We start from the raw sequence: 72,089 nt of genomic DNA on the forward strand, positions 1-72,089 counted from the left end.
CGGGTGTGAGCTGGGAGGTGACGACGTGGACCTGTCCTTCCATCTATCGTTGTTGGGAACATGGGATCGATCTCCGGTGGGATGGACGAGCTAGCTGTGCTAACCCCCCACATCTGACATCGGCGGCACATTGCAGGAGCTTCACCTGCTGTGAGCAGACAGGATCCAGGAGACAGAGACTGAACAGACTGCTGAAGAAGCTCAGTCCTGGACCCTGTGGAGGTGGAGACTGGCTGGGCTGGAGAGTGGTGGACGGGATGTCATCATCTATTTTCTTGTGGACCTTTTTGCACTTTCTATACGCTTTCTTTGTTTTATTGATTGCTGCTGTGATTTCTGAATTTCCCCTTGGGGATAAATAAAGTATTTTCTTTTTCTATTTCTATTCTATAACATTTTAAATCATCTCTCCCACTTTCAGTTCACACTTCATGTCTTTCTGTTAAGCTTTTAATGAGTAAATTAGTTCCAGGTTTTGAGTTAACTGATTTAATATAGATTTGAGACTTATAAAGGTAAATGGACCAGTGGATATATTGCGCTTTTCTAGTCCCTCAGACCAGCCGAAGCACTTCACACTGTCTCATTCACCCATACACACCACATTCACACACTGATGGTAGAGGATTTCCTATTAGAAACCATCAGTTTCATTTAATACATTCACACCCAGCCAAACACCACTGACCAACAGCAGGAGCAATTTGGGGTTCAGTGTCTTGCTTAAGAACACTTTGGCTGGAATCGAACCCCCAACCGTCCGACTGAGAGGGGACTACTTTACCACTTAGCAACAGCTGTTATGTTGTTGATGTTGTTGTTGTTGTACACAGCAGAAACGCATAAAGTCATGCAAAGAAAAAAAGTTATGAATTAAATACCTGCACACTGTCTGACTTGCAAACAGAATAAATAATTTTATATTACAATGTTTTGGTATTGGACCTTCATCAGGTAAACAGTTTCAGTACCTGAACCTCCAATGCACCTGTCCTGAAAAATAGATATGCAAAGATTTTTTCCCCTTACACAAATAAAAAAGGCAAAACAAAGTTAAGGTAATGTGTTGTGCTGTTTCCTCTTTTTGGCAAAAGAAACAAACATGGATAACCAGCAAAAAAGAAAAGACTGTGCAGTTTACACATTTTTTGCATTTCCAGTTGAATCAGAATATGAATATATATGCTGAATTCACACATCATGCTCACACCACCATGTCACCGTGCACCTGTCCTGTATTTAGTTGTAAGAAGGTTGGCAACCCTAGTTAGGCTCCGGTGTCCACCAAAATTCAACCACAGAAATCATTTCAGCAGAGAAAGATTTACTACTAAACTCCATCAGCCTGTGTGGTGTTGTCATAGAAACTTAGACGTGCTCTAAATCAATCCAGATCTGGTTGACCGTATATTGGTGCTATTAATCTTATTAAATTTAATTTTTTAACTTTCTATTTATTTATTTATTTTAAACAATAAGCATACATAAAGGAGATACATTCATAATACACTTATTAATTAAACATTTATCTTCTAAGACCATTCCCTGAGGAGGAAACATAAAGAAATCATGATTCCTACATAACTTTTGGTGTTATCTCATTTACAGTATTCACACATTTCATTATGTACAATAGAAGTGCGTTCAAAGTGAAATATAGCAAATAATAATTAATAAATAAATGAATGAAATTTGATTGATTTGATGAAATTTGAAAATATTAATCTCATTTCAAGGATGTCAGAAGGATATTTAAAGGTAACATTATATCACACATGAAGTTGCACCTACTTTCACAACCCTACTGTGTTCTTCAGGATTACCAACCGCTTTTGTGGCTGTACTTCCATAGTGTTGAGGCTTTTGCATTTGTGTTGTCGCCTTTTGCATTCATCTTTTTCTTTAGCATTTGTGTTTTTGGCTTTTACAAATTGTCTGCCTTCGACCGGCCACCGTAGTTCTAAGCATTTCCACTAACAGGAAAACAATCTGCAATAAAGGCAGACATCTTTGTTTTACTTCTCTATCACATTAACTTATTTAGAGGAAAGCACAAGTCAAACATGACTTAAATAACCCCACTCTCCCCTACTGCAATGGCCTCCACAGTCCCCAGATCTCAGTTCAGTAGAGCACCTTTGGGATGTGGAGGAACAGGAGATTCTCATCATGGATGTGCAGCCGACAAACCTGCAGCAGCTGGCTGATGCTGATATCATGACAATATTACGACAAATTTCTGAGGAAGGTTCCAGCAACTTGTTGAATCGAAGGATAAAGCAGCTTCTGGTGAAGCTGGTAAAGTGGACAATCCTCAAACTGCATTTATGATTTAAACATCACAGCTTTCTCTCAGAGTAACACTTTCTGCATCTCCTCTCTGTGACACTACAGATCCTCACTTCATGTGAGCTCACAGCGCCATCCTGTGGTCCTCCTGCAAAATGCTGCTGCTGCTGAGTGTGACCTCTATTGCTGCAGTGTGATTCACTGTTTCTCTCTGTGCACATTTGTGATGTTTGGTTTTCCACTGAGCTGAAGCCTGATACCGTGGAGCTCAGAATAGGTTTTTATTGATCCTGTGATGGACAGCTGGGAGGAGGGGCAGTGGAAAACAAAAGATTATACCGCACAAAGTGGAGTGAGGGCTGAAAAAAGAATGGATTTTTTTTAAAATATTTCTTATTTTTATTTTCTACTAATTATTCAATCTGGTTATCATTTATCCGATGTAAGAAATCTTTAAAAAGCAGGACTTGTGTTTTATCTCTCAGCTAACATGCCTCCTTACATGTTTACAGCTTTGTTTTGGTGCATGTCCACATTGTTTTACTGTTTGAATGTGAGTAATTACACAGGTATGCGAGTGTGTCGTGTGTGTTTATGCTCTCGTCTCCCCACTGGTGGCCTTGGCGTGGTTACCATGAGAACAGCATGAATGGTGACCTCACTGCAGCAATGTGACATCACTGCTAGACGGTGACTCATACTCTTGGCTCAGTGTGTGTGCGTGTGTGTGTGAGTATGTGTGTGTGTGTGAAGATGCTGGAGGAGGAAACACACTGGAAACAAGCTCTCTGGACATCCATGTGTTTTATTCTATGTAACAAAAATAATTACAGTGTCTTTGTTCTAGGATCCTAATATTGAAATCAAAAAAACAAAGCAGTCATCAGACAAGACAAGAGACGTTAACGTGAATATTTGAGAGAGATGTTGAAGAATAGATTGCACTGCACCACCGAGCACAAATGATCTCCTTTAAAAAAGAAAACAAAAAAGAATATCATTGTTGATATTCACGTCACGAAGCTCGGTTTGTTTGTCCAAAGCTTTCTGGAGACCAACAGCAGATGAAGAGGAATTAACGTAGCTTCACTTTAACTCCAGCTGATACAACCACACCACTCAGACCTCGTCTTTGGCGCTAAATCTTACAGACTACATGTTCCACTTTGTTCCTGTTTTTTATTTTCTAATCTGAGCATCTTGAAGGCAAACAATAACACCAAACCTCCTTGGAGATGCTCCTCTCTGAACCTGAGCTAATGAAGACAGACAGAATCTAATGAACAGAGGAGGGAAGCCGCTTTGTGAGCTGATGTGCAGTAATCTAACAGATTTACAGCCTCATCTCAAACAGGATGATGACTGTGTGTGTGGTAATAATACAGCGAGTGATAACACGAGGCTTCAAATGACAGGGCTTTATGGGTAACTGTTTGTGCCCTCCAGAGAGTTTACATGACATTTATTACGGTTACATCAACCTTCGTCTCAGGGCTCTGGTTCCTTCAATGGGAGCAAAAAGATCTGACAGCGGAGGAGAAGAAATGCATTCATTTTTTTACAGGCTGAGACGAACCAAACACCTTCCTGTTCTTTTATTATGGTGAAATCTAGTGACTTCACAAAAATTATTTTTGGGGCAACAAATTATCACAGATTTCCACTGTTTGAAGTTTAAAGTTTTGAGCATGTTCAGGAGAGTCGTGTATGTACTTTTCATATTTTCAATCCTTGTACTTTTTAAAGTATTAAGCATTTTCAAGAAAATCTGGCCCATTGAAATGAATGGAAATGATGTGTCATCATGGAAACCACACAGCTGATGATGTCATAAGGGGTTCTAAGGTTATAAATAGAACTGGTGCAGTTAGGGTTTTTCATACTTTACTGTTCCTCCACAGCATACTAGAATTTTTCAGGTGGGATTTTTGTTTTTGATTTTTCCCTTCTTCCATTGACACAGGAAACATGAGGTGGAGAATACAGGGGGAGACCATTTGCCAAAGCCCATGGCCAGGAGTTCAACCAGCAACTCTGTGGTGAAGACTTTGTACTTGTGTTTCTAAAATTAGCTTATTTTTGGAGTCTATGTGAGAGCTACCTGTTTGGTGTTAACTGCAGCGACACCTGTGGCCAGAATTGGTCGTGTTTTTGTTTGTTTGTTTGTTTTTTTTCAGGATGAAGACTCTGTTTCCCATGAGCACCTACTGTCATAAAGACTTGACTGTTACAAAGGCATGCATTTGTGTTGGACAGCAGATATTTTTAACACTACTTTCCACTACTTTTAAGTTAACTTTTCCCAGAATGCAAAGTGACGAGGTAATGTGTTTACTTGGCATTAGGGTAGCACTATTGTTTGAAAGGTGACAACAATCAAACTTTGTAAACTCAGTTTGTAGTTTGGTGTCCAGAAAGTGGGCAGACTATCTGTTTGGACTAATGGCTGCATCTCTGGTCCATCTCCGTCCTGTAACGGAACTGGATCAGATCGATTTCCATTCAAGTCAATGGATCAACTCACACTGGATCCGTTCTGTTGCAGTCAGTCTGCAGTACTTTGCAGCTAATATGCAACCATCCTATTTTTGCCGGGTGCCAGAGCTGTGAGTGTCCAATCAGCAAAGAGCAGATCAGGTTGGACAGGAATTCGTGCAAGGAAACTACCTAAAAATACCCAGTTACTTTCGAAATTAAACAAACCGTGTCAGATTGCAAACCAGATTGTATTTATCTACAACAACAACAGACATAATGAGTGGAGCCAGTCATTTCCATCACTGAACTCCACTTTCAGATTTTGCCACAATTTTCAGGAACAGAGGCTCTCCTGAATGAACACGTAACACAAAGTTAAGATTGGATAAGATGGCTAGTTTCTGTCTTGAGGCATAAACAAAGAAGCAGTACAATCATTGAGTTTTCATTAGGTGTATGTCATACCTCCATCCACTGGGTGACACTGTGACACAGGACAGTTGTATTTTTATCATCGATACCTCTCTCATCACACCTCTGAGCCTCACCCGGTCATGTTGTTAGTATGTGAGAGCGTTATTTTGTACATCTGCAACAACAGGCTCTAGCAAACAAAACAACACATCCCATATCTGAGACAGTACATGGGCAACTGTACGCCAGCGGATCACAAAAGCAAGTGTGAGTGAGGGTAATAATACTCAGTGCTCCGGTGTGAGGGTCAGCTCTGAAACGTTTACAAACTGAAACTAGACCGAGGCATCTCCTGTTACACACGTGATACAAATACAAAAACACATGGAACACGCCAAAACACGCAGAGAAGTGTCCCCATGTACACAGCTTTCACTCACACGCTGCACTCTGACTCTCACACGCTCACACACAGACTCACACACACACACACACACACACACAGTGGATGTGTCATTTTATGAAACTGTATCTAAGCTAGTGGAACATGTACATTTACATATCTTACTGGTTTATATTCATAAATATGATTACAGTCCTATCGTAATATACACGTAGATCCCTCGTTACGTTTTCAGGCGCATCCTTTCGCCTTAAGGAGGGAGCATCGTCACAAGCAGGGGGAGAGGGAACAAGGTAATCTGTGAGGATGTCAGGAAGTTATTGAAATTATATTTTAGCATTAAAAATCTGCTGTAGTGTCCTCGTAGGAGGCAGGATTACTTAGATTGTTGTTATGCTAAATATTTACACATTTAACAGAGCAGAGTTACAGATGTAAAAGTGCTGATTTCAGCCTCTTATCTCACATTTATAGTCGACATGTTTGTTTAAACATGCTTGTTTACAGACCATGAATGTGATTTCGGTGTAAAATATGAGCACTATTGTTCTCTCTACATCAGACTTTTTATAAATTAACACACAAAAACACAGAGGCTTCCCACTCAACCTTTCCCTTTTTTTTCCCCGATTGATTTTAGATCTGAGCTGAGTTCAGCAAAGTTCCTCTACCTCCACCCGCTATCAAAGCGCTTCCTCTCTGACATTTAGGGTGGAGGAAGAGAAAAAGCAGGAGAGGGGAAGAAGAGGAGGGACAGATGTGAAGCTACAGTGAATCACAGAGGCAGTGGTGGCCTTTCAGAGAAGAATCTTTTCTGTCATTCGGCCTGTAATTACCGCCCTGATTATCTACACCACCACGCGTGGGTCCAGTAGCTCCTTCCTACGCTGATCATAACATCCTGGATGTTTTCTGTTTCTGCGCATGTTCATATAACACACAGAGCGTGTCAGACTATCAGTGCACTTCCCAGTCTCAGTGTTTGTTTGGTAACTGAGGAATGTTCACATTGTCATGGGTTTCAGTCACGCTCCATCTTTAGGACCGCAGCGCCATCTTTGGATAAATCTAGGATTGAAGCCTCATGGCTTTCACACCAGCACGACTCTTCAACTGCACAACTCCACATTGCACCTCATATATTTTGTGTTTTTAATTTTTTCAATTCGTTAATTTTCCTTTATTTTTTATATTTCCTATGTTTTATATTTTCACTTTTTTTATAGCGTGTACAGCAGTGGTCCCCAAACTATGGCCCGGGGGCCGGATACAGCCCGCCTCCACATTTTGCCCGGCCCCCTGAACAATACCAGAGGCAAATTTTGATTTTTTTTTTTTTTCAGTCTGGTCACGAGTTCGAGACTTACACATGTCTAGAATGTAACTTTCTATTCCACCCTTCTGCAGTTTGTGCCCTATCTGAAACCCCTCCCTTGAAAAAAAAATAAAATCCTGTTATACATTCATACTGTTAGTGAAATGTTTTGTACTGGTAGGTGTTGTATCACTTAGTTCGTTTTCTTAGCCTGCTTTTTTTCTGGTTTTCACAGTGAAGTTAATGAGAGAGAGCTGCAAACAGTGGTGTCTACAAGAAAGTTCATATTTCATGTGCTTTTTTTCTGTGAAAATCCTGAAAGGGGCTTTTTAATTATTTATTTCATGCTAGGAATCAGTATTTAGATCGATATCATCCACGGTCCCTCTCTTTAAACCGACGAGAGCCTTGTGTCATGTAAGAGTACCAATGGTAAATCCCTGATTGTTTACATTACCAAGGTGCTCCACAGTGGAACTGGAGGGTAGGATTATAAGGTTTGTGGGTATCTCTTTATATTAAGATCCTGTAATAAGCATTAATAAGACCTTTGTAAGTACTTATAAGATGCTTATTGACATTATTATTCGTTTATAAGACTATATAACTGCTTAATAAGTGTTTAATACGGTCATTGTAAGGGTTAAGCCCCACAGGTTAGGTTTAGGCATGGGGCCCTGAATGGTTAGGTTGAGGGGAAGGGCTGGGGTAGGGCTCATGAGACACAAAAGCAGAAGACAAAAAACAAAGAGGGTTAGGGTTAGGTTTATAGATTGAGTTGTCTTGTAGTAACTATTACAATGACCTTATTAAACACTTATTGAGCAGTTATATCGTCTTATAAACAAATAATGTGAATAAGTATCTTATAAGTACTTACAAAGGTCTTATTAATATCATTACAGGACCTTAATATAAAGCGTTACCAGTTTGGGGGATGTTAAGGGTTAGGGTGTTACCCTGTATGCAGCTATGACAGAAGATAAGGACAGTAAGGATTATCAGCATGAAATAACAATGTTGTTCTTAAGTGCACAAAGACTGTAACTTTAGAAACCTGTAGAGATGCTCCACCACTGATAAACTTACATTTAGTTTTGAGACTTTACTCTCAGATTCCCCTTTTCCCCTCTTAAGTGGCTGTTATACTCTATTGCTATGTGCTCAATGACGTTTGGTCCCATGTCGGTCCTAAAGATGGCGCCATGAGCGCTGTGTGATGTCACTTGAAACCCATGAACACCAACAGTGATACTGATGCTGTAATAAATATGAAAACTATTTTTCCTCACAGTTTCCCCTCAATATCTATTCATTTTAAATCTATTATTACTTTCTATTCTATTGCATGTAATCCAAAACAAAAGCAGAGTATAAAATAATCCTTGCATTAGGATAGCACGTTATAAGTGTTCTCTGTAAAAATTTGCAGATTCTAAATTATGATGCACAAAGTATAACCAGCTTAAGAAACTATCTCCAGTTTCTCTCATAATAATTATTCCTTTATGTTAAATTACATGGATTAAATGAAGTTGATTGTCAAATGTCATTTCCAGGCCTGACTCTTTATCTGCCTGGTTTAAACAGATGAATTAATGTGAGGACAGCCATGACAATAATGTGTTCACTGCCTGGGGTACACGCTGTAAAGGACAAATCTTTCCTCAGCTTCATGTCATCTCTTTATATGTAAAGAAATGTAATTGTGAGGATTAAATGTTGGTTTATCTGCATGTGGAGGAAAGGCCGTAGGTGCAGCCTGAAGTCCATGAGCAGCCCATCAGTATGCCTGAGCACGCTGCTGGAGGCAGCCGTCTGAGACATTCATCACCTGCCTCCCTCACACTCTGGACACAACGAGTTGTAATCTGTCGGAAACGCTATCTTCAAGTGTCTGTGGAGAGACTAACAGATGTGAGTGCACACTTCCAACACATGCAGGAGGCTCAGTTTGATCTCGGTTCACAGGGGATGGCTGCAATACTCCTCTTTAATATCTCTGGATGGAGTGTTAAGAGTCAACTCTTTGTTTTTGATGCCATTCCTTTTTGTCAGGCCATCCCGTGGTGAATGAAACCACGCCACTGTGTGTGGTATCCTGGTTTGGTTACAGTCAGGGTCATGTATCAGTGACAATTTATCTGTTCTGGTTTTGATTCTGTAACTTATCTGCTCTTGGTTTGGCTTTCATGCTTTTTTGGACAGTAAAAAATGAATATCACATGAAGGAAAGTACGCCTGGCCTTCATTTTGGAAACATAAACTCAGAAGAAAATCAGTTCCCTCACCTCTAATGTGAGCAGAGTTCCTGCTCCTCAGGGACTCCTTGTAGGACTGAGGAGTGGAGGAGAGCTCTCTGAACTCGTATCTAACAGATTAAGATTTGAAATACTTTGTAAAGAGGATTTATTTACTCCAGTATGAATGTGAAAAACAGAAGCTGTGGCCTTTTTATGAACAGGTGTCTGCAGCAGATTGAAGACAAAGCGTGTTGGAGTGAATGTCATAACACACGCTTCGTCTCTCACTGTGTCACAACCATTTGGAACAAAGTGTAGCTAAACTTTAGAGCGGCTGTTGCAGACGCCATGATCATTTTGTTGCATCTTTATTGACATGCTGCATCACATGTGACTGATCCAGTTCTCAATGACCGACACTAAGCCCCGTTTCCACCAAGTGGTCTGGTTTGGATCAGTACAGTTTGTGTTTCCACAGCCACCCTTCCTGACAGATGGGGTGTAAGCCAGATGCAGCTAGCTGCGTCAGCTACGGCACAGCAGCACGACACAGTGTACCCTGCAAACAAATCCAACAACCAAAAGTTGGTCCTTATACTGCTGCTGTACAGGAAGTGACCATTCCAAGTGGCCAATCAACAGACTGCAGTGTTTCTAGCTCCACCTTCTGGGGTTCTGGCTCCCTAACAAAAGGGTACCGAAAACAGGAGCGGTACAGATCAGTATTTTGGGGATCTGACCTGGTTTTAGTCAAAGGAAACACCACAAATGCGTGTCATACTAAGACAAGTTGAGGTGAATGGCTTGGTGGAAACAGGGCTTTAGTGACAGCAGAGTTGAACATCACCTGTAGAGTTGGGACGTCCTCTCTATCTTTATCTTTATCAGAAGGGGTCAGAAGTCTGACTGTTTCTAGCCAGCTGCTGTGAGACACTCATGAACTGTTTCTGCTAGTTTGTAAGGTTAACCAAGTGATCAAGATTTATCGTTTTAAGAACTAGATCCTGAATCTAAAAGTCTCCAATCTGACTCCCTGTCCTGTAAATATGTCTCCTGTATTCACCAAAGGAGCTGAACAACGTCCCCTGCTCAGTGACCCTCAGACTGGATTTGTAGAGTGACTTACAGTAGAGGACAAAGCGCTGCAGGACTGTACCTCACAGTGGGACAGCCTGCAGAAAAGAATGGCATCATCCCTGGGTCCACTGTGTTCCTATCCTGCTTCTTCCCAGTGATTAGAAACCTCCTCCCCCTCCTCTTCCTCCCCAGACTGCACCCTCCCTTTCAGCATCGGCCCCTCTTTACCTCCCTTTCTTCAGTCCCACTCCCCCCCTCCCTCCTCCGGTCTCTCTACCTCCTCTCCCTCCTCCTACTTCTGCATGTCACACTGCAGCAGTAGGACGATGGAGGGGTCGGACTTGGCGGCCTCTTTAAACTCTTCCAGGGTGATCTCATCATTGTGGTCTTTGTCCATCTTTGAGAAGATCTTGTCCACGCGCTGCTGCGGGGTCAGCCCGTCCTCGTTCATGCGCATCATGATGACTGTTCCCACCATCTTGTAGATGGCCTGAGGTGGGAAGAGGGGAGAAAGAGTTACTACAAAGGTTCTCTGTCCTCTCAGCTCACCTTCACCATGAGGAACAAGCACCCTACCTCGATGATTTCTAACATCTCCATGCGAGTGATCTTCCCGTCTCCATCCAGATCATACATGTTGAAGGCCCAGTTGAGTTTCTGCTCGAAGCTGCCCCTGGAGGTGATGGACAGGGCACAGATGAACTCTCTGAAGTCGATCGTCCCATCGCCGTTCTTATCGAACGTCCGAAACGCGTGCTGGGCGAATTTGGAAGCATCACCATACGGGAAAAACTGAGAGTGAAAAATAAGAAACAAGAAGATAAAAATAGAGCTTACTCTTCTTTCACAGACAATAACACACAGGATCAAGTCTGTGGTGATAGACCCACTTGAAAATAAACCTGTACAATAAGAAAATGTGTTTTTTAGCTACCTGGATGATACATTGTTCCTAATGAGAAGAGACTGAGTGTTAGGAGACTGAGTGAATAGTTTCAGAGCCTCACAGTAATGGAGTTTAATGTTTGCGTGTGTGGATACACATTTCAGAATTTGGCAGATCTTTGTTTTCATTCATCTTGTTTGGGTCCTATTACTTGTGAGTTTACTTCTCATGCTCTTTGGGACAGTTTTTCAAAAGTAATCTGATCCATTTTTTGGTTATAGGATTGGATTTTGAAAATGGGTTGTTTAAAAGGAAACGAAGGATTTTAAAAATCATCTTAGATCATGTAATCTAATCCCAATTTTAATCAGAATAACTTCAATCCAAAAAAACAGGATTATCCTGATCCCAACGGGGGCAGGATTTCAAGGTGGATTTCAGGAAGGAAAAGTAGAAAAACTATAAAATTGTTCAAATATACAACATTTTTATCACTTAGTGTATGTACTTTTGTTTATGTTTAACACTTGACCTGGTTAACTGTTACAGTGACAAAGTAGATGAAGTAGACAGAGGCTACCAATGAAGCCTTTGAGTAAAGGAAGAATAAAACAAAAATGTTTTTTTTCCCCATGAAAATGTCCCCCAAACAGATTTCAATAACAAACAAAATAGACTATTCAATTATTCTGTCATTTATCTCGGTATGTTAGCGTCAAAGAAACAATCATCAGAGATGAACTTGTCAAAGTCATTTTAACAAGTGCATTTGCACCAGTCAGTCCCTCACTTTAACACAGTGACGCATAGTATAATGTGTTATTTTTTTCTCTGAACATTTTTTATCTCGTAAATTATTGGACATTCAGCCATTTTTTAATCTGAGAAGTTTTCCAAATACCCAGGATGTATTTGGTAATGTGTGTTTAAACATGCTGTGAGGAGGATCTGTTTTAACTGGACTGCCTCGCCACCTTCTGGCCCCGAGTCTCACACACACTGTCATAAAAGACTTTGTGTTTGTTTTGGATTTAAATGGAGATCAAATTGAAAGAAATTTTCTTTTTTAAAACAACTTTTTACTGGATACAACGCCCCAAGGTAAGGTATCTATCAGTACAGTTACATAGATCTATGGTTTGAAACTTGACATCAAGCGGAGGTTGTAGCAGCCGGCTACATGTCTCACGTATCTCTTGGCTAACATGTCAGTTTGTATGTAGTTTAGTAGCTATTAATATTTAGCTCAGCTGACAGCCCAGTGCTGTAAGACATGTCTGTAATGTGTAACGTTAGTGAATCCTGGTTCTGTCCTGCCAGTCATCTACCAATCAGAGCTAACGTAACCTCACTCTTCATTTTATTGATAGACTCTAAAGTTTGAACAGACCACTGCAGAATAACTGCTGACTGTGGGTTGGTATGAACATTAGCACAAACAGTTTAGCTCATGTGTTAGCCTTTAGCTTGTGCTCTATCTCTCTCCTGTTTATCTTTCTTCTGCTCTTCTGTCCTTTTTCTGTCTGACAGTTAGGCTCCAGTGTCCACCATCACTGCAAAATTAATCACAGGAATTGTTTTCAGCAGAGAAAAACACAGATCTCTCTTCTCCAGGAGAACTTGGCTGATGAGGGTAGGGCATCCAGGTCCTAGAGTGGCCAGCTCAATCCCTTATTTAGTTTTGTTCAGTTTGAAACACATTCTCTGTCATTTATTGACTTTGATATCGTCAATGTTGAGAACTGACATAATGAAACCATCAGGATTTGTTGGTTTTTCATGCTAACAATAAACATAAAATATCATGTCTTGTTTGTGATTTCACCAAATATGGTTCGTGATAATATTTGAGATTGTGTAAAATTTCAAGGGTGTCTGAAAACTTTTTGTCCTACAATGTAGATCATTATACCAGGTCAGACCTGGTTTAAAAGTCCAGTGAGTGTCAGACCCATTCAAACTCTCCTGCTGCACATGCTGAGGTTTGATAGCCACTTATTGTAGTGGACCCTCAACATGACTCGGGGGAACTGTGTGGGGCAGGGATCTCAAACTCATACCATGGATGGCCAAGAGGCTGCCAAGGGTTTCCAACCAAGAACTTCACCAGCTGGTTACACTGATTAGTCCCTGCTCTCTGCTTGAAGGTGAGGTAATCAGTAAAATCAGCTGGTGGAGTTCTTGGTTGGAACGAAAACATGCAGCCTCTTGGCCCTCCATGGCAGGAGTTTGACATCCCTAGTGTAGGGGCATATTTTGGAATGCCTGTTAGGTCTGTGATAAAAGCGTTCGGCAATCATTCACATCACATTTCAGTAAAGATACAAACTGCTTGGCAGAAAACACATTTTCTGGATTTTTCTTTACAGGAAAGCCCTGTTTCCACCAAAGGGTCCTTTTTGGATCAGTACAGCTTGGTACGGGTTGGATCGGCAAGGCATAGTCCTGATTGCCTTTCCACAACCAACTCTGCCCTTCTTGGTTGGCTCGTGTAAGCCAGATACTGATAGCTGCGTCAGCTACGTAATAGCGTGACAGTGTACCCCACTAATGAATCAAACAAAGAAGAAAAACGTGAACACGGTAAACAAAGAGCAACGATGGAAGACATCCAGCAATTTGTCTTCGTTGTGATTGGCATGTGGCTCTTTGTTACAAAGGACAATCAAGCTTTGTGTCAGAGAAGGTATGTATGTCTGGCACCCCAATAGAAGGGTACTAAAAAGTGGGACGGTACAGGTCAGTAATTTGGGGACCTGTCCTTTTTTAGTCAAAGGAAACGCCACAAGATGCCTGCTGTACCAAGACAAACCTAACAGACCCACTTGATGGGAACAAGGCTTAAGGGTTAAATTAAACCCGTACTGCCTGAATCCATTAACAGTTATAAATATAGATTGTTTTATGTTTTTTTTGCATTCTAACAGATGTTAAATTAAGTGGAGATTGTAAATTTGAGTATCGTACATACAATTGTTATAACTAAGTTATAATATGTCGACGTGAGAATTTCATCCCCTGACCAATATATCGTGACATAGTGGATCTGATATGATCTTTGGAATGTGTAGAATATGAATCAATATATAATAATGAGATACCGAGGTCATTTCAGCTGTATCAAGACCTGACAGGGTATTTCACAAATTTGCGACAACAGGCATCAAGGGATTAAGCAGCTGGAGTTGAAGCTGTTGGCTGAAAGAAACATTCACTGAAGTGAAAACACTTTATGAAACAATGTTTTATGAGACTGTGGTCCCAGTGCATCCACTGTCTTCTTCTGCTTGGTTTGCTGAGCCAGGTTAGTTTACCGTCTGTTATTCCACACCAATTACAGATGAAGTTCAAAACAGGTCTAAAAATATCTTCACCCTCTGTGACAGTATGAGATGGTTGGCCTCTCACTCTCACCGTACCGTTTAGGAATCTTACATTAAAGCTGTGAGGGGCCCACACAGTTGCTGGCACTATGAGGGTCAGCTCTGAAAGTACGGCCCAGAAACCAGGATGATCAGTAGTTCTGGCAGACAACCTCATGTAAAATACAAGTTTTTGTCAGCATGTGTCTAACTTTCTCTGCAGTGTGTGAAGAAGCAGCCAAAACATGTTGTTCCTGGTTTGTAACAGCAGTAAGTGAACAGCTGCTGTAGCTCCCCATCCTTTGATTTCTCTCTGTGCCTCTCATCTGCCCCTCACCTTAACATAGAGCTGCTGAAACTCCTCCAGATTGAGAATCCCAGAGGGACAGTCTTTGAGGAAGCCTTTGTACCACTGCTTCAGCTCTGCCTCATTGAATTCGGTGTTCTTGGTAAGGTCATCCAGGACCTCCGGAGCCAGTTTGCTGTTGTGTTTCCCCATGATGTTGTAGCTCTCTGGGGGGAGAAGGAGGGAGAGAAAGGGTTAATGCCATTGGAGGAGTTGCTAGACAAACAACAGCAACAACAGAAGTAATTCCCTGGTGTTGTTGGAGCAGCACAGGTCTCTGAGGAGGGAGGCAAACAAAGGATTACCTGCAGGGAGACACCTGCAGAAGCAAGCTGCAGAGTCTAATCAGACTTTAAGATTGAAATGTGCAACATGACACAGACACGCACACAGACACAGACACACACACACACACACAGACACACACACACACACACACACACACACACACACACACACACACACACACACACACACACACACTACAGCAGTGTTTCACCTAGTTTAACCTGTTATTATGGTTTTATTTAGCAGATACTTTATTCTTTATGAAAAAACCCTTTGACCATGAAACACCAGTTGTCTCTGGATTCACAAAGCATATCCAACTTTAAGCCTGGTTCTGCTCTTGGTTTTGTTTTGTTTTGTTTTGTTTTTTGACATGCTATCTCAGTGTGGAAGGAGTGAAGGAGTCTTTTTAAAAGGATGTATGAAAATCCAGAAACAGAAAAGCTGCAGGTCTCGACATGATCTTGCCTCCAATTGCTCTTCCTACAGCGTGTAGCTGTTCTACATCTGGAAAGTATTCACTGCACTTCACTTGTTATGTTATAGCCTCATTCCAAAATGGATTAACATCCCATAATGACCCCCATAATGACCCTCTCTACAGCACCTCTCAGCTCCATCAGGTTGGATGAGGAGTGTTGGTGCTCAGACATTTTCAGACTCTCCAGAGATGTTTGATTCAGTTCTGGGCTCTGGCTGGGCCCCTCAAGGACCTTCATAGAGTCATACTGAAGCCCCTCTTTTGATATCTTAGCTGTGGTCTTAGGGTTGATGTCCTGATGAAAGATGAACCGTGGCCCCAGTCTGAGGTCCAAACTTCTCTGCAGCAGGTTTTCATCCAGGATGTCTCTGTACATTTCATATATGCTTCACAGTAGAAGCAGACCGATATATCTGGCCGATATTTGGACATTTGTCTCTATCGGCCATCGGCCGTATTTTCTTTTAAAAAGCCGATTTTTGATCTGTTGTATAAAATGACGCAATTTTTGATCAGGCACAAAAAAGATGAGCACCTCAAACTTGTGGAACCAGTTGGATACATTACATACTTTTGTTCAAATTATATTAATAAGTTTAAATTTCTTTTTTGACATTTTAAGAAGAGTGTGAATGTTTACTACTGCTTGTTACATTGTGTGTTTACTAAGACAAAACATTTCATTGTTTTGAAAGCTGAATAAATGTTCAGAGGACTGGACACGACTTGTTGTAATAGATTTCTTTTAGTTTCTCAGAAATTGCTGCGTTTCACAAAAATGTGACAAATATATATTTATTTCACAATCGGCCTGAATATTAAATTGGAAAAATCGGCTATGCATATCGGCATCGGCTGCCCAAATTTGGAAAGCATCGGCATCGGCATCGGCCCCCAAAAAACACATATCGGTCGACCTGTACTTTACAGCATTGCAAGCTTGCAATGCTGTGTTCATGTCCATCATGGAATATCACCTGCACTTTTGGTCCCTATTAAAGTTTTTAGTTCGTTACACATCCTTAATTTTCAGAGAACTTATGTGTGTCTGAATCATGGTCGATGATTTGCCCTGGAATTTGTATAATTCACACAGGATTAAGAACACAGACATCCTCCACAGTTATTTAAACTGATCCCTTGCAAACAGGGTTGAAGCCCATGCTGCAAATGCATTTTACAGTAGCCAAAAGTCACTTTTGGGAACAGTTATTGCCACTCCTGGGCTTTTCGAAACAAACTGACGCCCATGCCCGGTGCTATAGGAAGGATAGTTTACATTAAAGAAAAAAAAATTGTCAGCCCAAACTTGGAAAGAAAATCAGTTTTTAAATTTCTGAATAAAACTAGTTTTCCTAAGTAAACAGTGGTGGAATAAACAGTGTACCCGATGCTCTACGTTTGCCGTTGCTTGTAGCTGACATTTACCTACTGCCAAATGTAACTAAGCTTCGTAACAACACAAGCCACCTTCTGATTGGTCTGTTGAGATGGATTGTGCTTCCTTTACTTATAACACGTTTGGAATCACCACATAACAATCCTCCCCTCTATCCTCCCTATAGCTGCTGTATGATAAACATCAACACGAATCGGCTTCAAAAACCGGCGCAAAATCACTGTGAAGATGCAGAAATATAGTTGGACCATAGACTGTATATAGAGTAGACAGCATGGCTCCACCTTTGAACAGTTTTGAAGTCAAAATACCCCCGTCACAGGGGCCGCCATTGGCAGCCAGAGTCTGTGCATTAAAGACTACCAGGGATTCTGAGAGAATCTAAGTGGTACCTGGTGACAAAGGTTAAAATATATATTTTTTTCTGTTACGAGTCTTATCTCTTCTTGTCCCTCCTTCCTGACGTATATCAATATTCCCAATTAAAAAAAAAAAAGAACAACAGCTGTCAGTCATCATTAAACATGATGTAGACCCTTTTTTAACCTCTAATAACTACTGAAAAAAACATTTCAGAAAAAAAAGAGGACTGGAACACAAGGCAGCCCAATAATACCTTCATATCACCACAGCATACAGGGGAGAGAAACATTTCTACCAGGTGTTTTTATTTTTTAAAGTTTGACCACAGCCCATCTGGAATAATTGAGGAGACGGATTTTTTGACCAACACTGCAGCCAGCCACCAGGGGGAGCAGTTTTCGTGGAGACCCCACTTCAAGCCAAGATGACGTCTTTTTTTTTTTTTTACAGTCTATGAGCTGGACCATAAACACATAGTCTGAAAACCATAAAGAACACACTACCTTCAGGTGTTTTGGGGGGTGTACTGCAGAGCGGTTGTATCAGTAAAGAAGTCTATGATGCTAGCGACCGTCATGGCCAGTGAAGTGTCGAGTCAACTCAACCTAGATGATTCCTTCCAAGTGTCTGCATTACTCTGTAATACCACTCTAAACAATAAGAGGGTGCTGTCTGTGTCTGGTCCAGCTATGTTTTCTGCTTTTTACTATTGGTTTTCAGCATATTATGTCATAGATGTGGTGCTCATGATTGGGGAGTAGGGTTTAAGGTATTGACCTGGCTTAAGACCCTATAAAAGCTTTTTAAATGTCTTTCTATCAATACCATCCAAGGCATATGAAGACATTACAGTTATTACAGTTGTGACGTTCCCTGCTGCGCCGAGCCCTGTGGGTTCCACTTCTGTGATTCTGTGTCTTACTGTCAGGTAACCTAGCACTCCACCAAAGGTCTCAGTGCCATAGACATCAGTTAAAGGGGAGACAGGGGGGATGTGCGACCCCCCACCCCACTTCCACAAACCGTTTGTCAAAAGTTATTTTATCCCCACCACACACACATTGTTCATTTATAAGTCATTGTAATCGCAATTATCTTCGGTAGTACAGAAAATTCTCATGTATCAGATATCCAGAAAAGTGCACTTTTTTGTTGCAAAAGTAAAACAGTTTACCTGTTAACTCTCTCTGGTTCATTTATTTTGTCTGAACAGGACCTGCTGCAGATTTGCCACGGTGTCAAACCGCAGCAACACAGTGGCACCTTCTGGCAAGGAGGACTAACAGGACGTTAGATATTTGCTTTGAGTCTCGGCTGCCTGTATCAGCATGCTTTATAAGTACAGATACCTTGAAAAAAGCCTGATATCAGTCCAATAATGATACCAGCACTCACCTATCTCTTCTAACGTCCATATGTGAGACTATATATAGCCTGTTTATCCATGATATAGGGGTACAAAGCAGGTCTCCCTCCATCCTACGTCCATGCGAAGTGCTGTTAAAACCTTATTGTGAAATGACCAACCCTTTCTTGATTATTTTTCAGCAGAAGATGATCAGAAAAAGGTGCCGTAAAATATCACCTGTGAGAAAAATTTCAGTGATATAGTTTCATATAGGAATTGTCAGTAGGGATGGGTACCTTTCACGTTTGAAACGAAATGGTACCAATGCTCGGTACCTGGCAAGCGGTCCCAGTACTCAACAGTACCAATTTTCGATCTTTTTTTGTGTTGGTTTTTTGTATTTTATATGGTAAAAATAAAAATCAATTTGTGTAATAACAAAGTTTAAAATCTTTTCAATTTAACATATTTATTCTTCACAGTACAACCTTGCAATGCTGTGTTCATGTCCAGCATGGAAAATCACCTAGTCTTCCACTCCCTCACAGTCACAAGGATGCATTTAGGGAACCTTAACATGGTACCTTCTGATTTTATGTGAATGGGTACTCAATACTTTTGACAGAATTCGGTTGGTCCCTATAAAAGTTTTTAGTTCAATACCCATCCCTTATTGTCAAAAAACCTGTGTGTCTGAAACATGGTTGGTGATTTGCCCTGGAATTTTTGCAATTCACACAGGATTAAAAACACAGACATCCTCCACAGTTATTTAGACTGATTCCTTGCAAACAGGGTTGAAGCTCATGCTGCAAATGCATTTTACAGTAGCCAAAAGTCACTTTTGATAACAGTTATTGCCACCCCTCAACATTTCAGAGCAAACTGACACCCTTTTCCAGTTCTATAGGAAGGATAGTTTACATTTAAAAAAAATTGTGAACCCAAACTTGGAAAAATTTCAAGATTCTAGAAACTAGTTTTACTCAGTAAATAAGGAGGAACCTTTATCTCTGTTTTAAGAATAAGCACAACTTTCAATGACTTTCACACAGACAGTCACAGCTGCACTCGTAAAACAAGTCCATGCTATAAAAGTGTGTGTAGTTGTCATAAAGACTTGTGTCCTTCTTCCATTATCACCCTGTTGGAGAATAACTCCTGGTAGCATCGCTGCTCCCCAGGCTGTAAAACAGTCCATTAACCTGGCTCCTCACACACACATTTTCATGTCCAAGGACCGCCGAACGGTCTGCATGACGCCATCCCTGAGTCACAGTCCCGTCTCACCTCTCCTGCACTTTGTTTCCTTGACAGAACTGACGCAGCTGAGAACAGCGGCCACAAATCCTCGACATAATTGCAGCGGGAGTGTGAGTACGGTTTATAAATGCAGAAAAATCACTTTGCTCTGGAACAAACTGAGTCATGCCCAAAGATGCCACAAAGCTGCAAGCCACTGCAAAGTGCTGCTGATCTATTTGGGGTTTTTGAAGTGAAGCAGGCATCCATCAGGCACACTGAGCCTAACAAGGTTAATTGTTGTGGATGGATGCAGACAGATGTTCAGGGCGCCGGTGTTAAGCTGCAACAAATACGAGGGCTGTGGTGTGAAGTCGCTTGAGAGGAACCATCATTCACTTTGGGTTTCCGTTTAATGAATGCAGCTCTGTTGGACTGGTGTGACCCTGGTTAGAGGTCTGAGCTCCTCCTCAATCATTGACAGTTTCTCCTCAGCACGTCTGTAAATCACTGACTGCATCAACAGCACCATCATACAAAACACAGTTTGTTTTTACTCCACCACACACACACCACACTTTACACACCAACACCCAATCTCACACCACAGAACTGTAATGTGCTCATCCTCTGACTGAGGAAGATGAGATTTATCCCTCTGTTAAGGGAGTAAATGTAGCGAATAATGGAGTCTCCCATGGAGGCCAGCGAGAGGCGTGACCAGCCAGGCGAGCAAACACACTGCAAACTTATCCCATCTGAAGGAAGCACCATAAACACCGCTCACGCCAAGAAAATCTAGAAACCTGCACACGCTTTCATAGAGAAATGATGGCGGGGTGTTAAAGAACGATGAATTATGAACTGATCAGATTTCCAATCATTTAAAGTGGACATATCATGCTTGTTTCTCCTTTTCACTATGCCAGACTAGGATGCCTGTAAAGCATTTCTGCCCTCAGTACAAGTCATTTAGTTCCTTCATTTCCCCACAATAGCGTTCTCAATATCCTCATTTTAGGCCATTCTAATCTCGTTGAAACGCTCCGTTTCCAGAATGACCTCCAGTAACCTCGCAACATCACAGCCCTTTGTGCTCTGATTGGTCAGTTCTATCAGAGGGGCGGAGGGGGTAGAGCCAGGGGGCGGTTTTTGCAGCATGGCAGTATTTACAAAATCGCCACATTGAATGGAGCAGACCGAGCGAGTTTGCTGTTTGCCAAAACTTCACCGTAAGGCATTGATAGCACTAATAAAATGGCAGAGTGTAGGATACGTCCTTTTGTATTGGACCCCGAGTCAGACCCGGACGGTTCTGCAGCTCAGGAGGAAGAAAATCCACCTGGACACAGATCATCTCAAGACACTTCAGTGTGGTGAGTCAAACTGGTACTGTAACATGTATAGTTAATACGTTTATACTCGGCTCTTGGTGGGTGTATCCCTCGGTGGTGGTTGTGAGACTAACTGACATCACAGAGGAGGAGCTGCTTTATCAGATTACTCCAATAAAAAGAAAGGATCCTCGTGTCGTCACGACGGTCAAAATCTCGCGGCCAACTGGCAATGACCTATTTTTAGAGGCATCAAATCTCATTCTAGGAAAATTCAGGGAGTGAAAGGTCTTGTTTTCAAATGTATTATATTATATGTCAGTATTAAATCAGGGATCAGCACGATATGTCCCCTTTAAGAGAGGACAAGTCGTGGATTTCCCATCCCTGGCTGTACCCTGTAAAGAACTGGATCCACAGCTAACACGACTCCACACAGCATGATTAAACATTCAGCAGCATAAAAGCCGTCATTCCTGTAATCTAAACAGGTCTTAATCAGATCCTTTAGTATTTGCCAGCTCATCCTACTCCACAGGAACCTGTGCAGGAGTATTCCTTGGAGGTTATTTGGGGACAATCCTGGCTGATTCATTTTGTGTACCTTTGAGAGGAAGACATGTCAGACCCTGAGGAATCACTGAGCTGTTTATGATTAACCCTTGATCTCCAGATGTACAAGCGCACTTTGAATGACCTTTATTCCTGGACGCTTTGTGAGAGCCCAGGAACACAAAGAGTGTGGAGCAATTGGTAAAAAGGAAAGCACAAAAAATGTCCAAAAATGCCAGGAAAAAGATCCCCCCAGGTTATAAACATCCACTGATGTTTCTGCGTTTCAATTACACATGCTGCACCAAACCTAAATATGGTAATATAAAAAGGGTAATGTCTCTAATTTGGATTAAAAGTTTTTATGCTTTCATTAGGTGGTTGTTTGATGTTTCAAAAGTGCAATGGAAAAATAAATAACAATGCACCTCCCTCCCCTCCTCGACCACCATCCTTTCCCAGAAGTCTCTGGTGCGTGTCCACGTCTACACATACGGTGGGTCTGTTACGATAATCAATAAATCAATTAACCGAACAATAAATAAAAACGTCCTCAGTAAGTTTGCCAGCCTCGATAAACTGACACGTGCATGCATGTTTGTTTTCCTCCTCTCTTTCGACCAAAAAGGCTGAATGAGAAGATGGTTCACTACGTCTATCTTTCCTAACATGTGGGTGCACAGGTTCTATAGCAGATTAAGCAGATTTATAGCGGAGTGAACATCTGTCAAAAATGCGATCTTTGGGGTGAAGACAGGGCTGCTCCGCGTACACACAGAGAGAGCTGAAGCGAGCGTCCTGAGGAGTAAGGAGGAAACACACACTAATATGAGTGATGGCACCAAAGATACGGTTCTTAAGCCGCCTGTCACAGTCCCAGTGTGGGAATATTTTGTTTTTTATCAGAATGAACAAAGTGTGAGCTCATGAACACCAACGAGCTGATATGTTGCATTTGTTTGAAAATAGTGGCGACGAAGAAGAAGAAGAAGAAGAAGGGGAGGTGCAGCGGAGCCTTGTTCTTTAACAATCCGCTCTTACTGAGGCTTTTGGTCGGCAAAGTAAATAGAAATAAAAGCACCAAATGGTGGCGCTCAAAGACAGATACATTGCCAAAGAAATGCAGCCCTTCAATACAGTTGAAAGCCAGAAATGTTGAAAATGTTTGACAGACAGTACGGATTGACTGGGAAAAAGTACAAATTACAAACAATTCAGGAACTGTATAAACTCCCTTTTATTTACGCTATAGTTTTTATTGTTGTAGGGTCTTTTTTGGAGTTTCATTTTTTCTTCAGAGACGGGATCTATGTTTTATTGTTTTTGATTAGTATTAATTATTTTCATAATTACATCCACAAAAAAATGGAAAAAAAATCTAAATAATATTGACAATAATATTGTTTATCGGCAATAATATTTTGGCAAATTATCGTCTGGCAAAATTTGTTATGGTGACAGGCCTAACATAAGGACTGTTAGTACTGTGTTCAGTGCAGGTGGTGGTGTTTCTGAACGTCAGTGAAGGCATCAGGAAGGCTGTGAGCGGGTCAGAGAGCAGCAGGAGAGAGGAGTGGAGATGTGGATCTAAGTTAGAGAGCAGGCGAGCTGGAGATTATGATTTTCATTCAGTGTTTTGTTCCTGCCCGTTTTGAGTTGGCGTGATCACAGCCAGTTTGACCAGTGAATAAAAACACAAGTCTTCACCAATCGCCCTCATTATCACTGGAGTGTCTGGACAGACCTTACAGTATTTCAACGCCCTCTGCCTTTGTCTGTTGACATCATCAACAACAGTAATGCCCATCAAAATGACAGTTCACCCCTTTAAATGTTGTGGGTATCCATGGTTACGGCTGGTTACAGTCCTCCTGCCTTCCTCTGCATTCAGCAAACTGAAACATGAGATGGGACGAGCTTTTACTCAAGTTGTGCACAATTCTAGTCAAAATGAAAACAGGGGTGAGGCACAGCTGTACTTTTGGTCTTGCATCAAGTTTTGTTTACTGATGACAAAATGTTGAAGAGAAAGCTATAAAGCCAGAAAATAAAAGCCAAGGCAGTTTCTGCAGCATGCTGTAACTTTCTGTATCTGCAGCTCTGACAATGACTGTGTAGAAACCATGAATCTTTATACTGAAGATCTGATTTACTTTTTAGAGACACAGAGGTGTTAAAATGGATTCCAGCCTTTTCAGAGCTAGCTAAAGAGAGGGATGATGAAAGAAGAACCTGGCAGTGACTCCAGTCTGTTAGCAGCTCCTACACTCTCTGCAGCGTGTGAAGTTTAATTTTTTCATTACCAGCTGATTGATTGACACTTAAGCTGTCAGGAGTGTTAGCAGCCCAGCAGGAGTTCATGGTTAATGAATGTGAAATAGACCCACATTTACTTTCTCAGACTGTGCAAAAGATTTCACGGGCACAGGACTCATTCAGACCACACAGGAGGCTTTGTATTAATAAACAGAGACAAGAGGCTCCTCTGAGGCTGGCCTTGTAAGAGTTGCATGAGGTTGCTGTCCTGTGCTTTTCTACCAACCCCAACCTCACCAATCAGAGCTAACATAACCTCACTCTTCATTTTATTGATAGACTCTCAAGTTTGAACAGACCACTGCAGAATAACTGCTGACTGGGTTGTAATCAACATTAGCACTACCATTTAAGGGACTTTCAGTCATTAATAGATTTTTGTTCTCCTGTGAAAATCCAACCTAAGGACAGATACTAAGAAAAAAACATTTAGAAATAGAAAAACATTTTTTTAAAGTAATGAATTTATGTTTTTTTCCCCTCATTATTTATTAACAATTTATTATGCGATTATTTTTTCACGGTCCTCTTTTCACGTTTTTCAACAAACACAATCGATAAATTAATCTGTATTATAATAAAATTTAATGTAATAATATGAAAGATGCTTCATTTACCTGCTTCAATTACAGTTGTACTTTGACCTGAAGTCTTGTTAACATTCACCACTGCAACTTAACAAAATTCTGCCAAACAAGCGTGCATAAATATTGGTGCACAAGTTGGTATTAAATCACACAAACTAAAGTGCGGTTTACAACAATAATGCTAACAACTCATGTGGCTTTACCACTTGGGCATCATATGTTCCGCTGTTATCAGTTCCTCCTGTAAATTTTCTCCCTACAAAAAGTAGCCTTACAGGTTTTCCCTGTCGAATGAATTTAATTGAGCTCATAAGGAAATAGATATGAAAGTGGGTGGATCTGAATGTCTGTGGACCTAAGCAATAACAAATAATTTAAAAAGCAAATTACATGACGTCATGCTCTCTGGTATATGTTGCTGCCTAAAGTACGCCATCTAGTGTCTTGGTTAAAGCAATGCTTTGAGATATTTGGAACCTTGCCGTTGTTATGAAGTCAGCCATGGGTAGGGATGGGTATCTCAAACTGACCCTTCGAGAATCAATAAGCAATGTTTCCATGTATAGATATTGTTAGCCTTTATGCTTAACATTTCTCTTATTGATTAATTTCATTACTTCAACTGCTGGATCTTGCGTTGACTAGTCTGCTGCAGCTATCTTAGCTTAGCAGATGATAACAGCTTCCTAAGGTGCAAGAAATGAACATAACTCTCTAAAAAGAAACCTAATAATCAATGCAATCAACATAAAGGTATAAATCTCCTTACTTACTAAAATTGGTATAAACAAAATAGTGCAAGCTTGATGCTAACAAATGTGGGAAATTGCATTGATGTGCTAGTGGTTAGCATACATCAGTATAACTTTGTCTATAATAGAATAGAATAGAATTTCAGTTTCATCATAGAAACATATCACTGTTACTCTCTGTAAACTCCTGGCTGGCTTCATAACTACGGCAAGGTTCCAAACAACTCAAACAAATGCTATAACCACTTTGAGACACTAGATGGCCTACTTCAGACAATAACATATAACAAAACAGTACATCAACGTCATGTGACGTGCAGTTTTTATTTATTTTATCTGAGAACAAGAACTGTATATGAGCCTGATTAAAACTTGAACAAAGGCTCCTAGTCCGGATATCTGTTAATGCTCACTGTTCACATAGAGCAGGCCTCTGCAACCTTTACTTTCATAGGAGCCATTTGGCCTCAGCTCACCTGGATTAAAGAAAGACAATAGAGTATAAAATTCTATACATAGTTGAACTCTAGTGAATACTTTTTAATACTATAATGTGTTGAATTTATAAAATTGTACATCTGATGTCTCAGTTTTTTTTTTTATTTAATTTATTTGAATTTGGAGAAATGTCAAAAAAAAGATTTTGAGCTTCAAAAAAAAAGAAATTTGAAAAAACGGAAATAAAATTTGCAAAAATTTTTAAAAAAAATTAATTCATTAAAAGTTAAAAAGATCAAAAACTAAGAAAAAGTTTGAAATGCAAAAAATGCAAAATTAAAGTCTAATTTTGAAATTAAAAAAATTGCAAATATAACAAAAAACAATATTTAAAAAAAAAATGCAAAAAATACATTTTTTCCAAGAATACTTGAATTTTTACATATATAAACAGATTATTGGACTTATTATCTTGTTCTCTTACCAGGGGCATTAAGCTTTTGGTTAGCCACAGGTGCATGGAAAGTTGGTGGGCTGGTGTTGTAAGAGGTGAAGTATAGCAGTGGCAGGCTTTACTGCCAGATGTGATGAAAACTTAGTTCAACAAAATGTTCACAAATGATTTTGTTGAGTGTCAATCCTTTAAACATCATTTCCCTGCATATGAAAAATAAAACTTCTTTATTAAAAGCATCAAGCAGCCACTGCAAAGGAGTCAAAGAGCCACATGAGGCTCCAGAGCTGCAGGTTGCAGATCCTTGATCTATAGTCCCCTCAGCTGGGGCTCACAGGAAAAGCTTTATTTCCTTAAGTGATCACGTTTGAGCTCAACTCTCCAAATGGGATCAAGCCACCTAACAACATGCTGTTATTGTGCACAATGACATTGTTGACAGTCTGTTCACGTCAACACATTAGAGCACACAGCTTCAGACGGACACAACAGTTCCATTACATACAGGATTCCTCACATGAAAGAAAATGACATGAAAGCGGAGGAGTGGACACGCCATGAGAAAGGGATGACTCAATCTGGCCTCACACCTTTCCAGGAGAAGCCAAACAGACACGCAGAGGAAGAGATGAGGAGTGAAAAGGTGATGAGGAAAGATGGCAGGAAGGCTGCAGGCAGTGGAACCTGAGGGACTCAGTCGTTCCAAAGAGAACGCCTGAGTCTGATGGCGCTGTAGCACACGTTCATTCCAGCTGTCAGACTGATAGTAAACACAGAGTCTCATCGATGTGTGAGACACTGAGCCTAGCTGGACGGTAATCTATCTAATTAGATCAGCTAGTGCTGCTTACGTTTCACAGCAGGTTTTCAAACTGATGGCTGTATCATGATCAATCACAACAAACCAATACTGCTCTCACCAAGCATTAAACCAGAAGAGGCACCAGAAGAGTTTCAAAGACGTTTGTTCAGATTTGTCTTAGATAAAATTCCTGTTTGCAACAGACCTCCAACAGCAGCACTTACATCATCAACCCTGAAAGTGATATCTGAGCGCTCTATGTTTTAACTTGTTCTTTGAGTGATTTCTGTAAAAATCAGTTTCTCAGCGCTCAATCATCCACATTCCATCATCATAGACTCACCTGTCCCTCAGGTGTCTCTTGATCCCAGATGATCAGTGGTCAATTTTCTGCAGTGTGACATGCTACATAAACACCAACAAAATCTGCTTCTGACCAAGGAACATGTTCTCAATAAGGGGGTGATATGGGGAAAACCCAAACCCTTTACACATTGGATTCAGCTCTTATAACAGCAGTAAGAAAGTGGTGACTGTATTTAAATTAATCAAGCATGTGCTTGTCTCTTTTGGGTCACTTCTGTACCACTTGACCACAATGTCTTCACATGAACCAAAAGGTCACTTAACTAGGCGAGGAGGAAGGCCATGAACGTGCCTAAAAAGTCTGGTTTATAGTGGAGGAGTGTGACCGCTGCCGTACTTTACAGTGGGGAGACAGCGTTGTTGGGGGGCAATCGTGCTCTAGAACGGCCAGTGTGATAGTGGCCTCAATGATGTTTGAAATGTCAAACTGGCCTATTTTTTCAGGTTTCACATGAGTATCAAGGGATCTAATTTCGTAGACCAGACGCAAGCTCAGGCGCACCTGCCCTGCGCCGGCCTTCACTGTGTGGACAGGGTGTGACCAGTGCACTTTGCAAGTTTCCTGCAGTGCCAATAGAGGTGCAATTAAGACGCAGAGGAGCACAGAGAAGCGCAGAGGAGCGCAGAGGAGCGCGTCCACGCCTCCTTCCGTGCAAATGGCAGAGAGGGAGGAAAAAAGCCGTGAGTGGGTTTTACACAGCCAAGCGCTGTTTTCACCAATCAAATGAGCGCCTCTCCTCGCCTTTAAATACGCTGCGGCCGAGGCTCAGCGTCTGATTGGTCTGACTGATCCCCAGCACTGCGGAAACAGTGTGCTGGAAAGACCCGGTGGCAGAGACGGTCAGAGCCGCTGTCCCTGCAGCAGGAGAATGGACAGCAGGGCGCATCAGAGGACACGAAGCGCATCACCGTGTGGGCCAGCTCCCAGGACAGATTTAATCTGTTCCTTTGTCATTAACAGGAGAACAAAATGAAGAGACAGTTACACAGCTGGCTTATCCATTCAGAATACTTTTGATCCACCTGCACTCCTGGTTTGTCATCGCCAAATAGCAGAACCTTTGGTGTTATACTGTATACTCTCCTGGTGTCTCCACCTCATCCTCCTTACAATAATGTACTCCATCTTTTTAGATCAGGTTAAAAATAAAGACTAAAACAGAGAAATATGAGAAATCACGGGTAAATCCTGAGTGACACACATTTATTTTGTCTCTTTTTTTCTTCGTCTTTTCTCTCCCTCTTTTCTTTGAATTAAATGAAATGAGAGAAGCCAGATATATACTCAGTATCAGATGTTAAGGCTGTTTATTGTTTAATCGTAAGATGTGCATCAAACTTCCAGCTGCCGTCAGGTTAACTTTCCATTATGACAAACGGCTTTAATCTGACATCAGATGTGACGGGACAGTTAATATAGATATAAATGTATATGCTGGTTCAGACGGTTACATTAAATAGTGATTGCTGTGATTGTTTATTGCATTAAAATGTGCCTGACACTCTGGAAACCTGCCTCTGAGGCTTTGATGATGATGATGACATGTGCGCACATGTGCGCCTGTCACCAAATTACAGCTGTGGAGGGTGCGCTCCGCTTTGCACTGAGAATAGACCAGGTTGGAGCTGGCGAGCTTTCAGCGCACTTTTTTTGGCACGAAATTGGCACTGCGCAAACATGAATCTGCCGACACCTCCCCCTGGTGTGCCGTCAACTCCCCCTGGTGCTGTCACACCCATTTTCCCACAGACGGTCTACCAAATTGTCAAATTGGCAGCGCACGGCTGTGCACCGCACAAAATTAAAACAGCACGGGTTGCGCCAGGCTTGTGCCCCTTGCGCTGCGCCACAAAGTTAGAGCCCCAAGTGTTTCCCCCCTAGGTTAACAGTCTTGGGGGGCAGTGATGATTTCAGCAGGACAAGGGGGCGCAGGAAAGCAAGTGTTGTATCTTCACAGGTGCTGGGAGATGTTTCTTGTAGTGGACTTCTTTGTCAAACTGAGCTTGTCTGTGTGTGTAAATGTGTGCACATGTTTGTGTGTCTGTGAACGCGTTGAAGCAGAACTTCGCCGTGCGTAAACCAGCATAAGGAGAAATGAGAATTTCATGATGCACAAATGACATCCTATCATGTAAATTAGATGGATAAGATATGGCTATTCAGCCAGTCAAAATTAAAAAACAAACCAGGTTTAGACCTGATTTATGAGAGAACTAACTCTAAATCACTTCAGCTGTGATCTGGCGCTGTATGGAGATAAAATTCACTAGACTTCCAGGGGAACCCCAACCCCACCATACGATGGTAGGGGAAACACTGCTATTTATGATGGAATTGATTTTAAAAAGCTGTTAACGGTGGATTATTGGCAAAGCTCGTACCCTGGGGCGTACAAACAACAGCAATGTACACCAAACGAACCGGAAAACCATGACTACAAAACTGAGAGGAAATCTGCACCATGGACTTTGAGAACCGCTCCATCCTTAGAATACTTGAAGCACCAACACAATATGATCATGCAGTCACACACAGCAGTTACAGACTGTAAACAGGCGGGACGCACATTCATAGCAATTTGTGAACAACCTAAGGTAGATTTACAAAATCAGTTATTTCCCCCCTGGAAGATAGAAAGTAACATCTGCTCGTAAATTCAGCCAGTTACTGATATTTTGTATCAGATGGACTAAAATAACCCTCCTGGTCTCACCACTCAAATGACATCTGGCATCCTGTCAACAGCCAGGCTGAGTCCAGGTTGCTGCAGCAGTGAGGCTCAGTGTGAGCCAAGATGATGATGTAATGATGTTTGACAGTTATGAACTTACCGTTATTATCACCATTATAATTCTTATCATAACACATATGTGAGTGCTCATTGTGAACTGAAGCTTTTAAGACGAACAATAATCTGTGTCAGATTCAGCTGGTTAAAGCTTTCCTTTGTGTTTGTCATTTACCAAGAGTAAAGAGTCGCTTTTCAATACATACATGGCAAAAAATAAAAAAAACATTGGTCTCTCATATAGTATGCAGCTCTCCTGTGTGTAAGTGTGTCAGGATATGTGTGTGTGTGTGTGTGTGTGTGTGTGTGTGTGTGTGTGTGTGTGTGTTTCTGTGTTTCTGTGTGTGTGTGTGTGTGTGTGTGTGTGTGTGTGTGTGTGTGTGTGTGTGTGTGTGTGTGTGTGTGTGTGTGTGTGTGTGCAAAGGCAATAATCTTTGTGACAGTGGAAAAAGTACAATGGACTGCTGCAGCAATATGCGAAGCAATCAATAGGATACCAGTCCGATACCAGGGCCTGTGATAAACCACTCTGTGAGGAGTGTGTGTGTGTGTGTGTGTGTGTGTGTGTGTGTGTGTGTGTGTGTGTGTGTGTGTGTGTGTGTGTGTGTGTGTGTGTGGGAGAGAGAGAGGCAGAGAGAAACAAATGAACAGAAGGAGATTCAGAGGAATCATATCCACTTCTGATGAGCCTTAAAGGGCTAGTGCACACTAAATATGGCACCAAATATTCTTCATTGCTGCACACCAACATGAGAAAAAAAGAGTTACTGTGCTCACCCCCAAACAGTCACCCAGCAGAGGTTAGCATCTTTATCCCTTTCATGGGTTTGACCTACGTGGCTTTTAGGACCAAAGTGCCTTTAGCTGCCAGCCTGGAAGTCAACTTCTTCTAATTGATTTCATTAAAATCTGACAGAAATTTGAAAAAAAGTGTATCTGTAAGTGTTCATATCAACAGTGTCTCTCCTTAAACTGAGGAGTCTTTTATTACATGTAAGGGCACTGGAGCTTCACTTCACAATGGGTTAGTAATTCTGAAGTTTATGAAAACAGATACTAGAACATGTTCTATTTAAAGCTATGGTCTACGATTTGGAAGCTTTGTTCATCTTAATAACACTGTTTATAGGGCTGTAATGGTCCTATGGTCCAATCTACACAATATAAAGAACAAAAAAGACCGAAAAAAAATCCATTAAGTATATCCACTGCAAAGCTACATACTAGTTGACCAATCTGAACTGAGTCCATCCAATCCGTCTCCCTCACTTCGCACCGTCATGCCCATGGTCCCACCTCGTCCTTCCCCACTACCCCTCTCACGTCAGCTAGCTGCTCAGCTACCGAAGCGTCATGGAGCCAGAGAAGACCCAAACCAGGAAGCTGTTACTGTTACCCTCCACAGGGAAGGGAAGAAAACGAAAAAGTTTCAAGGGAAGGGCTGAAGCAAGGAAAAATTATGAGCGATACAGGTGAATATTGGAGAAATGTACAACTGGTGGAAAAAGCTGCAGAGGGATTTGGGACTGAAGACTGACGCCGAGACAGCTGAGTTTCTGTTGAACAGGTAATGACTTTGTTTACCACAGTGGGAGATGTCAGCTGAATAACTCTGGTTAGTCTGTGCCTGTACTGGCTAATGACTGAACGCTGCTGGGAGGAACGGGTCGGCTCTGTAAATAGATTTTAGAATAAGTTAGCCACACATCTTTAGCATTGTAAACTAAGCTGGTGAAGACACGCCAAGAAAGGTAAAGCCTCGCCCACAGTCGGCTCTGCTCTGATCAGCTGGCAGTGGCAACGCCAGACCTGCTTCGCCGGCTAATTCATGGTTTTGATCGCGCCGGTCCAATTGAAAAAGCTACCACTGTGTGTTACCAGGAGGATAACTGTCTTGTTTGTTACATTTTCTGCCGGCCGCTTCTTGCTCTGTCGGAGGGGGTGTGTTGTTAGGAGGCGGAGAAGGGCGACACAAGCTGGGGGGCGGGATCTTGGAACACGGAGGGGAGGGGTGAGCGAGGCTGCGTTTTTCAAATGTGTCTCATCAGCCAAACTGGGTTTCACATCGTAGATCATAGCTTTAACTTCATGCACTTTAAAATCAAGGCAGTTGCAGAACGTATGTAATATGCATAAACCATGCTTAAATTGAAAAAAGTTGTCTGATAATATAAATATGCTGTATATCTCAACATTGTCATACTTTCCAAAGCATCCATTCAATCCATACCATCCAAAGTCGTTAATACAGCCAAACACAGGTGCTGTTATCCTGCTGGTGGGGTCTACCATCCTTACATTTAAAGCTCTGTTGGGGCACCACCTGGCTCATGCAAACCACTAATCCTTTTTTCACCTTTAGTACCAAAGGTCTGTTTTCATCACCAGTGGCTGGACGTGCAGACTGGCCTTGATCTCCCTCTTTGAAATAACGTGAAGTCAAAACAAAAGTTATTGAAAAATTTGACTTGATCACTCACAGATTTAAAAATTTGTCATCTTAATTTTACAAATCTAATCTTAATATCATATATATTGTTTTGTTTTTGATGGTAAGCACTGCTCAAGTGGCAGCTTGTTGCAGCAGACCTCTCTGTGTTCCTCTTTTTCCCCCTTATTCTCTCTCTTTTTGTTCTCTTTTTATTTGGAGCCAGTCGTTACTTTTTTGGCTCATCAGTTGGACATTGACACCAAACTGGTTGTGTCTGCTATACTGTGCTTGGTCCAATGTTCCTTCCAAGCAGAGGAGAAGGAGGTGAGGGTGGCGGGCTGGTACTGCGCTACAGTGCTAAGAAGAGACGACATCAATCTGTCCGTCCATCCATCGTTATTGGGAACATAAGATCTGTCTCCAATAAAATGGACAAGCTAGCCATGCTAACCCAGCAACAGAAGGAATACCAGAAGGCAGAGTAGCATCATGCTATTCACAGACATGGCTAACAGAGCTAACACCAGACACCAACGCCACACTGGAAGAGCTTCACCTGCTGTGAGCAGACAGGATCCAGGAGACACAGACTGAACAGACTGCTGAAGAAGCTCAGTCCTGGACCCTGTGGAGGTGGAGACTGGCTGAACTGGACAATGATGGACAAGCTGTCGTCTCTGATGGACTTTTTTCAACTTGTTGACACTTGTATTATTCTATTTCTGTATTCTTAGAATTTTTACCCTATACATTTTTTGTAATGCTGCTGTGCTGCATCCCTGCTCCAGCAGATTGCAGTAAATACGCAATTGGATTTTTGCCCGAGATTTGACACGTCAATTCCACTCTAGCACAGATTGAACAGGAAAGGAAGTTGTGCATGGACACTGCCTTAAAATACCTTGTGATTTTCAAAGTTAAACAAACTTTGTTAAAACCAGATGGTATTCATCTCAACTACAACAAACGGACATAATGAGCAGAGTCAGACCAGGAGTCAACAGGTTTGAGGTTTAACAGCATAACATGAAGGAAGAGAGGATCATCAAAGTAGTGGGAAGTGAGGGAGATCCTCGGTCTGATACTCCAGCTGTTTGGAGCAGTCCTGCAATGTGCCGGACTAAATACCAGTCAACATGCAACAGAGTGAAGCTGGACCCGAGACGCATGTGCATTTGGTCGGGTTGGGGCAATACACTTTTCTCCTGTTTTTATTCTTTTACGATTTTTGAGGTGCCGATTCATTATAAACTGTGTTTCATCAATAGTTTTAGGGTTTTAAGTTTGTTTTGCTACCAGCAGACTGATGATAATGATGTCTATAGTCTAACAGGAGCCATATTTTCCCCAAAAATGCACATCATATGTGAGTCAGTTTAATGATTTATTCAGGGGATCTGAAATCACATTTTTTCCAATTCAGCTTATAAACAAAGTTTAAAATTAAAAACTTAAATTTGAAAAAAAGAAAAGATTTTGGAAAAAAAAGGCAATTTAAAAGTGTTCAACAAAAAATCCTGATACTATGATATATTAGTATTACATATTAGTATTTAGGCCGTATTTGGGCCGAATGCTGAGTGACAGAATTCGGTCGGTACCTATAAAAGTACATCTTTGGGTACACATTCCTAGTGACGTCAAATGAAAGCCATAAAAAAACTGTCCCTCTGCCACTGACCTGACAAACAGCTGGTTGCATTTCTGGCTTTAATGTGAAGGTTTTATTAGAAAATGCGTTGCTATTGTTGTTGTATGGTGCAAAGAGACAAAGAATAAATCATTCAAACAATATTTGAATATGTATTTTAAGTAGATATGTACAATATTGGATTTTTTTGCCGATATTCGATATGCCGATATTCAACAACTCATTCAGCCATTTTTTTTCTGTGCACATGATTGCAGGGATTATCAAGTCTACTCTGTATTGGGAGTAGCAAATTGTATTATGGTGCATACTCTTATCACATTTGTCATGTAATATTCATTTCTTGTGCAAAATAAGAAATTTACAAACTTGAAACTGTTGATTTATTTATGACAATCGCTTTAAAACAACATCAAAAAAAAAAAAGATAAATCCTACTTGAAAGCTGGATGATACTCTTCCTGGGAAAAATCATAACATTAGTGATGGGTTCCTTCCACTATTGAAATGATATGGTCCCGATGCAGTTGGTACAAGTTACTTGGCAGTTGGTTTTGGTACTGAAAGGTATGAATTTTCAGTATTTACTGTTTGTCTGTGGTAATAAATACTAATATGTTCAATAATGAAATCTCAATTTTTCTAATTTAACATATTTATTTCACAATAAAAAACGTTGCAATGTTGTGTTTACGTCTAGTATGGAAAGTCACCTACTCACATTCACAAGGATGTGTTTAGGTACTGACACATGGTACTGTTTGAGTTCATGTGAATTGGTACTTGGTACTTCTGACAGAATTTGGTTCATACCTATAAAAGTACCCAATTCAGTACCCACAACCAGGGCAAATTTGGCCAATTTCACAATTGACAGAGTGAGTAAACATAGTCTCTGTTCACAGGGAACATATTAGAAGTGCAACTGTACAGTAATTAATAGTAAATGTGCCTGAAGTCATCTACCTTACAGACTGCACCTTAAATTCAGATTTATCTTAGAAGCCAAATTTGGGACTACTCAATGTGAACTGTGCAGCTTCAGCCCATCATTTTATTGGTTTGTTATATTAGTGGAATTTAGTGTGTTGGTCGACATCAGATATTTTATCTTCGAGCCAATATATGCTGATATCAGTAATATGCTGATAATTTCATGCATCCCTAGTTTTAGAGCTACACAGCTCTAGATGCAGTGTTGAGACTATCTCAGAGTGATGCTGTAACATTAGCAAAGTCACCAAAAGAATCTGTCCCAGATCAGTTTCCTACAAGTGATCCCTCTCGTCCTTTACATCCATAAAACACCTCTCAGCCCTGAGTGAAAGAGGTAGATAAAAGGTTAAAATTGTTCTCTGACCTGCTGGTTTCCACATGTTTGTAGATGAAAGCGTGTCCACACCTTACCTGTCCCTCACCATGCACATCCAAACATAAACACTAATCCAAACAAAGTAAACCAGACCTGTCCCCACTGCTACGTGACAGAAAATCTACATATTTCTATGCTGACTGCACTGAGAAGGATGCATCGCTATAGAAACGCAGCTCACCTCTGTGCAGCTCAAACTCTAAATTAAGACCATGCAGCACATCGAGCCGGGGGAGAAACACAGGGGGGACAAATCGGCAGTCAGAGTCCCCGCACAAGTCAGACTCCCAGCTAACCTTTAGCTCCCCCATCTAAAAAAACCTCATGTGTTCACCTCAGCATTTATTCATCTCCACACACACACACACATACACTAACACACACTAACTGGAGCCTGGTGACTCATGTCTGGGTAATCGTCACTTATTGTTTCTGTCTGTGCTGTTTCCAACCTACACAGCGCTGTGACAAAGAATGTTCCTGTGATACCTTTGTGCTCAGTCAGAAATGAAAGGAAGCGCGCACACACACACACACACACACACACACACACACACACACACACACACACACACACACGCACACACACACACACACACACACACACAATGAACAGTCACAATGATCAAGTGATTATCCCATTGACGATATCTATATGGATGCAGCCCCTCCTCTGATTCCAGGGCGTCATGGTGGAGTAGTGGCTATGGTCACCTGGTCACACTGGAGCATCAGTAATTTCTTCAAGTGACTGTCACTAAGGTTTTCTTCTTCTTTGTTGGTTTTTGATTTAGTCACCATTCTTCTTCTACTGTTATTAAAATCAGTTAGCAAACAGCTCAGAGACACACATCAGTCACTGTCAGGTGGGAACACTGTATCAGTGAAAACAATGCAGAAAATGTACATTTTCTATTGAGATGATTCCTAAAAAAGGCTTCTTTTTTTAGTGTTGAATAGTTTCTGCTTCAACAATCATGATCCATTTTCACTGAGGTGTACCCCGCCTTTCACCCAATGACAGCTGGGACAGGCTGCAGTCCCCCTGAGATCCTGATATATAAGAGTACAGATAATGAAAGGATGTCCGACTCAAACTCAATCTATATACACATCCCGGAAGCTCCACACACACACACACACACACACACATACACACAGAAAGGAAATGAGAGGTGTCCTTGCAGTGTCTTAGTATGCTCCTGTAAAGAAAGAAGATACTTTGACCTTATAAGAAACAAAAAACAAAGGTTGAAAACTTAGGTTTTGCTGAATGTTTGATGCAAAATTTTTCAACTAAAGCAACAGTAGGCTGCAAAGAAAGGAAAAAAAAGAACAATGTGGATATCTCCAACTAACTTCCTGGAACTTACATTAGGGGGATACTGCAATGTTTTTTAGACTCAGTTCAAGACAACTTTTTATCAGATACAACTCCACGAGGTAAGGTATTTATCAACAGGTACGTAGAGCTATGGTTTGAAATGTGACAACAAACACACTGGGCTCTAATTTCATGGGGCTGCACAGGGGGCGTAAGCCTGGCGCACCGTACGCAGTGTTAATTTTGTGCTGCGCACAGCCGTGCGCTGCCAGTTTGACAATTTGGTAGACCGTCTGCACAGAGATGGGTGTGACGGCGCACCAGGGGGAGTTGACGGCGCACCAGGGGGAGGTGTCCGCAGATCCATATTGGTGCAGTGAAAATTTTGTACCAAAAAAGTGCGCTGAAAGCTCGCCAGCTCCAACCTGGTCTATCCTCGGCGCAAAGCGGAGTGCACCCTCCACAGCTGTAATTTGGTGACAGGCGCACATGTGGGCACATGTCAACAAAGCCTCAGAGGCAGGTTTCCAGAGTGTCAGGCACATTTTAATGCAATAAACAATCACAGCAATCACTATTTAATGTCACCGTCTGAACCAGCATATACATTTATATCTATATTAACAGTCCCGTCACATCTGATGTCAGATTAAAGCTGTTTGTCATAATGGAAAGTTAACCTGACGGCAGCTGGAAGTTTGATGCACATCTTACAATTAAACAATAAACAGCCTTAACATCTGATACTGAGTATATATCTGACTTCTCTCATTTCATTTAATTCAAAGAAAATTCTGTCAGAGCTCATCAACCAACTCCAATGTCACCAGGCAGAGCTAACGTAACCTCACTCTTCATTTTATTGATAGACTCTCCAGTTTGAACAGACCACTGCAGAATAACTGCTGACTGTCGGTTGGAATCAACATTAGCACAAACAGATTAACCTGTATTTTAGCCTTTAGCTTGTGTTTAAGCCTTTTGCCTGTGATTTAGGCCCCATTTACATGACGTTTTTTCCCCTGAAATACGGTGAAAAAAAATCTGCATTTGCACAGAAACGCTGAGGGACTGAAAACACTGTAGTGAGCATGTCAAGCCTGTAGTTGGGGCTATAACTGTCTTGTACAGAAGTAGGGATGGGTACCGAATCAGGTACTTTTATAGGTACCAACCGAAATCTGTCAAAAGTACCGGGTACCGATTCATGAAAAATCAAAAGGTACCATGTTTAGGTACCTAAATGCATCTTTGTGACTATGAGGGAGTGGAACAGTAGGAGATTTCCAATGCTGGACATGAACACAGCATTACAAGGTTATACATTAAAGATCATATATGTCAATTTGAAAAACAAAAAAATACATACTATTAAACAAATTTATATTTTTTTACCAAATGAGCACAAAAAGTATCCAAAATTGGTACCATTGAGTACCGTACCGATTGCCAGGTACCGGGCATCGGTACCGTATCGTTTCTTTATGTGAAAGGTACCCATCCCTCTCCAGAAGCAGCTTTTGGGAGATCTCCACTGAAGTAGAGTTGAGCTGTTCATTTGGTGTATTAGTGAATGCTAAGAGCAGAAGTGGAGCAACAGATGCTCATTTTGTCTAAAGACAGTCCACAGATTGAGCAGCACAAGCTCAACACTGTAGACCACCACGATCCTAACAATGTTACTGTTAGCCTGTTGGATGCGCATGCACAAATGGACCGTGATTTCAGTGATTCCACAAAAAACTCTGGCAACACGACTACATCATGTTTAAGCCTTTAGCTCGTGCTCTTTCTCTCTCCTGTTTATCTTTCTTCTGCTCTTCTGTCCTTTTACTGTCTGAGAGTTAGGCTCCAGTGTCCACCATCACTACAAAGTTAATCACAGAAATCATTTTCAGCAGAAAAAAACACAGATCTCTCTTCTCACTTCAAAACTTTGGCAGCCAGCGTGGTGTTGTCATGTAGACAAAGATGTGCCATAAATCAATTCAGCCCTGATCCACTAGAAAATCAAGCTAAAAACATTTAGGAATAACCTACTTTGGTGTTGATAATTTCATTTTTAAGTGTGAATTAGGATCAGGAATATGTCTCGAAGACAGACTTTTTAAAGATCATTTAGAAACTCCTCACAGGGGCTTTATAACCAGAGATGTGGGCGTACTGAGCTAATACAGGGAGAACCCAGACAGCTTGTCAGATTCACACATGGAATATAGACACGTTCACACTTATATTCACGCCTTTGGAAACATTCACAAGTAGGAAGCTGAGGGAAGAACACCGAGAACTGAGTCATGACTTTTCTGAATGCTCTGACTTTTCACAATAAAAGAAACTATAGTTCAGTTTGACAGGCTGAAACCACCAAAATAAGACTTTAGCTTTTGTTGAGTGGTGTGCATTACTTCTTTATTGTTTTTGAAAAGTCACATGAAGTTTCAGTGATCACTCCATCAGTTATCCTCTAGTTATGCCAAAATCCATCACTCATCAGCCCTTTGTTGCTGCTCAGCCACTCTCGGCTAGTCCGTGAGTGTGTCGAACACAAGCACACGCTACCATCTTGATTTTCCAACATCTGTCTCCCTGCGCAGTATAGCTTGTGACAGGTTCAGCTGAACCAATCAGCTGAGATATTCAATGAGTCAGTGGTGCATAAAGACCCATCATACACCTGGACACACTGCAAAAAGTGAAATCGAAGCATGTGTTAACGTCTTGTTTCAGGAAAATTCCAGTTTTTGTCTTTTTCTAGTAAGTGTGGCTGAAATTTAGTCTAATGACAACACTTTTTCTAAAAATAAGACTAACACTCGTTTGGATTTCACTTTCTGCAGTGCACAGGCTCACACTGAAACTCTAAGAGATGGAGACGCAGGGAAACAGAAAAAGGGGGTCAGCCATTCAGGAGCATCACTCATCTCCTGCTGTTCAAAGAAAAAAGTGGGGGTTGGAAAAAAACACATGAGCACATACACAGACAGGAAACTGAGCGTCACATGTTGCTCCAAGCTGATGTTATTGTACTCTACAGATTATAGATCAATAAGTCTTTCCAGTTTAGAGGAAGTCACTGGTATTTTCCCATCCTGTGATCTGTCAGTTAGCCGCTCTGTGTAACAGCAGCTTCTTTCCACCTGCTGCTGTCCATCACAGAAAATGACTAACATCACTGCAAAGGCTGATGAATCAGCTGAGGCCATCAGTGGGCTGTTGGTTTGAAGGTACGGGGCCAGAGGATGTCATCCAGTGATTCTGCAGCTAACTGCCTAAAGCTCCAAACCCTGTTCAGGTTTGATAAAACGCTAGGAGTAAATTCTTAACCAACTGATCTCTTACATGGGAGGAAACACACAAAACACAGATGTGTAAGGTTTAATCCAGGTACATTTCAACTGTAAAAACCAGGGGTCTGCAACCTTTACTTCCATAAGAGCCATTTCGCCCCAGCTCGCCTGGATTAAAGTCATTTCAGAGCCACAAACTCTACTTTATCTTCACATTAAAAACTATAAAGTGTTTGAAATTCAAAACATACTTAAAATCTAGTTAAAAAAAAAAGACTTTACAAATCCCGTCTTTACAATTTTGTACATGCAATGTCTACATTTTTTATTTTCAAGAAATTTGCAAATAATTTTGATAAATGCTAAAATTGTAAAAAAAAAAAAAAAAAAAAAAAATGTTTTTTTTAAGAAATTCCAAAAAGTTGCAAAAATTTCAAAAAGTTGCAAAAAAAAAACTTCAAAAAAATTCTTTAAAAAAATTAAATCTCAAAAAGTTTAAAACATTAAAAAAAATTGAATTTCTTTTTGTGTCTTGTCTTCTATATATCAAGCATGTACGTTAAGCTGGCACATTGGCAGAATCTAAATCTGTATTCCCTTCTAGATTAGTCTTTTTGTAGATGTAGTTCTCTTCCCAGGGCTGTAAAACTTGAGGTTAGCCACAGGTGCATGGAAAGTTGGTGGGCTGTTGATGTTGTAGGAGGTGAAGTAAGTGGGAAGGTTAAATTGACAGATTAGATGAAGATTTAGTTCAACTAAATGTTAACGCATGATTTTATTTAGTGTTCATCAATCATCAATACCCTCTGTAAGACAAATAAAAATTATTTATTTCAATGATATTTTTTTAAAGCTACAAGGAGCAAAGGAGTCAAAGGCAAACTCGAGCTCTAAACTCTCTGAATAATGTGATCAATATGCAATCAAAGACTCCTTTCTTCTAGCTGTGTAGAGCTTGAGTTAGAAAACATAACTTGTAAGAACAAATGATGTTAAGTAGAATTAACATAAGTCATATTAGCTATATTTTTAAAGATATTTATATTTATCTTTAACTTAACATTCTTATATCATACAACTTAGACTTAATGTGAACTAATGATTTTGAGTAAAAGTCACTAATATGCACTAATATGACTGCAGTTTAAAATTAAGGTTTAATGTTTCAACAACTTAGCCTCTTTAGTATTAGCTCATGTAAAAAAATAAAGTGTTTTAAGACAACGGGTTTCCACGCAGTTTTCTTGTAAAGTTAATTAATTCATATAAAAGATGCTATGAGGAGGATTGGTTTTAACTGGACTGCCTCGCCACCTTGTGGCCCAGAGTCTTACGCACACTGTCATAAAAATGTGACTTTAAACCAGGCATGTGTTTGTTTTGGAACAAATTTTCTTTGTTCAAGTCAACTTTTACTGGATACAGCACACTAAGATAAGGTATTTATCAGTACAGTTATGTAGCACTAATGTTTGAAAACTGACAACCAGTAAATGTAAGTATACAGTATGTCAGTAGCTGGCTATGCATAGCGCTACTAGCGGCCCGGTGCTACAACATATCCGTAGGCATAGGCTAACATGACAACAAGTGAACACTGTCAGTTCATACAATAGTTTAGTCGTCCATAAGTAGCGATTCTGGCAGTCTGGTGCTCTAAGACATGTCTGTAACATGTAACGTTAGTGAATCCTGGTTATGTCCTGCCAGTCATCAACCAATCAGAGCTAACGTAACTTCACTCATTTTATTAATAGACTGCAGAATAACTGCTGACTGTGGGTTTGAATGAACATTAGCACAAACAGCGTAGCCCCCGTGTTAGCCTTTAGCTCGTGCTCTATCTCTCTCCTGTTTCTCTTTCTTCTGCTCTTCTGTCCTTTTTCTGTCTGACAGTTATGCTCCAGTGTCCACCATCACTACAAATTTAATCACAGAAATCATTTTCAGCAGAGAAAACAGAGATCTCTCTTCTCTAGAGACTTAGACGAGCCATAAATCAATGTGGTCCTGCTCAAACCCGATCGGGGAGATAAAAAGTATTTTTGAAATAACCTACACTGGCGCTGATAATCTCAGTTTTAAGTGTTGATTTACAATAAGGCATCTAGAGGGGGGACTTTTTCAAGATCACTTAAAAACTCCTCACAGCCCCTTTATGAGTGCATGTATATTAGACACAAACAGCATCTTTGAGGGTCCAAGCAGGCACAGGATTTAGGGGGATGGTCTTCAAACATGGGCAGGGAGGTGCAAAATGCCTCCTAATTCCACGTCTATTTACAAATGCATGTTTGATCCATGATTTTATTTATTTTTTTTTTAATCGGATTTAAATTAAATTTGAAACATGACAATGGAAAATGTTTGTTTTACACATTTCTTTGCTGAAAACTTCAAGGGGTAATAACAGTATCAGAGGAGGCAGTGTTGTTGTTGTTGTTGTTTAGGAAACAGCAGTATGTGCACATGAGTAGTTTGATTTTATACTGATCAGCTAAACCAAGTATCTTTTGGCTGTTTTGTTCATCCTTGTCTATTTTTGATCGGTGTGTTAGTTAGTAATAGTAATTCCACAGCAGGGGGTCATTGGTTAGTGTGTTTCAATGAACGTATCACACGAACAGTGACGGTAGAGTCTAACACACTGTCTAAGGTCGTCATGCCTGGAGTTTTTTTTTCTTTTGGCGTTTTCTTTCTACTTCACCAGTACTGTACCACTTTAAATGCCTGAGCTGTGACATGGTTTGTGTTTTGTTTTTGTCCTTAATTGATGCTTCCTTGACTGATGCTCTCTGCAGGTAACATGTGAGGTGAATGCAGCAAAGTAGGTGTGTGTATCATCCGTGATTGTGTGCTGCTGTACAGGATTAATAACCATTACCCAAAGGGTTTAGAGACATCAGAATTAAACATTTAACACAAACATGTGATAAGTACGAAAACCAGGTGATTAAAAAATGTCATCATACATGTTCTACTTACATTAATTAACATGTATTGCTAGGTCAATAACAGAACGTGTTCCTGTTCCACCCCTCTGTCATGAACAGCCCCTTCAACCCAAACATATGTTTGTGCACACGTGTTTGTATCTCCATTTACATGCTACGCTGCCCTGCTGCTCTGAATCGTATACAAACGATCAATGAACACTACAGCCTGCTGCACAGATGTAACAAAACACACACAAGTATGCAGACTCACACTGCCTGCCGCTGACTATGATGCAATAACCCATCTGATGTGACCCCTGAGTGCCATGAGGGCCGGCAGTAATGGGAACGAGCTCGTACACAGCACACATTGGAAACTGGTCCTATTGATTATGCAGGACCTGCTGGCATTCAGGGGACCAGATTACGCAGATAGATCCAAACTTGTTTAGCCTGCTGCCTTTCCCTGTTTGTTTCCTCTTGACTCATGCAGGTCTTCAGGAAACATCTTGGTTTTTAAAGTATGTGCATGTCCGTTAAATGCTTTCAGTCAAACTATCAGCCAATCAGAGAACACTGATGGTCTTTAACCCAGCAGACTGCTACTGCACAATCTGGAGATCCAGAGTTCAGTTCCAGTGGTGCATTACAGGTAGCCTGAGTTTGTTCATCCATTGATTGCACCCAAACCGTGAAGGACACTCTGGGACTGACTTGCCTGGCTGTATTTTCAGATCACTGCTGTAGGGCAACAGTTCAGCATTACTGTAATAGGGACAGATCATTCTCCTGTTAAATAACACAAGCACAGGAAAATAAAACCACTTTAACATTTCCTTTCTCTGGGTCAGATATGATCCACAAAGTGCTCTCTCCTAGAAATTATGATGAACTAACTGAAACCCAAAATGTCCTTGAACAAGCCACTGATCACCTGCCCAACAAGACGGTCAGGAAAATGGATCTGTGAGTTAGAAAGACCTGCTCTGCAGGTGATGAGTTCACCTGGTTGAAACAACTTTGACAGCAGACAGTGAAATAATAAGGCTCATGCTTCTTCCGTTCCCACTCAGTGTTTCTGTTAGTGAGGAATTAAAGGTACGCAGACACATTTGGACCCGCTCTGTGGCTACACATTAACATGTATGAATAAACACCGTTCTCTACTCACCCTGTGGTGTTTGGAAGATGATTTAGCTCCGTACAGCTGTGTAGCAAACGCGTCTTCTCTGCTCGTCAGCTAATTCTCACGGCAGAGCTCGGGTCAGAAACTGTTCCTCCCTCACGCAAAATAACCTTCGCGGTAACTCACCTCCCTCTCTCTCTGAAAGAAGAAGGAGAAGATGAATGAACCGCTGTGTCTCCCTTGCCAACACATTTGCATAAACGCCGCCTCCATCGCGCCGCGATTAGCCGGGCCGCTCTTCAAAGGAGGATCTTCGATACCTGATTGGACGAGGTGAGCTGTCAATGACGAGCTGCGCGCGCTCGTGCCCTCGCGTCCTCTCTTTAGCGCAGCCGTCCGCGTGCACACACACAGAGAGGGATGATGGCAATAAAGCAGGCGGGAGAGGAGCACGCGCAGGGTAATTGCCCAGAAACCACATAAATCTCTACATGTACCTTTCTCTCTTATTAACCTGATTTATAGACAGTTAAATGTTCTCAGCTTTATTGGAAAATGTTGATTAAGGCATTAAATTCAAAATGAATCACATGAACACAATTAATGAAGCAAAATGAAACTACAGAGTTTCTTAAATACTCCTCACCTGTATTATTGTGTTTCTCTTCTTCATACCTGTGTGAGGTTATCCAGTTTGGACTTTCTGCCCCCCCTTCCTTTTTTTAAAATACTTTCGTCCACATGCAGCAGGCAGACCTGTGCGATAAGTGCAGCTCGAAGCATGCCAAACCCATATTCTGTCAGTGTTTTTTAGATGTGAAACCAGTGCCATCCAATTAGGATGAGCCTGTTATTCAGCTATGATGTTTGAGAACCAAAAACTCTGTTTCCCGGCGTCTACATGAAACCATGAAACCAGAGTTTTCCAAAACCTTCACTCTGGCCGGAGTTATCAAAAACACTGATTTTAGTGACTTAAAAGTGTTTCGTGTGGACGACAGGCCTACAGCATATAAAAATATATGCAGTTTTCCAGATTACCAGCTACATGTGGACATGGCCTTAGAGTTTTCCAGTGTCTCTCAGAGTTCGCTGGGGTTCTGTGTTGTGTAGAGCACCCTACACCCCCCAGTGCTTGCCATGCCTTCAAGCAGTGTCGGGTGTGATCTCTGGGCCGTGTTCCCTACCCAGTTCTTTGTGTTAGGCATTCCTGGCCACCTTTAGTGTTTTCTTTATCAGGAGGCTCTCATGTTTTAGTTTCTGTTCAGCTGCTAGCAGTGGTGGTTTCATGTCTCCCTTTTTTGAGCCGAGTTTTTGTTAAGGAGCCTGTTTTTCTCAGCTCGATATTATTTCACCTTTTTCCCTGCCCCTCAGTGATCTTAGTGGTTACCCCTTTGGGGTACTTCAGAACCCCCCTTTTCAGTCCTTTCACTCTTTTCAGCCCGCAGGTGTGTCCAACTTCCCACTATTGTGACAACCTGAGTGTAATGAATCACACCTGCTTTGCATATTGATTAGTGAGCTGAAGATGCTAATCAGAGCAGCCACGATAGTCGACGTAGCACAGAAGAAGAAAAACACAACCAAAGTGAAACTAAACGCCAAACAGATAAAGCTTTTTCTTAAACAAGGGTGAAACTTGGCTCAACTTTCACTCACTTTCAGGAACTTGGAGAGCTGCAAGGGATGAAGAGCAACGCAAGTTAGCTTTCTGCTAACCAGGTATGTGTAAAAAACATGTGATTAGCTTGTGCTAACATACCAAGTCAGTGCATGGCTCTCGAGTCCCTCCTACGTAGAAATATGATCCTACAGGTGGTTGCTGGGCTAGCAGGTGTGTTCACAAAGTCACTGTTGGAGGCTGTGGGGGTGCGCTGCTGCTGACACTGATCCAGAAGGAGCCCAGTTTAAATATTGTGTTTATTGAAAAGTAACAAAAATTCCTGCAGAGCCTACCTTTAAAAAGGTTCAATGCTGAGTTTCAAAACGAAAAAAGAAGAATTGGGAGACAAAAAGATGCAAGTAAGCACTTTATTGCAAACGACAATTTAAGTAAATACTCTGTTTATCAGCTGGTCAAAAGTTGAAAACCACAGCTACAAAAAAAACTGAAAGCCTGCTAAAATAGAAATAAAAGTTTCAGAAAGGACTCAGAAATGAGGATCAGTACAGTTTGGTACAGGTTGGTACCCTCACACAGGAAACGACGATTCTTTGGATCAACCAATACCCTGCAGTGTTTCTAGCTCCACCTTCTGGGGTCAGATCGGTATGTCTGGCACCCCAACAGAAGGGTACCAAAAAGAGAGACTGTACAGGTCAGTAATTAAAGGACCTGTACAAGTTTCGGTCACAGGAATGCCACAATATTTGCATCATACCTAAATGAACTGAACTGCTCGGTGGAAACAAGACTTTTGTTTTGGAAATGCTTGATGAGAGTGTTTCCAGGGGGCTGTGGGAACGTTGCTCCAAGTGGTGAAGATGTCTTCATGGAGGACCTGATGTCCATCTCTGTAAACGTTCCTCTCCATCCATCCCCAAATGTTCTCAGAGTGATGTAGCTCCAATTTATTGCGAGAAACAGTCAAAAATTCTAAAAAAAAAAAAAAAAAAAAGATATTTATATAACAGAAGCTTAATTAAAGTTTACCCTCAAACTTGGAATTTTCCACCGGGAACTCTGGGGTGGTGTGGGTGTTCTGACTTACAAGTCGGAAAATCTGACCTTGGTGGGCAGCCCAGCTGGGCGTTCCTACTTGGAACTCAGAAATTCCGACTTCAGAGTACAAATGGAATGCAGCATTGTTCCTCTGGAAGAAGTCCTTTGTCAGGCGCCCATTGTGACCTGCAGGGTTGTCCTGTTGAAAAGCTCAGTCATTCCCACACAGACCAGGGCCCTCAGTCATGAAGGAGGCCCCCTGCAACATCTCCACAGAGCCAGCCGCCGTTTGACGCCCCTGACCAACCTGAAGCTCCATTGGTCCATTGAAGGAAAAAGCCCCAGATGAAGTGGCAACCTCCGGTCTGGGAATATGAGACAATGCGGCGTCCATGTTTTATACAGTCTATGGATGGCACCCCCTCCACTGTGCCACTGTGAAAACATCTCCGGTGGGATCTCCTCGTCATGTAAGTAACGTTGAAGCCATCAGGATTTCAAGGTTCAGTTTTTCCTCCTTAGAGCATCCAACTGTCTTCACCCTTCAGTGTCCCATGTTTTCTGCTGTCTGAAAAGCTTTGGCCTGGCCTCGCCAGGCGTGTTTTGTTCTCGAAGCTCTTCTCTCTCAGATGGCGTCTGATGGTTATTGGACTGCAGTCGGCTCCAGTAACGGCCTTCATCTGGGTCCAGGATCGTCCCGTGTCTTGACGGACAGCCAATCAGACCCTCAGGCCCAGCTCTAGTGAAATGTTCTTGGGTCTCTCTCTGGACTTTTTTGATCCATAATCCTCAGGATCTTTGAAGAAATCTGAAATGTCTGTCTTACTGCATCTAACCTCAGCAGAGATGGCGTGTTGTGAAAGGCCTTGCTGATGCAGCTTAACAATCGACCATGTTCACAGAGAGAGAGATTTTTAGCCTTTACCATCAGGAGGTCATGACAAAGAGAATACTTGGCAGATAATCACCCTGCATCCACATCTAGAGCAGATTTTCACTTTTAAATATTGTCTCACTCCCATTTCTTCTGTGTGTTTATTTATCTGTTCATTTGTTCTGGACTAATGAGTTATCCATTTATTTTTTTTATTTATTCAATCTTTTATTTCAGTTTTAATCTAAATTTGTTTTAATTTTAACACGCTATTATTAAATTTTAGCATAAGTAAATAAAGTTGATTTAGTTCCCTATCATGAGTTTCAACAAACCTGTAACCGATGTTTCATGTATAAAAAGTGCTATAGTACGAGCAAACTGTAATCGATTGAAGTCTCATATATGTTAACTTTATGATAATGTTGTGATTTGGTGTTCTGTAAATATAAATGTCAGTTAATGTGAAATTTAATCTGGGATAAATGAAAAGATGTCTAAGCTTCCTGCAGTCAATCAGAGGGAGAAGGAGGTAATGATATTAACACTTTTTAATGAGTGCATTTTGCTCATCACAGGATCTTCCTGAAAAGGTCTCAGGGGATCCTTTAGCCTCTGAACACATTTGCATCTCTCATCACCTCACAGGAAGGTTATTACTTTTTAATCTAGAAGCTTTGTCGCCAGATTTGAGTGACAGTGATGATGATGTTGGTTTTTCATGGAAACTTGACACAGATAAAGTGAGGAAATCCACATATGGTTGATGGTTTATCTGTTGAAAGGATTCCTCTGATTCATCAATCTTATACTGTTGGAAAGCTGGTTGATTTCTCTTTTAATTGAAGCTTCATTTGTCAGAAATATCAATGTGTGGGATAAACTCATGTATATATTTGTCCAAATCTGCTCTGCCATTGGCTCCTTTTTGGTTTTGTTTGGTGATAACTGGAGTCTGAAGAAACAAGGCAAATTGGCCATTAAACACTTTAATTATTCAACAAGAGCCTCCCTGTGGAAGGCCATATCTACTATTATTTCAGTTTAAAATTTGTTTAAAAAGTTGCATTGTTGAAATTTTTTTTTTTTTTTTACTAATTTTCTTTTTTTCTGTCCCATATTAAAGACCCTATGACGAGGATCTGTTTTAATTGGACTGCCTCGCCACAGTCTCACACACCCTTTCAAGAAGCATTTTAAAATAACCTGTAATATCGGGGCTGATAATCTCATTCTGAAGTGTGGATTACAATCAGGCATATATCTGGAGAGGAGCCTTTTTCAAGATCACTTATAAACTGCTCACAGCCCCTTTAAGTAAAAGTTATGAGATCCATGTGCTCCAGCTGGAGGTGTAGTCTCTGCATCACCTTACTGCCCTGCCATGTGAACTATACGCAACCCTAAACAAGGTAACTAATTCCACTAAATGAATAGATAGATAAATATTTGAGTTTGTGGTATAACCACATTTAAAGTATGTCTCAGTGTACCCACAATCCTCTTCTCTGTCATATTAAACAGCAGCTAGAGTAACCTCCAGAAGAAAGCTCATGCTTTATCTTTTGAAAGGTTTCTTTCTTTCAACCATCCCTTAATTTCAACTTTTTATCTTATAATTATGACTTTATATGAGCAGATTTTTTTTTTTTAATTGGCAGAAATGGGCTTCCTTACTCCTCTGTCTTTGTGGAACTCAAGCTTAAGCTCCATCTTCAGATCAGTCATATTCAAATCAGTCAAAGAGGAAGTTTTGCAAAGAATACAACAAGTATTATTCCACAAACCAAGAAAGGCAAGGTTTATGATTTAATGACTAAGAAAGAGACCGTCTGTAGTTCTGTGCAGTCATGGCTTTTACGGAGGAAATACTTGTTTTTTTTCTCATAGAAATTATTGCATGTCTGGTGTCTTCAATGAGAATGTAGCGTGTATTTTTTTCTTCCATGGTCTAACAAAGATTTTAACTGTGGTGCATTATTGATTTCTTTGTGCTGATATGTTTTTAGACACTGCCACTGTTATTTGGAAAATCAATCAATCATAAAACCCATTACTGTTTGATATGAGTTTATGTAAGGTACTTACATTAACAGTAGCAGAGTCATAGTTTTATTTATCACATCAACTTACTGTTTAATCAGCCTTAAATGAAACCACATGCTTCCTGATCCAGTCTTACCACATTTACTTTAACATATTAAAGTATCTTTGCTTTTATCCTCAGGTTTTACTGAAGTGAGTTATGAAATGTCTCAGCATGCCTTCCTCTGCAGCAGTTTAATGTGAATTCATGCTGGGATGGAAGCTGTTTTTGAACAAAATGCAGAGAAGAAATGTGTTCCAGTCTGATTCACAAAGGTCAGCCTGGGCCTTTCAGTCTTATATAATCTGTAGCACAAGGTAACTGTCCATCACTCTGAAGAACCACTGCAACTCCCACTCAAGTGATTCTGTGGCATGTGTGTCCTTCATTTCAAGGTAGGCATCAGTCACTCAGAGAGAGGGGGATGAAAACATTAAATCAGTCAATCTGTACCTGATGTAGGAGGACTTAAGGTGGAAGCACAGGAAACACAAACACATCCTGCTTTAATGTCTGGGGAGAAGGAAACAGATCACATGGAACAGAAATATTATATGTTTATGTAATCAAGCTAGGCCGACTTCAAACACAGCTTATTTCAAATATCCAAATATTCATTTTCTAGACATCATACTATTCATTAATTTCAGGACGGGAAAAATTGTGAAACTTTGAAGAACTCTGTGAACAAGGACAGATGCAGACTCAGAAATCAAAAAACAAAACCAAAGATGCTGTCTTTAGAACCGTTTAAGTACCTTTATTTTGGTCACGTGGTCGTGTTGACCTTTAAAACACTCTTTTACATGTTTCAGTCACTGCAAATGTCACATCCACAATGTCTCTACCACAAAAAAATACTTCATAATAAATCATAATGTTTCTTACTGATGGGATGAAATGTACCAGCTGCAGTCCAGCAGTGTTGTAGTCCAGTTGCCATAGCCTGAGTCCAAGTCGAGACCAAAGTAAGAGTCTAGGTCAAGGCCAAGTCCTAGAGGCCATTTACACAACAACAGATTTAGGATGAAACTTAAAAGTACTGTTGCATTTCGGCCTCTCGTTTCCACAGAAACATTTAAGCCAACCAAAAACACAACACTTTGAAAACTGCCTCCAGAGTGGATTTTTCACCACAGTACCAGTGCATCATCCTCACCTCCTTCTCCACAGCTCACAGGGGACATAGGACCTAGCACCAATTAGCATTGACATTCAGGCTACAGGCTGCTAACAGCTGAAATCTTGTGTGTAAAACATGTCATCCCTAAATGTGTTGAGTTGCTGGCATGTGATTGGCTGATTAGATATTTGTAGAAACAAGCAGCTGTGAGTGTAGAGCGCCTCAATAATCTAAACAACGGCCCCTGCTGAATGTCTCATTTCTCTAACATCACTGTCTCCAGGACTGAGGGGAATTTTTTTGTTTGAGGAAACCCATTTTTAAAAGGTCTTTGTATTTTTACCTCCTGATGAAGGTTTGGTGCTGAAACGTTGTGCTATGCTAAGCTAACTGGCTGCTGGCTCAGGTCTTTAGTGTCCAGAACCGACATTGTGGAACAAATCTTGCCATAGAAAGTGTTTCTAGGATGAAAAACGATTCCTCGGACTATTAGAGCCAAAGCTCCTCTCTTCAGCCCACAGTAGTAATTTAAATATGTATAATTGAAACCTGGCTCACTGATGTAAAATGAATGTCTGGCTCTCTAATTGAAAAATGCTTTATTGAGAAGGCATGAATATAGGATGAAGCTCTCTTCTTTTTGCCTCCATGAATATTTATGCTTGTGTGTGTGTCCATCAGCAACAGAGGGTTGCCAAGGGAGACGACCCATCGAGCCCATCCTCACCCTCTCATCCCTCTCCTCTTGCTTTCATCTCTCCAGTCCATGGTCACCCTCCCATCATTAATCTCTACTCTTTGGCTCTGCTCTGTGTTTTACTCCTGGTGTGACCACTTCTCATCCTGAGGGCTGTCTCTTAGCCCATTTAACTAACAGATATCTCTTCAGTGTGTGTGTGTGTTTTCAAACAGGCTGTGTGCAGAGGACAGCGTGTTGCTGTGATTTCCCTCAGCCAGAGGTGATAAAATCTTGTTCATGCTTACCGACGGCTGTGCGAGTTTGTGGCTGGATGGAGAAATTGAAAGCTCCATTCGAGCTTCAGAGTGTGTCTGAGGTTGCACATGTGTGCTGTGTAATTCCCTGTGATCGCGGCCGGTAAACTGTCTAATTGACCTTTCCACTGCCCACAAAGGACGGCTCCTCTGCTCGACTTCTTCCTGCTGTTCCCCCTTCTCCTCTTTCTCTCGTCTTCTTTTCCCGGTCTCTCTACACACCTCCATCCTCCTGTCTCTCTGTTTCCTCTTTGATTTTTTCTCTGTTCTGAAAGTCCAAAAGACAAAATCATTTTGATTATTAATTTAATCAAAGTGATTTTATCTTTAATAATGCCAGTTATTTATCCTGTTCCCCTGGTGCTTCGTGGTATCTATTCATGATTAAAAGCTCAAAAACCCATTTTTTTTCTCTCAAGTGTTTTAAAAAACCTTATTTCAGATTCTGTCTGATCACTTTGTTTTAGCTGCTGTCTCTTTAAGGCTCCCTGCTCCACAAACCCCTCCTTCTGGTCTGTCAGGGTCAAGGTAATGGGTAGGCTTTGGTGAAGGAGGCCCACCGGTGGATCTGTGGACAAAGCCATCCGGCCTTACCCTAACCAGAAACCCTGGATGACCAGCCATGTCCACACACTCCTCACAACCCGCGACATTGCTTTTAGGTCAGGAGACAGAGCACAGTAAGAAATTGCTCAAGTTGAATTAAAGAGAGGGATATAAGAGCTAAGGTGGATTACAGGAGCTGTACAGAGTGCCACTTGTCCAGTAACAACTCATGGGAGATGTAGCGGGGCATACAAGACATCACCAACTTTTGCAACGTTCCAACAGCAGACTCTGGTGCAGAGAAGCTAAAATGCTTCTTTGCCTGTTTTGGGACTGCCCAGCAGCACTCATCTGCCCCAGCCCTGCCCCCACCCGGCTCCTGCACTTTTCCACTTATTGTACAGGAGCATGATGTCGAATGGGTGCTCCTGGCACTGAATCCCAGGAAGGCGGCCAGCCCTGAGTACCTGGCAAGGTGCTCGGAGCGTGCGCCCACCAGCTTGCATCCACCTTTACCAGGATTTTCAATCCCTCCCTGGCCCAGGCAGTCATCCCACCCTGTCCAAAATCAGCCACAATAAACCCAGTGCCAAAGAAGTCCCCCATCACCAGCCAAAACTATAACATCCAGTGGTCCTCACCCCAGTAATTATAAAGTGCTTTGAGAGACTAGTTCTGCAGCACATCAAGCACCACTTCCCCCCAGACTTCAACCCCCACCAGTTTTGCATATCATGTGAACAGATCCACCAAGGATGCCATTGCCCCTTAGCTCTCCACTCTGCACTAAACCACCTGGAGCAGCAGCAGAGCTATGTCCAGATGCTTTTTGTGTATTACAGTTCCACCTACAGTTCAATAATCCCAGACAGACTCTGCACCAAACTGATCACCCTCTGCCTCCCCCTCTCACATGTGCCTGGACGAAGGACTTTATCACCATCCAACCCCAGACCGTGTGGCTTGGCCCCTATCTCTCCTCCACCCCCAAGCTGAGCATCGGCGTCCCACAGGGCTGTGTGCTGAGTCCCCTTCTTTACTGCCTCTACACCCACTACTGCCAACCGGCCCATGATGACAACCGCATCATCAAGTTTGCCGACGACACCACTGTTGTCAGACTCATATTCAGGGGTGATGAGACTGCCTACAGGGAGAAGGTTCTGGAGCTGGTAGCCTGGTCTTCAGAGAACAACCTCTCTCTCAACACCAGGAAAACCAGAGAGATCATCAAAGACTTCAGGAAGCACAGCACCGACCCCCCCCCCCCCCCCCCCCCCCCCCCCCCCCCGTACATCAATGGCGAGCATGTGGAGAGGGTCCACACCATCAGGTTCATTGGCGTCCTGATCTCCGTCAACATCTCCTGGTTAGACAATATTAGGGTCAGGTACACTTCCTGAGAGTCATCAGGAGGCACAACCTTAACACCAGCCTGCTGCTGACCTTCTCCTCATCCATCCAGAGCCTGCTGACCTACTGCATCATGGTAAGGTATGGCAGCTGTACCGTTACAGACAGGAAGAGGCTGCAGAGAGTGGTGAAATCAGCACAGAAGATCATTGGCTGCCCTCTCCCCTCCCTGATGGACATTTACCCCTCCTGTTGCCTCAGCAAAGCTAATTCCATCATCAAAGACAGTTCATACCCTGGCTCTGACCTCTTTGACCTGCTGCCTCCTGGAAGGTGCTACAGGTGCATCAAGACCAGAACCAACAGATTTACAAACAGCTTCTTTCCAAAGCCATAACGTTGCTCAACTCCTATAGGAATTGAACCCCTTGTGCAATACCTGCTGTAGTGCAATATGACTGTGCAATATATATCAAAATCTCATACACATTTTTGTTTTTGTGTTTATTTGTTTTTATTCATATCTTTTTTATTATACTATATTATTTCTTAAACACTTTTCTATATCTCCTTTATTCTTTGTTTCTTCTTGTTGCACTGGTATCAGGCAGCTCTGATCTCATTGTACTGTGTGTAATGACATTAAAGGCATTCAATAAACCAGGCAAATATGCAGATAAGTGTAGCTAGAAGCATGCCCAATCCCTCTGTGGCTGTGTTTGTAAGATGTGAAACCATTGCCAGCCAATCAGAATGAGCCCCTGTTATTGATGATGATGATGTTTGAGAACCAAACACTATGTTTCCCAGCGTCAACACAAATACTTGAAACCAAAGCTTTCCAAAACCTTCACCGGAGTTTTCAGAAAATATCGATCATAGGTGATGTAAAACTGCAGTTTCATGTGGAACACAGACCTAAAAGTATAAAAATATATGAGGTTTCCCAGATAACCAGATACCTGTGGACATGGCCTCAGCCTCACTCACACCAGAGCCTGGATTCCTCCCCTCCACCCTTCTCTTCACAAATACATTCACTTAAATGTCTCCTTCAGCCTCAGGCACCTGCTTTTGGGTCTGAGCGTAAACACCTAGTTATCAAACCTTTCCCAAAGTTATCTGTAAATGTAACGCTGGTGTCAAATTTGGGTTGAACTTTTCTCCCTAAGGCTACATCCTTTGTTCTGTTCAGGTGCAAACATGGTTTCAATATTTCCACGTTGGCAGGTTGTGTTTTTGATTAGAGGAGAATAGTTAATCTGTAATGGTGGCTGAACTGATCTGAATATTCCTCTGTTTTCATCTCCATGCTGTTTTCATTCTGAGCCCTCTGTCTGCGTTACAGCAGCTGGTGACAAACTCTCCATGGTGATTTGAGGTCCTGGAGTCTGACCCATGACTCATCAACATTTTCCCTTCTCTGTTTTCCTCCCTTACTTTCTTTTCTTTATTCTCCTCTTACTGCCTCTTTATTAACACAAAGACTGAAAGAATGGGCTCTGGCAGCTAATCTTAGTCCTGATGACTCACTGCACTAACAGTGTTCCTGCGTGGTTCACTTTTGCTGACTTATAAAGACAGACTGAAGTTTGACCGCTGCCTTTTCAGGTTTCAAACCTGCCACTCAGAGAGTTCCTCTCACCTCTCCTCCTAATGACCTCCTGACTCTTTAGCTCCTCCCTCTCCTCTGTCGGTTGGGATGTAAAGAGATTAACCCTCTATGGTACAATGTAGAGCTGTGAGGTATCCCAGTGTTTATGATATTACCGTTGACTAACTTCATGACAGTATGGATTTTAGGAGCACCGGTATGCTGTCCTGTCTCACAATGTTCCCCACGCACTCTTTATGCAGGCTATTCAGCTCCCTTTGCTCTCTGTGTGCTCTGGTCGCACCACCTGTTACACAGCGAGGTCTTACATTCCGTGTCATTAAATTAAGTGTGAGATGTTCATCCATCAACCCTCTTCACTGACACCTTTGACTTTTGGTCCCATGTGCCATGCACTCCATGAGCTCTAATTTCATGGCCCAGCGCAGGGGGCGCAAGCCAGGCACACCCTTTGCAGTGTTTATTTTGTGTGGCGCACCACCTTGCGCTGCCAATTTGACAATTTGGTAGGTGTCAGCAGATTCATGTTGGCGCAGTGACAATGTCGTGCCAAAAAAGTGCGCAGAAAGCTCGCTAGCTCCAACCTGGTCTATTCTCGGCACAAAGCGAAGCGCACCCTCCGCAGCTGTAATTTGGTGACAGGCGCACATGTGCGCTCACGTCGACAAAGCCTCAGAGGCAGGTTTCCAGAGTGTCAGGCACATTTTACTGCAATAAACAATCACAGCAATCACTATTTAATATAACCGTCTGAACCAGCATATACATTTATATCTATATTAACTGTCCCGTCACATCTGATGTCAGATTAAAGCCGTTTGTCATAATGGAAAGTTAACCTGACGGCAGCTGGAAGTTTGATGCACATCTTACAATCAAACAATAAACAGCCTTAACATCTGATACTGAGTATATATCTGGCTTCTCTCATTTCATTTAATTCAAAGAAAAGAGGGAGAGAAAAGACGAAGTAAAAAGAGACAAAATAAATGTTTATCACTCAGGATTTACCCGTGATTTTCCATATTTCTCTGTTTTAGTCTTTATTTTTAACGTGATCTAAAAAGATGGAGTACATTATTGTAAGGAGGATGAGGTGGAGACACTGGGAGAGTATACAGTATATCACCAAAGGCTCTGCTATTTGGTGATGACAAACCAGGAGTGCAGGTGGATCAAAAGTATACTGAATGGATAAGCCAGCTGTGTAACTGTCTCTTCATTTTGTTCTCCTATTAATGACAAAGGAACAGATTAAATCTGTCCCGGGAGCTGGCCTACGCGGTGACACGCAGTCATCCTTTTGACACGCAGACCATGTTTCTGCTTGAGAGTGAACCACATTGTTCGGTATCCAAACAGTTGTCCAGGTCACGGTAGCTCTGATGATATTTCCCTCCTGACGACATTCAATGAGGATTATCCGCCCCTTCTCTGTAGCCCAAGAGGTAAGCAGGAAAGCATTTCTATGATCACACCATATGTACGTCCCTTGCTGAAGTACTGCTCCATCAAATCAAGCTCTACTTCCATCCTGGTAGAGGCTTGAAACCTTGCGCTGGCTCTATCCAATGTAAACAGGAAATGATAGATGACTGATCGATTAAGCCAATCAGAGAAGTAGCATGGTCCTTGTAGGAGCTACTTTGTGTTTTTCTTTGCTTTGTTTAGAATTTAGTTCAGTGTTTAGATTTCCACTATTTTTAAATCAATTAATTTTGATTTAATTATGATTACGCTTTTATTTCAGTAGTTTACCATTCCTTTAGTTTGGGTGTTTTGTTAATTATTTGTTTAAATTGGGCACGGTGGCACTTTAGGTTATATAGGTAAGCTTACGGCAGGGACCAGCATGCACCTGGGTGGGCAGATGGTTTTTTACCGGAGCGGGAGCCACATGGGGAGTTTTACTTTGTTCTTCATTTGTTTGATTTTTGGATTAATAAACCACATTTTTGTGAAAGTTTGACATCAGTTTGGACCTTATGTTTATTTTCCCATCTGCGTAAACCATAACCCATGGTGCAAGAGTGGCCTTTTGAGTTTTTTTTGTGAAAGTTTGTTTGAAACCCTTTGTTATTTTTTTTGGTGGATAAACGGCCACTACAGTCCTACTCTTTCCAGTTTCATGAAATTTGATTTGTGATCAATGAAATTTAGTTTGCGATCCGTGATTTTGATTTGCATTCTGTGAAATGTATTTGTGTTTTTTAAAATGTATTGTTATGTGAAATTGATTTATGTTCTGTCAAATGTATTTGTATATTTCAAATACATTAGTGATTTGTGAATTGTATACGTGTTTCTGAATTTTGATTCTTCTTGAAAAATTCTTAACATCGTGTTTATTTTGATCCAGTTTATGACCGAAAAACCCTAAAATATTTTGTTATTTTTTTCCTATCTGGTTTAACATGTACCATAAAGGGCTAAAACAGAAGTCTTGTGATGACTCCTTGGTTTCAGGTCAAGCACTGCTTTTCTTTCCTTCTTTTTTTTTTTGCGATGGTGAAGTTGAAAGTTGCCTTGAGCAATGCCCCCACCGTGAAAGCAGAGCAGCAGAGTTACCACAAACCATGGATGAGGCTGTTCAACAAGCGTCTTGTTCTTGTTTTGACAGGCGTACGGCTGCAGAGAGCATGTGTTTGAACAAATGGATGATTGGCTGTGTGTGAGTACTGATCTGTTTATGGTCATTTCCAAATACTGGAGAAATCTGAGCAACATTTATTGGAGTAGGCTCGATAAGCTCTCATGGCTTCAATGAAGAGCTCTCATTATCTGTTAGTTACCTGCCTCTGAGTGCTCCTCATGTTTCAAAGCTATAAACAGCGCTGGCTGCTCATGTAGATAAAGGTTATTATAACCACTCACAGATTGAGCCATGACCTTTCTTTCCTCCATGTTTAAGGCAAACCCTCCTTCATAACCACCAATCCAGGGATCAGGTGGTGTTGGAAATTATTTGTCATTCTGTGTTAAAGACGACCAACACCCACAGTGCTGACATAGCCTTACCTTTTTCCCAACATTTGGTAGTTCACCACTCACTTTTGCACCATTTTGAGACATTCATTGAATTTAACATGTTTGAATTTAAGAGTGAAATGTTTCATTTTGTAAATACAATTTTCCGTGTTAGACTGAGATGTGCTACAAAACTTTTTTCTGTCCACCAGGGGGCAAGTTTTCCACAATAAAAACTTCAAATTTTAATGTAAAATTCCTACAAACTAAGAGCTTTTGCACATCAGCAGTCCCAATTACCAATATTAGCTCTGTCTTAAAAAATGAAAATGACTGTAGGCATCCTTTAGTAATTCATATTACAGTAAGAAATTCTTCCCTTTGCCATTTTTCCAGCCCACTCATTACTCTTAAGTCTCTGTAGATGAAGTTGTCTGTTGTTAATGACCCTTGTCCTTCAGCAGACCAATGGATGTAGCACCTTGGGCAGTGGAGCGCTTAATCAAGAAGAGACAGAAAAGAGAGTACGGCAGGGGGGGGGGGGAGAGGAGCAGGGAGGGTTAGCAACCATGACGATCACCTCAAATCAGACAATGATTCCACTCCAGTGACTTCACATGGAGAGAAAAGAGGAGCAGGGGATGATCAAAACCAGGAGAGGTAGAGGGAGGCATGGTCCAATGCATTCCTAATTGTCTGTGCGTAGGATCCAGACAGCGGGGGGGGGGGGGGGGGGGGGGGGGGCTGTGTTTTTTTTGTACCCTCGTGCATTTGCAATACTGTGTCACACACCATCTAAACAAATGAAGCGCTCTCTTTCATCGCTGTAAGGACACATTTAAAGCTAAAACCAAGAGAAGCTGACATGGCTCTGACAGCTCTTCCAGGAACTACGTGGTTCCTGTGTCCACCTGGAGGCCTGAAGACCCAGGTAGACTGGGAAACAATTTAAAAAATACTTCTGTTGAGATGGATGGTTATGCTGGTTAAAACTAAAATTGTCATGCTGATTCCAAAACTTCAGTCTGTTTTTTTCTGTCACGTCAAGTTTTTTTTCTGCACAGCTTACCCTCCTGATCAGCAAACTTCCACTGGTTAACTGTAGTTAGACTTGCCAGCTGATTATGATTGGACTCATCTACAGCTACGTGGAAACTTGTTTGAGCAGTCACAGCTGAGACAGTGCAGTGAGAGGTGTGTGCAGCTCCCAACAGGTCAGTACGATCAATATCTGCTAACAGAAAGCTAGCAAAGCAGGAATTAAGAGGATTTGTGTTGCTTTTCTTTAAACCTTGTAATCATGGGCAACCCAGGGATGGGTACTGAATTAGGAACTTTTTTAGGTACCAATGAATTCCATCTATAGTAGCTGAGATTGACGTAAAATCGGACCATACCATGTTTCAGTACCTAACCCATCCTTGTGACAGTGAGGGAGTGGAAAAGCAGGTGATTTTCTGTGTTGGACATGAACACAGCATTGCAAGTTTATATATTGATAACTTTTATTGTTTCAAATGTGAAAGGTAGCCATCCCCAGGCATACTTTTGTAAGTTCTATTTTCGTTTATGCTGTTTTTTTTAGTTTTCAAAGCTTGTAACTATTCCATCTTAGTGTTTTATTTACAGGTTTATATTTCCTTTGTTCCAAATCACGTCCACTCCTCTAGCTCCTATAGTAGACATGTCCTTTGTGTATATATATATATATATATATATATATATATATACATATATACATATATTCTGCACCCAAAAATTAGTTACAAATAACTATCAGACCTAACTCAACAAAAACTGTGTTCCCCAGTGTCGTACAAATGAGGCCAGTAAGCTATAGAGAAAAAAATACAACTGCAACACACCACCAGTCCAGGAGAGGGCAGTAAGACACTGAAAAACACCAGTCAGCAAAACTGACACCACCGGAGGTGAAGACGTGACAACAGCACAAACAGTTAGCCTGTTAGCATGGAGGACATTCAGCCTGTACTGGTTTTGATTGTGCTTTATTGCACTGATTTGTTGACACTTGAAAGGAGACAAGTGAACAAAACCAGTCAAACAGTCGACTTTCAGCTCAATAAATGAACCTGTTGAGTGAGAACTTTCAGTGCCATGCATCCTTCTTAAATGGCTTTAAATCATCATTAATTACTGATCTGATGAGGAGATCTTGACAAGTACATAAATAAAACTAAACTGGCATGCATCCCTAACAGCTTATGGGAAGCTTACAGTTTTCAGGGTCACTCTTTCCACTGGAACACCAGGAGCTGACAGAGACACATTCACACTGTCAGACTCAAAGAAGACCATTGGTTAGAAGGTACTAAACCAAGGCTGTTTTCGAATTTGCCTACTACATACTGCTTCTGAAAGTAGTATGTAGTAGGCACTGCCTACTACATACTACTTTCATAAGCAGTATGTAGTATGACTGTTCAGTTGGGTTAATTTTGTAGTATGCTACGCTGGTCTTCAGTTCGAAGAAAACGGAAGTTGGCTACAGCTGAGTTTTTTTCCCCAAAAAAACTTTATTGAAAATGTACAAAATAAACAAACCACGAGTAACTTATCTGCAAATATATTGCCAGAGAGAGCATTTTATATCAACTTTCAGTGGTTGAGATTATGAGGATTTAAAGATAAAAAAGAAATGGCTCTTACATTTATATTCCTCTGCTACTCCGGTTGTTGTTGCTCTGCTCTCGGCCATTTTCACTTCTGATATGGGACCAGGCACGTTGCATTGTGGGTAACAGTAGGCGAAGCAGACTGGTCCAATGCATACTGTGGATTTTTCCCGATTCAGTACGTCATCCGGGTGTTTTTCTCATACTACAACTCTGACATTTGTTTGCATACTGCATGCTGCATATTACATTTTGGTCGAATCAGTAGGCACTGCTAGTAAAGTATGCAAATTCGAAAACGGCCCAAGTCTATCACAACTGGGGGTCAAATTGGGTAATAAAAACACTATGGCTGCTTCACCAATCAGAGGCGTTTAACCTGCAAGCCCCGCCCACCTTACTTCCTGGAAAGTACTACCCTCTTCATTTTCCATGAAACAACATTTAGACAAAAAAGCACAAAGTTCCTCAAATAGTCCTCAGTCTCTGGGGTCAGATCAGAAAACACCTTTAACTTGAAAAATGGACTCACTTGATCAAACGTGGAGCTAAACAAAGCTCATGTTTATTTTCTTCTTGTCAGTCAGAGATGATGCTGTTTTTGTAAAGTACTCCCAACCTGCACACTCCTCACTGACACACACACACACACACACACACACACACACACACACACACACACACACACACACACACACACACACACACACACACACACACACACACACACACACACACACACACACACACATTCATTTCCTTGCCATGACTGTCATGAAGCTTACCCAGTTTCCATAGTGACAGGGACGGGGTCGGTTGCTGGCTGCTGATCTCCAGGACACACACCTTTTTCAAAAACACAAAGAGAGCTGGCAGACAGAGAGGTGCAGACAGAGAGGTGTAGACGGAGGAATGAGGTGATGGAGGAGAGGCAGACAGAGGAGGTGCAGGACTGAGAGGATAAAAGGATAGAAGGAGAAAAGAGATGGAAACTGTAAAAAGATGAACAAAATAAAATGATCATTCCCTGTCCTCATTTGATTCTTTTCATCCTTTGAATCATGTGTAAAAAAAAAAAAAAAAAAAAAAAAACTCATCTTGGTATGTTTAGCTTAGCAACTGGAAGCATAGATGTCACTTCTGTTAGAGAGAAATTTGACTGTGAATCTCATTTTTTTAATATATCAAAATTTGTTTCATAATTTTAATATATCATTTAGTAATTTCAATTCAGGTATCTTTTCATTTCAGATTTGTTCAAAGTTTAACCTTTAATTTTCTAACTTAGAGTCTTGTAACTGAGTCCTATTATCTGTTAAATTTAACATAGTATCTACTTGTGTCACAGTTTTTATCCCATATTATCAAGATTTTTGTAATTTAAATAAAGCATCTTGTAAATTCAACTATCTTCTCATTTCAACTTGTTTGTTGATTTTTTTTAATTATTTTTTTTTTTTTTCTTGGTTCCAACAAAATATCTACTTTTTGTTTCATCATTTTGAAATAAACCTTGTTATATGGATTAAGCATCTTATAATATTTGTTTAAATCAAGTGATACCTCCACCACTTTAACTTTCTGTCTCATGAAATCAACTTTTGAGCATTTTTTTTTATTTAACATAAGTTTCTTGTAATTTCGTCATTTTATCTGATTCAAAGTTTTAATCTCATCATTTAAATTTTTTTTAATCTTGTGTTTCTTTTTTTTATCTTGTAATTTAGCTTTGTACCTTTTAAGCAAGGTTTATCTCTTTTTTTTTTTTCATCTTTTTTTTTTTGCTAATATCGATTATGGCTGAGGCTGAGATTAAGTCCATGAAGTAATCCATCCTTGATAAAGGTCTGGAGTCATCTCACCCTAATGTGGGTTAGACCTTAGCGCAGAAAGCTGCTGGTTCAAAATCCCCTAGCCCGTGAGGAGTCTCTTAGTGGAGTGTGTGTGTGTGTGTGTGTGTGTGTGTGTGTGTGTGTGTGTGTGTGTGTGTGTGTGTGTGTGTGTGTGTGTGTGTATCCAGGCAGGTTTGTCTCCCACTGCGTACACACGTGTCTGTTGGGTTTGTAGGTGTGTTGGGTGCTTGTTTGTGAGTCAGTCTGTGATTGACCAGCCTCCTGTCTGTGTTGTAACCCTCTGCTCTCCAAACGACAGCTGGGATTAGCTCTGGCCGCCGTGTGAACCTGAACAGATAAGCAATTTAGATGATGGATGGTTGGACACTCTTCATCCTCCTCCTCCTCTTCCCCCAAACTTCTGTCTGCTCTTTCCTCTGCTCTGTGGCAGAACAAAGTTAGAAATCACTTTCTATTCCTGCAGACATAAATATATTACAGAGGGTGGACGGTGATGTATGTTACTCGCTCCCAGAATATCTGCTGGGGTAAATTTAGGCCCCCGCTCGCCTGCAGCACGCGGGAACAGAATATATGAATGAGCCGGGCTCCTGTGTGAGCTCTGACAAAGATAGCAGCTGGTGGTCATCTGAGGTTTGTTTGTGTGTGAGGGGACACAGAGTGAATGAGGGCGTGCCAGGGAGAGGCGAAGGTGACATGGATTTTCACTTCAAAGGCGGGCAAGAGCACAGATTAAAGCCCACCAGGAATCAAAGAAGCCTCAGGTGGGAGGCAACACACAGGTGACCCCAGGTGCGTGTGTGTGTGTGTTTGTGCCTGTGTGTTGTGAAAGAGGGAGACAGACCTGATTTTTTTCCTGTCCTCATTGGAAAAAAACAGCTGCAGAATCTGGATTACATGGTTACAAACTTTACAGACCTCCAGCACAAAAATAATCTGAGTTCAGCCGTTCAGAAATAAATGATGCTGCTTAATTTTAGGGCTCTGCACCACTGGAAAAAGCTGATTGCTGATTATCAGACTGAAAAGCCAAAAACAAATTATACATCTCCCAAGAGCAAAACTAGCATGATTGGATCCAAAGCACCTGCTGCTAGAGGGTTCAGACAGCTGCACTTTGATTCAGCTCACTATTACTCGTTTTGGATAAGGAATTTTTAAAATGACCAATCTGTTAAGTTCATGTTCATGTTATTTATTATTAATTCTGGAGTTTGGATTTTGATGTCTGGATTTTGATTTTTGGATTTGGGACAGTGACAGATTAAAACATATGGATGTAGTCTCTATGACATCACCTGTCTGTTCCTGATACAGTGGAATGAAGCTAATCAGTGGAAGCAGCCATATTGGATATGATGCAGGCTTTGAGCTTCCTGTCCAACAGCCATAGGGCACCCTTCAGTCACATGAGCTGAGCTGCACCTCTGATTGGTCCAGTGTGTGCTGATAGAGAAATCAGTGTTTCAGACCCAAGCCGTTTTTGAACCAGGCTGTAAATATGTTTTTTGATGCCATAAAAGTCTGTTTTGTTCGTTTTTTGTTGGCTTGGTCTTCCACAGCGAAACACACACCAGAGAAAAAGTCCTTGAACCAGGTTGTAAAGTGGTCCAGCTGCCTCAGCTCTGCCCAGCCCCCATGTACACCGAGCAGTTGTGCAGGATAGCTAAGTGGCTTATATGATGGTTCTCATCCTCTGCACAGGGAACTTTTGCTCTCCCCTCTAGATAGAGGTTTCTAGTCCTGTGGTGCAGAACAAAGCGCTATAAAAATATGATTTCCTTTTATCCCTTGATTCCTCTAAAACTTGGTTTTATCCTTAGCTTTTAGAGATTTGCTGAGTTTTTGAGGTTTTAATCTGGTCTTAATGGAGGGTACTTCCTCCTGTTAACTGCCTATTCCTGCTGTGTTATTGGAACATGGAGCACTTCAACATCTTTTATGTCTTAATGTTTTGAATGTTTGTTTTACCTCTATCTACAGTGTTTAGGAACGGTTGCTGTAATCCCACTAACTGCAAAACAAATCTACATACGGGTACAAATTAACCTGAACCTGAACCTGGGCTTTGTTTTTCTCCCCCACAAAGTGAGGGTGGTAAGATGTATCTGTATGTATTAATTTTTTTTTTTCGTTTTTTTTTTTTTATTATTATATCTTTTTTATTATTATTATTATTGCTTTTTTAAGTAAATACAAGAAAATGTGATACAAAACACACAAGAGTTATAAAGAAATAAAACTGAATGAGAATTATTCATTCATTTATTTTCTTAACCTATTATCCTGTTCAGGGTGGCTGGAGCCTATCCCAGCTGTCATTGGGCAAGAGGCAAGGTATACCCTGAACTGGTCGCCAGCCAATCACAGGGCTGACACATAGAGACAGACAACCATTCACGCACACACTCACAGATAGGGACAATGTTGAGTGTTCAGTCAACCTGATGAGCATGTTTTTGGACTGTGGGAGGAAGCTGGAGTACCCAGAGAGAACCCACGCATGCACGAGGAGAACACGCAAACTCCACACAGAAAGGCCAAGCTGGGAATTGGACTGGTGACCCTCTTGCTGTGAGGCTGCAGCGCTAACCGTTGCGCCACCGTGCAGCTCAAATTAATGTTAAAGAAAGGGAAATGAAGTGTACAAAACACAAAAGGAAGTTGTGAAAAATGACAGACTAGTAACATGGCCAATAGGTGTCAACCCATTTGCAAAAGCAACAACACTACGAATGTACAGCCACAATGGAAGCTAAGAGGACAGTTTTCCTAATGGAGACAGAAAAGTTGTTATGGTAAGTAAATAATTGTTTTCTTTTTTACCTTCAGATATGATAAATACAGCTTTAATGCTAACGTAAATAAAGTAATAGAAGCACTATGAAGGATATGATAAGATAAAACCCTAAAAAGCTTAATTTATCATAGATGAAGTTTACCATTTGTAGTGTTTGCATTTGTACTTAAGCTTTTGCAAGTCTTCTAAAACCCACCGGTCACCTTAGACTCAAGAACAAAGCGCAAAAATAGACAGAAAAACAAGCAAACAAACAAAAAATTAACATCAAATCAAATGAAAATAAAACAGAAGGTTTTAGAGGGTACATGCACAGTCTGGGGGAGCCCAAGAGTGGGACTGGTTGGATGCAGACATCCATTTATCCAAAAGGGTCTTCCAGATTTTAATGAAAGCTTTTCTCTGTTAGCCAATTTGAATCCCAAACTTTCAAAGAGTCAAATGTTTCCCAGGTCTTTGAAACGAAGGACTTGCTTCTGACTTCCACATTCATTAGATAAGGTGTTTAGCCAGTAATGCACATAGGGAGAGTATCTGTATCTATCATCAGGAGTGACAAAATACTTGAAGGAAACTCAGGGACTCAGGTTTAGATCTGAACAGATGGACCTCTTTAGACTGCTGACACTCACCTCATAGTGACATCTCCTATGGCAGCTTTAGGAAGGAAGTGGAATGACAAGTTCACACACCCACATACATTCACAAACACACGCATACACACACCTGCAGAGTCCCTGAAGTGCTTCCTCCATACAGTCCATGCTGCTCATCGTGCAGTCAGCCATTAAAGGCCCCCCCCTCCAGAGGAGTGCGCCCGGCGTGGGCCACAGGGTTGAACCTCTCAGCCTCCCCAGCTCTCCACACACCCACTCAGCACTCCACCTCGGGGAGGCGAGTGTGTGAACTCCATTTATCGGCCTCAGTGATGCAGCAGCGTTGTGTAACGCTAACAGTGTTTGTCGTTCAGACCGGAGACATCAACTTCAGACTTTTTTTTTTCTAAACTCCCTCCTCTTCTCTTGACCGGGCTGTCTTCCAAAGGCACATCTTCAAACACACACACACACACACACACACACACACACACACACACACACACACACACACACACACACACACACACACACACATGCATACACTATCCGGTGAATAAACTCATGGGAGCTGACAAGTTTCTGCATGAGAACAGGTTGCTGTAGTCACATGGTAATATAAGCTTTAGTTTAGGATGGAATTGTCACACGTTCCAGTCACAACACACACACACACACACTTGACATATTCACACACACACAGTGTACATGTTCCCTGAACACACATCCTGTCCTCGCTGTTAAAGACACAGCAGTGTTTTGTGATGCTCATTTCTCTGAAGGGGGATTCAGAGGTGACGGAGAGGTTGGATTTAGAAAACATATCTGCAGTGGCTACATTCATTTATACTGCCATCTAGTGTTCACACTCAGCAAATACACTAACAAACACATTTCACCTCCTGAGACACACAATTAAAATAATAGCCTAAGTCATTTTTTCAAGTTTTTGGGAAAACACAAATAACTTCACCGGATTCAGAGCATATTATATTTATGATTCATTTCAATCAAAAAGGCCTTCACAGTGGATGACTGCTGACATGTAGAGAACATTGTGTGTCAATCATGTAACATTAAAGAACAAAGTGACTTAGGCCATTTTTTCTAACATTCTAGTCTGACTTATCAACTTTAAACCTGGCTTAAACTGCCCTTTCATGCCATAGAGCAAACTCAGAACTGAAATGACCCTGAGTTCAATGAAATGTCAGGTAAATCAGATTGGTCAGGAGGCAGTCCCTGTCCCCACTTCTCCAGTTCTTCTTTGCTGGTTTTTTTTTAACTTAAACCATTTCCAACATCCAGTTCAGACAGCTTTTTGAACACTGACCATTAACTGTGCTTTAATTCCATAGAGCAAACTCAAAACGTAAATAACTCCAAACTAAACTGAACAACTGTCAGGTCAAACATACGCTGAGTAGGTATACTCATACATCTAAGAAAGAAGAAAAACACTTCTTTCATTTTAAAACCGCACAGCACATGTCACCCTGCTGTTAATCTCTCTTCACTGGCTTTCAGTGGAAGCTCCAATGAAATTCAAAGCTCTTCTTCTGGCTTACAAATCATTGACAAGAACAGCTCCTGCCTGCCTGGGGTCCCTCATCCAGGTCTACACTCCTTCTGGTCCACTACGCTCTGCTTGTTAAAGACGCCTGGTGCTCCCAGCCCAGAGTGGCTCCAAATCTCTAGCCAGACTCTTTTCCTCTGTTGTTCCCAAATGGTGAATGAATTACCTAACTCTATATGATCCAGAGTCACTTTCTACTTTAAGAAATGTCTGAAGACTTATCCGTTCAGGGAATACTTAGGCCTTAATCTGAGCCTTCTCCTCTTTTTCCTCAGGGGTAGAATGAGTCAGAAGGTCTCAGACCCAGCTCTTAGTGAGTCTCAGCACTAATCACTGAATGTTGTTGAAGGTTGAATAACATTGCTGTAGCAACTAATTGTGGTTAGTTGGCTACATTATTCTACACAAAAAAAATCTTCTTGCACTTAATGGCAGCACCTGCAGCCAAATAACTTGTAGCATTTTGTTGCACTAATAAGGTTTTCCTTCTGTCTAAATTCTTGCTTGTGTTGTTACCTCACTTTGGACAAAAGTGTTAGCTAAATGAAACTGTAGAACTGTAGAAAAATTTGAGGGGTGTATTTTCTTGTGCTCATTTATGTTAAAAGTAGCTAAATTTGCAGTTAAACATTAACTTGTGAAATTTAGACAAAATGACTACACAACATTATAGCCTAGCCTTTATGATAGAAACCTAATCACTCAGCAGTAGAAACTGATCCAAGAATCATGTTTACAGCTTCTTCTGCTCTAAAGTTTCTGTTTCTTCTCGAAGCAGCCACCATCATGAGAGCTTGGTAAATTGTTCAAGTCACACATTTCATCCTAAATAATCCAGAATTTTGACTTGGACTACAAATAAAATGGCCTCAATCACCTTCTTGACATAGGCCATTGTCCTATAGGACATAAAGAGCATGATCCTTTTAGATACAAATTGAAGACATTCTACCTATATGACCGGTATTATCAAGAGATGATTTAAGATAAAAACTTGTTTTCATCAAAAGCTTTTAAAAGGGTGACAATTTCAGACAGACGAGAGACCACCACTCCAGGAACACAGGTGAGCAATCACAATTGAGATAAAAAACTTATTGAAATATTTCACTCTGTGTACTGGATCTATAAAATATATATGTTTCATTTTTCAACTGAACTGTGGAAACAAATGAACTTTACACCATACTCTAATTCACTGCTGGGCAACAGTTCATGAAAGAAGTGAGCGAAGAAAGAATCAGAACCATGGTCAGCAACAGAAAGACTCAGTGTAGTGGACACATCCAGCCACTGGAGGGCGACACAGTAGTAACAGTAACACCAGCTCCATGACTGCCAGGAGCCGGAGCACTGAGCCAGAGCTGGTATCCTGTTAGAGAGGACCAACACCTGACATGAGCTTCAGTCATTAGTTTCACACACACACACACACACACACACACACACACACACACACACACACACACACACACACACACACACACACACACACACACACACACACTCTTCTCCTTGACCTTTAGAATGATGAGGCCGCCCTAGGTGACACTGTGGGTGTTATCGTCCACCTACTGACCCTTATGTGTGTGTGTGTAACAGTATGTTTGTGTTCACACCCATTTTAACACTTTTTCCCTCTGCTCAGAGAATAAATATCAAGGCTCCAACACTTTCCTTGAGTCACTCTTCTTCTTCCTCTTCCTCAGTGTATCTGGTGGGGAATCCTGGCTCTATAAATGCCTGAAGTAACAATACCCCATACCAGGTCCAGTCTGTCAGTGGGGCTAGAAAGACCACTGCAGACTGATCATCAGGGGATTGTAGAGCTTCCCGCAGTAGCTTTCCATGATTTAAAGCTAAAAAAAAAAAAAAAAAAAAAAAACAATTCTCCAATCTTGCTTAAATGACCTTTTTTTTTTTTTTCTTTTTTTTTTTTTTGAACAGAGCATTTCACAGTTTACAGATTGAGTCCCCCTTTGAATCAGAATGTGTACTAAAGTGCCTTCTTTGGAGCTAAAACACATGCCTGAGTGCTCTTTTAGAGCTAAAAGATGTCTACAGTGCCCTATTGCAAGGTAAAATGTGTGCTAATTTGCCCTCAAAAACATGCATACATTCACTGCCCTCTTCTGTGGCAAGAACTCCAAGCATGTGTCTTTTTTTCCCTTTTCATTCCTGACCTTTAAAAAGTCTGTGCAAAGCACTACCAGCACTATTACTTCGTATCAATGTTTAAAATATGGGAAAGCAGAATATCCCCTCTTTAAAGTGATATTCCGGGATAGAACAAGTTGGGTCCTATCACAAGGTTTAGGGCAGAAATTACCCCTACAGCAGTGTTTTTGTGCAGCAGAAGCTCAGAGCGCTCGCACCAAACACCCCCTCCCTGCTCCTCTGCTGGTTTCCTCTGCACTCAGACGGGGCCATATTTTACTTGACCAAAAACACAAATAAACAGACTTCCACCGAAAAAATCTGATATGGGTCTGCATTCACGCTATATTTAGAGAATTTTCAGCGCGTTACTTTCACACAAAAACACCGCTAAATAAGGCTCTAGTTCTCATTGTGTCTCTTCGTCCTGGCAGACTACCTGCGTTTGTTTATATCTGGCACGCCGCGCGCACAGACTGATACACTAAGCGGCGAGCGCCTCGTAGCCAGCTGTGGCTCTGCAGCGGAGGTAGCACCATTTTACGACACGATGAGAACTAGAGCCTTATTTAGCAGTGTTTTTGTGTGAAAGTAACATGCTGAAAATTCTCTAAATAAAGCGTGAATGCAGACCCATATCAGATTTTTTCGGTGGAAGTCTGTTTATTTGTGTTTTTGGTCAAGTAAAATATGGCCCCGTCTGAGTGCAGAGGAAACCGGCAGAGGAGCAGGGAGGAGGTGTATGGTGTGAGCGCTCTGAGCTTCTGCTGCACAAAAACACTGCTGTAGGGGTCATTTCTGCCCTAAACCTTGTGATAGGACCCAACTTGTTCCATCCCGGAATATCACTTTAAGCTCCGAAGATGAACTCTTTGCTGAACTTACTTCCGCTTAGCTTTAGAAGATTTGTAACCTGGGTCTAACACCTGAGTGGAGAAAAATCAATTACCTTACAAAGACACGCCAAGTCAAGGGTAACCTGAAATTTCTTGGAGTAAAGGTTGCAAAATTTTCCGTCAGAGGATTAGGGTTGCTTTTAAGAAACAAAAAAAATAAAAATCAAAGGATTCATCTCAAAGTTAGAAAGGTATTCACAGATTGGTCTTTCCACGATCAATAACTCATCAGAGGAACATTAATTTTACAAATCCACAGCAAGGTGGACTGAGAGCTACAAACGTATTTTCCTCTGAATGAACCGTCCTCAGCGCTGCAGAGCGGCTCTGGTTTGAATAAAATGCTGATTGCAGCATCAATACATTCTGAAACAGAAATATCCAATAATTTCACCAAGGAGAGGAGTAGAGTCATTGAAATCATTTTACATGTGATCTCAGGTTTTTCAGACTATATTTCTGAGACCTGCGGATAGCTTATAGCTCTAGACCAAGATAAAAGTTTATTCTCATAAATTTACTTTCTTTTCTATAATGTGGCCCCTGATACTCCATCGTAAAACTGAGAATGACAGCGGTCACCCTCAAATCACTTTGGGGGGAAATTTGGAGGTTAACTTGCCATGAAACTCTCACAGTGATATAAAGTGGTTATCACCTCCAGAGAACATCATGCTGCTTCATAAGAGGTTTGTTAGCAAAACCACCAAGAATGTGTTTTTATCGTTTCTCTGTGATAGATCAACTGTCTTAAAATGCCTGAAACAGTTCAGTTGTGCACACATAGTTAGATTAAGGATTCACTTTAGGGATAAAATCCCCTTCAAGGATTAACGTCCACACCTTCAAACCCTAAATGCCAACCTGAGCTCACATTGCTTACTTACCCCTGGAGAAAAGTT

At 41.3% G+C, this 72,089-nt stretch overlaps 1 protein-coding gene across 1 annotated transcript; it reads right to left on the bottom strand.

Annotated features, from left to right (window-relative positions):
• Positions 1 to 4,010: 4,010 nt before the first annotated feature.
• LOC141802868 (hippocalcin-like protein 4) lies at positions 4,011 to 44,694 on the bottom strand. The gene is made up of 4 exons (XM_074686643.1): positions 44,500 to 44,694; positions 14,805 to 14,980; positions 10,796 to 11,011; positions 4,011 to 10,709 (listed from the first exon to the last, which is right to left on the bottom strand). Exons 2-4 carry the CDS (start codon positions 14,964 to 14,966, stop codon positions 10,512 to 10,514), a joined length of 576 nt encoding a protein of 191 aa, XP_074542744.1. The 5' UTR covers positions 14,967 to 14,980; positions 44,500 to 44,694; the 3' UTR covers positions 4,011 to 10,511.
• Positions 44,695 to 72,089: the final 27,395 nt, after the last annotated feature.

The sequence above is a fragment of the Halichoeres trimaculatus genome, unplaced genomic scaffold, assembly GCF_033239565.1.
Source record: "Halichoeres trimaculatus isolate MK-OKI-2021-1 unplaced genomic scaffold, fHalTri1.1 fHalTri1_scaffold_14, whole genome shotgun sequence".
In the NCBI taxonomy this organism is placed as follows: domain Eukaryota; kingdom Metazoa; phylum Chordata; class Actinopteri; order Labriformes; family Labridae; genus Halichoeres; species Halichoeres trimaculatus.

Bases quoted from the DNA above. Each gene is read 5' to 3' on its own strand.
- LOC141802868 (XM_074686643.1), bottom strand. From the start codon at position 14,966: ATGGGGAAACACAACAGCAAACTGGCTCCGGAGGTCCTGGATGACCTT. The intron at 11,012-14,804 runs GTGAGGGGCAGA...TTTCACTCTCAG, and splicing joins TTCAGCAGCTCTATGTTAAG to TTTTTCCCGTATGGTGATGC. The intron at 10,710-10,795 runs GTAGGGTGCTTG...TTCCCACCTCAG, and splicing joins AGATGTTAGAAATCATCGAG to GCCATCTACAAGATGGTGGG.